The sequence below is a fragment of the Tenrec ecaudatus genome, chromosome 2, assembly GCF_050624435.1.
Source record: "Tenrec ecaudatus isolate mTenEca1 chromosome 2, mTenEca1.hap1, whole genome shotgun sequence".
Lineage (NCBI taxonomy): Eukaryota > Metazoa > Chordata > Mammalia > Afrosoricida > Tenrecidae > Tenrec > Tenrec ecaudatus.
This window is the reverse complement of record NC_134531.1, coordinates 194,649,744-194,718,065: the sequence shown is the minus strand read 5'-3', so window position 1 is coordinate 194,718,065 and position 68,322 is coordinate 194,649,744. Positions and strand designations below refer to the sequence as shown.

At 52.2% G+C, this 68,322-nt stretch overlaps 1 protein-coding gene across 1 annotated transcript; it reads right to left on the bottom strand.

Annotated features, from left to right (window-relative positions):
- Positions 1-8,683: 8,683 nt before the first annotated feature.
- Positions 8,684-41,943, bottom strand: FLT4 (fms related receptor tyrosine kinase 4). Its single transcript, XM_075542754.1, has 30 exons — positions 41,877-41,943; positions 36,071-36,167; positions 35,177-35,421; positions 34,872-34,984; positions 34,587-34,749; positions 34,270-34,409; positions 33,784-33,952; positions 33,378-33,495; positions 30,808-30,962; positions 30,551-30,713; positions 28,801-28,924; positions 27,599-27,707; positions 26,337-26,699; positions 25,894-26,040; positions 25,683-25,814; positions 25,437-25,543; positions 25,085-25,220; positions 24,553-24,657; positions 24,126-24,239; positions 23,809-23,897; positions 23,524-23,677; positions 22,931-23,025; positions 22,411-22,533; positions 21,402-21,513; positions 17,557-17,656; positions 16,923-17,028; positions 15,562-15,707; positions 15,023-15,143; positions 13,778-13,863; positions 8,684-8,882 (listed from the first exon to the last, which is right to left on the bottom strand). The coding sequence occupies exons 1-30, from the start codon at positions 41,941-41,943 to the stop codon at positions 8,684-8,686; spliced, it is 4,098 nt and encodes a 1,365-aa protein (XP_075398869.1).
- Positions 41,944-68,322: the final 26,379 nt, after the last annotated feature.

The window sequence follows — 68,322 nt, the reverse complement described above, 5'->3', positions numbered from 1 at the left end:
TCAGCACCTCTAAGAGGCCAGGACAGGCCACAGGATCGAAGGAAAGGGCATGTAGGAATGAGAGACAGTTTACCTGTCTTAGCCTGGTGGGGAGGGTGGAATCCTATCAAGTTCAAGGTGGAGCCCACAGAGGTTACCTGAATGGATGGTGGTCCTTGTCCTGGTCGGGCAGGGCTTCCCCCTCCTGCGGTCACTCTCAGGGCCCCTGGGGCACATGGGAGCCTGGAATCAGAACCAAGTATGTTTGCACTGATTGTCTCTCACTTACCTAGGACCAAAACTCGGCCAGGATTAGAAACGAAGGCTCAGAGGCCAACTGCCTGGCCCAGGATCTGCCAGTCTAAAGGCGCCACCTCTCAGTTGTCCCTGAGCCTTAATCACACTGCTCTCTGCTGTCAGTCCTGGTAACCTGCAGTGGCCCAAGACCAGGCTGGCCCAGGCTTTCTGTGCAGTGGCCGAGGGGACCCAGCCTCCCATCCATGGTGCTGCAGCCCCACCCTGAGTCTCCTTGTGAGGCTCTGGTGTGGTAGCCAGTGATGGGACATGGCCAGCATTTTGAACACTCTCTGGCAGTATATCTGAGCTGGCTCGGGGCCTCAAAGGTCTGCCTCTGCTGGCTGATGGGGAGTGTCTTGGGGGCAAGGCCTCAGGGAAAGTGGAGTGAGTATCCCCTTCCCATAGGCATCAAGGGCAGGAGCCAGGTGGTCTGAGGTCCTGAGGAGACCTCAGGTCCTTTCCTTCCATTCCTGGTCTCTCCGACTTTCTTAAGACATACCCCCCACCTCCACCCTTCAAATGCTGCTTGCTTCTACTATATTCTTTCCCTTTTCTTTTGGTTCTTTTTTCTCCCATCTGGACCTTGGAATCGTCATCCTTCCTAGGCTCGAGAAAGCCATGACTACCTCTGGGTGTGGGACATGCTCTTTCTGACCCCATCCCACCCTTATCTCTGGCCCTGCCTCTGAAGCTTTGGTTCAACTCTCTTTCTCAGCCAAGAAATGACCTTGCTCTGGGCCCCAGATGATGAAGGTGGAGCACGTCTTTGGATAGGTTTTGCAGAAGACTGTCTTCATTCAAAAAAAAACCTGGTGGTGCTGGCAGTAAGGATAAACTGCAAGGTCGGCTGATCAAACCCATCAGTGTCTCCACTGCAGAAAAATGAGGCTCTCTATTTCCATAAAGATTTAGAGCCCATTAGGGCCCAGGCTTTCAGACATTCCACAAAAGGTCACCGTGAGTCAAACTTGACTTGATAGCAGTGGTCTTCGTTTCCTGGGCTTGCCCAAACAAAATATCACAAACAGAACTTTATTGTCTTTCCACCTTGGAAGTGGGGAGTTAGGATTGAGGGCACCAACAATGCCATGCTCCCTCTATCGGCTTGTGATGAAACAAATTCCTTAATGTGGCCCTTGGCCTTGGTGCTTAGAAAAAACAGATTTTGTGTCCTTGGCCCGAGGAGTTACTTTTGCCCTAGTATGCTACCCCAAAGGGTTTCTTACTTTTGCCAGGTTGATTGACATTTTCTGGGTAAGTTGTTCCAGGACTCTTTGTCTGGTCCTGGGCCAAAGCCTGCCCTGTGATTGGTATACTTTGCAGGGATTGGTCAATAGATTATGCAAATGAGGGGAGTTTAGCCCAGCGAGACCCATTACACGAACAATGTGTGTAGCCTGATGAGAGGGAATTGATCCGTTTGTGGCCCTGGTGGAAGTGGCAAGGATTTAAGCAGCCACTAGCACTGAGGGAGAGGTAGAAAGAAATAGGAAACAAGAAGGCGAAAAATAATATCAGAGAGAAGAGAAGGGCAGGAAGGGGGAGGGAAGAGGGGTTCGAAGTAGGAGAGGGAGAGCAGAGGAGAAATCTTAAAAGAGCTGAAAGGCAGATCAAGCGCTAACAGGAGCCTGTCATCGGGGCCAAGGGGAGCGGAGAGAGCTGTCCTACACTCAAGAAGAGACCCTCTGCCTGTTAGCTTCTGCATCCGATGCCCGAGTTGTATGTAGCCTGTTGATCCGGATCCCAGCGTACCCTGCTCCTTGTTCCCCCTGGAGTCCCCGCCGCCTGCTCAGAATCTGCCCCGGCATCAGCCCCGGCCCTGCAGCGCCAAGTGGGAATACAGCACCTGAGGATGCCAGCGGGCGGGCGGGTCTGGGGGCGCAGGGGGAGGCCCCTGCCAGCCCCCCCGGGTGCTGGGGACCCGGCGGAGGTGGTCCAGGAATCCGCAAGGATGCCTTCGCTGTGTGCCCGCCACATTGCAGCACGAGTTTGGGTTTGAGGGCCCAAAGCGACAGTTGGAAGACGGAGCCTGGACCGCGATGGTCAGGTGACCATGGACTGGCAGGAATGGCGAGACCACTTCCTGCTGAGCTCACTGGAAAATGTGGAAGATGTGGTCTAATTCCACTGGCCTAGACATCACTGAGTGCCTGGCCGTGCCTGACGAGGTCTCGGAGCAGGAGAAACAGACCGGCATTTGGCAGGTGCAGCTGGTGGCCGACTCTTTTAAGTCTCCATGCAGCGGGGCCTGCGAGACTGCGCACTGCACAGGATGCACCGCCAGGGGACCCCGCCTTCTACAGAGGTGCCTTGTCTAACGTGCTGGGCATTGTGCCTTCTGCCGACATGGACTTGGCCATCTACGAGATTATGAACAACCTCTGGAATAGCACAGGGAGGGACATCCAAGACCCCAGCAACCTGAGAACATCTCCACCGTGAGGCTGTCCACAGTCTGTTGCCAGATGGCCAGCTACCCACTGACCTTGTTCGGAACTAGGATGCAAACTGAAGTTACTGCCCAGGGTGTGAACCACACCATGCAGGAGTTTTCAGGCAGATCCTGGCCCAGCTGGGCTCGCCTGGGCTGTACAGAGGCATGACCCCCACTCTCCTGAAGGTGCTACCTGCCGGGGGAATCAGCTACTTGGTTTATGAAAACATGAAGAACATCCTGGGAGGTTAGCAGAGAGCTGAACCACAGGCCCAGGGTGTGAAGGAGACAGAAGGGCCCAGTGTCCCCTGGCCCCAAAGAACCTTGCTGTTTCATTGGTGTGGAACAGCTTTGGGAAAGAGAGTGTGCTGGAGCTCTAGACCTGGAAGATTCCTGGTTCCCTTACTGGGGAGGAGGTCGGGACTGCTGCAGTCTGGATCCTGCCAGGAATAAAGCCATGCTGTCGACTCGAGGGCCAAATGGCAAACTGGGCAGCAATTGGGAAATAAAGGATGTGCTTGGCAAAAAAAGGAGGTATGTTTCACTTCCGTCTGGTAGGATTCAGCTTTGGAGTAATTTTGGTCATGATTTTTCCCGAAGCTAGACAAGTTTTGATAGTGAAGTTACTATTACTATCAATCACTCCTACTTCCATTTCACATGGCCCCAGGGCAGTGGTTCTCAACCTTCCTAATGCTGAGACCCCTTAATACAGTTCCTCATGTTGTGGTGACCCCCAACCATAACATTATTTTCGTTGCTCCTTCATCACTGTCATTTTGCTACTGTTATAAATCCGGCAACTCCTGTGAAAGGGTCTTTCGATCACCAAGGGGTCGCCACCACAGGTTGAGAACCGCTATCCTCGTCTTTTTCCGCTTCTGGCAGTCCTTTCTGGGCATCCCTTGCCTTGTCCACAGATCTTCACACGCTGCCCTCCCGTTATGTGTGACTTTGTGGGGCTGTCCTTCTTTATAAAAAAGGATTGGGACTCACCCCATGACCATGTTTGATTTAACTAAGAGAAAAAGGAAGATGCCAAACATGGACACATTTACAGATAAAGGATTTAGGACTTTGGTATATCTTTGGCGTGTGTGTGTACACAATTTAATCTGTAACAAAAGCCACTTAGGAAAAGGATTTTTTCTGGATATCTGCAAGATGTGGAATCACCTAGTAGAATGCCCTTTTTCTTGTTTCTTTCAAGCCATTTCGATACCTGAGGCTAATGAATGGGATGACCAAACCCAAGAAGGACCAGCCAGAGATGATGACAACTAGACCTCACGAGGCATGATGTAATCGATCATAGCCAATAGGTTGATAAGCGTCCTGAGCACTAAGGCTCAGGTGGAGCTTCCTGGTTGGTGATCATATCTGGAAGAGGCTAGCGTCCTTTTGGAAACATATAAACTCTCTGTTGGGAAACTTCTCAATCTTCATTTTATGTGTCACTTTGTATCCTTTTTGTTTGTTTTAAAAACCATTTTATTGTAAATTAGATGGGAATTTACATTTCAGATGATCAACTTTGTATTCTGCAGCTTAAACTAATTGACACCCCCCCACAGTGGACTCTTCACCTGCTTCTTAATTTCTCTTCTCCCTCTTATAAACTCCCCCCCCCAAAAGAAACCAAACCAAACAAACAAAAACCCCTCCAAACTCACTGCCATGAATACCGAGTCAATGCGGACTCACAGTGACCCCCTGTAGGTTTCCAAGACTCTGTTTACAGGAGTAGAAAGCCCAGAATTTCTCCCTTGGAGCTGCTGGTGGTTTCAAACTGCTGACCACGAGCATTGAAGCCTAATGCATGACCCCTCCACCACCAGGGCGCCTTCTTATGGACTACTACCTTCTATTTCACCCAAGTTCACACCTGCCAACTGTCCAGCCTATTGCTTTATCTTTCCTACCTTGACCTCCCCCACTTTGGCGATCCCCCAAATCTCTCCTCTTTGGTATGAAAGTCTTTAGGTCCCTGTCCCTCCGCACCCCCTTCCTTCCCCCAAAACACTGGTCTCGTGTAAAACTCGTCCTTTTGTGATCGACTGATTTCACGCAGCATACTGTTCTGTTTCCTTTTTGAAATAAAGTTGCAGACATATGTATGACTCCACAGGTCATTCCCGGGAATTAACAGAATCATAGGGCTTTGAGCCGACGCCCTTGCGGTTAGCAGCTCAGTGGGTAACTCAGGATCCCACCAGGGCCTCCTAGTCTAGCTCAGAGTCCACTGCCATCAAGTCCATGTTGACTCACTGTAATCCTACAGGCCAGGGCGAACTGCCCCTATGGATCTGAGACTTTAACTTTTTCTCCGCAGTCCTAATACATCCTTTTAATTTGAGCATACTCAGGTTGGTCCTGGGGTTGACAGTGAGGTTTTGGTTCCTCCCACATGGGGTGCACTAGCGGGTTACGATGAGTTGGAATGAACTCTATGGTAGTGAATTTGAGTTTAGACTTAGCTTAAAGGATTTGGTAGGCTAGTATGGGCCTAATCATATGGCGATTTCTCCATCACTGACACTGGAAGGGGCCCACATATATCCAGGGTCACTGGCTGAATTTCATCCATTAAGTGGTAAGGGTAAAATGTCCAAGCCCAATGCGCATCTTCACTGTTTTCCCATTTAGATTTATTACAGATGCAAAACAAATAACACATCCACTAGCAGCAGACAGCTTTGTAGGGACAACTCCTGCCCCCAACCTACTGCTATTGAGTTGATGCCAACTCCTGGAGGACCTTTATAGGGTTTCCAAGGCTGAAATTCTTTATAGCCTCATCTTTCGCTCACAGTGGGGCTGGTGGGTGTGAACCTCTGACTTTGCAGTTACTCAGCAACATCACCAGGGCTTCTTGTGGGGACAAAAAGTGGATTCTAACTCATGGCAATCCAGCATTTTACAGAATAGAAATGTCCCATAGGGTTTTCTTGGCTATGATCTTTGGCGAAGTAGATTCTCACCGGCATTGAGTCCATTCTCACTGGGGACAGCCTAGAAGTGCCCAGGGAGTAAGAAAGCTTCGTCTTTCTCTGGTGGAGCCAATCATGGTTTTGAACTGCTGTCCTTGTAGGTGGCAGCACAAAGAGTGACCCACTGCACCACTGGGCCTCCCTAAGTAGATTAATCAAGCTGAGTACCCTGGTGGGTTGGAAACCACAACCTCTTGAAGTTTGCACTTCTCTGAGACCTTCCCACCACAGGATTGAAAACCAGGTCTTAGTGTAGGCATCACAGCCAAGAGGAAACGGGGAGTTGGCATCAGCCAGGCATACTTCAGGACGTCAGGCAATGGGCCCACTCGGAAGCTGGGCAGCCTGGGAGCACTTCCCTCCCCCCACAGCCCACCGACTCTGGGCTTTAATCCCTTAGCTTGCCCATCAGGACAGTCATCCAGGGCTTCCCAAGTGGGGGTTTGTCCTACTTTCTGGGTGGGTGTCACACTGTCCGTTTGGCCACCCAGTGATTATGTTGTTTTCTCTCCCTGGCCTCAGAGGGCCATTTCTCGCCTCAGTCAGAGGCCACCATTTTCAATCCCTCATTTGTGCAGGAAGCACCACACCCATTGCTTCTGGAGCCAGGTGAGGGGTTCTTTCCAGAGCCGGACTGGTGCTGGGAGTTCTCTGCATGCGCCTCTGCTCGCTTACCAGGTAATGAACCTGCTCCATGACACGAGGCTAGTCTCGCTTACTAGGCAATGAACCTGCTCCATGACCTGAGCTAGTCTTGCTTACCAGGTACTGAACCTGCTCCATGATCTGAGGCTAGCCTTCTTGGGGCCCTCTGTGACCCAAAGGAGACTGGGAGGAGTTGGAGGCCTCGAGGTTCAAGGCTGAAGGCAGCATTTGGTTTTCATTGGTGGGACAGAGTCCCTTGTTACTTTATGGACAAAGCAGGTCTTTGCAGCATGTTCGAGGCTTTGTAAAAGAGCTGGTCAGTGCGCTGGGAGCAGAGCCCGTCTCCCACGCGTCCTCTGCTGGTGGCTGGGGGGCTCCACGCCCTCTGGAGGAGGCTGGGAACCCAGGCTTAACGGCTCGCTCCAGGGACCCCCGCGGCTTCTTGCTGGTGATCTCCTGGGGCGGACGATCTGGAGGAAGGGAGTTTTACAGAGAGCACGGGCTTGGCTTAGAAGTAACTCAGACTGGCATCAACTTTATTATTATCTTTTGTTAAATATTTTAGATCTCCTCGGAGAACGCGTTTACAAGGGCGGGGTAGGTTTTCCTCCCCAGTACATTTGTGTGTGTGTGCAGATACACGGCAGGAGGAGAGATGATACAGACGGGTAGGTGATACCACCTCTGGCAGGTACGTGGGGAGGGCCATCGGGGCCCCTGAGCCCCACCACACACGTGGCTATCCCGAAAGGAAATGGCTCTGGATTTCCATTCGGTACACTGGGGAACTAGGTCTCATGAGTCAGATGACAAGCAGAGGCAAGAGGAAGGGGGAAGGAGACCCATGGGTGAGGAGGAGGTGGGTCACGAGGATTACAGTCATAAATGCATTCCAGGTACATGAAGTAACACTACACTCCGGAGGGGGGGTGCCGAGCAAGCCCCTGCTCGGCACGCAGCCGCCTGACCTGCAAGCGCCTTGTTGGGTGGGGACAGCCTTCAGAGGGCTCCTGACCAGGAAGAGGGCCTTTCTCCTGGCCAAGGGAGGGATGGGGCCATGTGAGTCCAGAGAGGGCCTGTGCAGAATGGCGCTGGCCTCCAGGCCACCTCTCAACTGTTCCCCTGTGGGATCAGTGACTTCACCTGCCAGGGCACCTCTGTCAGGAATTGGGCACCTTGGCACAGACAAGGGGGTAACAAAAGACAGGGTTACCCCAGGCCACAAGAACTGCCACTGGTTGCTGGGTGGCACAGGGCAACACAAGGTAGGTCCCGCGTGCCACTCCCCAAACCCTACTGGGTGGAACTCTGGCTTGGAAGGACCCTCAGATGACAGATCCGGGACCAGCGAGAAGAACCAGGGACTTCCCCATCAAGCCAGCATGAGCGCATTCGCTGGTTCTTTAGCTGCGGGGCCAGTCCGTGGGTCTCGTGACCACTCAGGGGTGATGGTGGCTGCAGCATCTGCTAAGATGGCATTTGACCTACAGTCACAGTCAAGAATCTTCTAGATTCAGAAAGGTCTTCCTTGGGCTACATTCCAACTGAAGTTTTAAAAAGCAATTTCTTCACAGCAGCTAAAATCATCTCTGAAGATCGAGTGAAAATAATTGGTTCTGGTCGAATAGTTGTCAACACTCAAGGTCAATGGCATGCTGCTTTCCATTCTTTCTTCAGTTCAGCGCTGTCGAGATGGCTACCCTGAGCTGGTGAGCTGTTCTGGTCAGTTTCAAGAGAGGAGACCCCAAATTCTTCCTTCACTGCTTTGATGGGAAGAGTAACACTCACTCTTCAGCCTCTGAGAAGCAGCTGGGGGGGGGGGGGGCCGGGAGAGGGGGAGGGAGGAAGCCACTTCCCATGGGAAGGGAAAGTTCTGTGTGGAGAGGACAGCGTTTGGGACAGGACAGGAGGCCTGGCTCAAGTGTAGCTCTACCTTGATCGCCAAGTGACCCTCAGACCCAGCTATTCCTCATTAGAGAATGGGACCATGCCATCTACCCACGGGGGTGGCAGGAGGTAATCAAGGAGCCATTCTCCATGGGAGTGCCAGATTGGCACTTGTAGACACTGACCTATATGGAATCTGATTCAGAGAGAGGAGAGTCCCGCAGGGGGCTCTAGGCTTGGCAGTGGGGTTCAGGGGAGCCCTTGAGCTGGCAGCTTCACGCTTCCTGCTTAAGAAGGCTGTAGAGAGGGCAGAGGAAGCTCCTCTGCAGCCTGAGTCAAAGGAGATGAGTGCCCACGTGGGCCCCAGTCTTCTGCTTATCCTGCTAGGCACGGCCCCCCAACTGCGGGACTCCAGGATCAGCTAGAGGTGGGGGCCTTGCCCAGTGCTGCTTTAGTAGCTGGTGTCTGTGAAGAAGGGCTCACAGGCCGATGGGGCACAGTCCCCCTCCTCATGCGGCTCTGACAGCTTTCCGTACTCGCTGTTGTAAAACACCTGGCCTCCTGGTGCCCCCTGATTGGGCCGCCGCCGCATCCCTTCGGGGTCTGGGTGTACCCTGATCATCTCCACTTTCAGGTCAGGTCCTTTACAGCTGCCAAGACAAGGAAGAAGGCTTTAGAGAGGCAAGAGGAGAGGTCGGACTGCACCCGAGTGAGGGTCTGTTTGGAATAATTAAAGACACCTGGAACAAACTCAAAGACAGAAGGAAAAGCAAACGGACTTGACATGAAAAAGCCAATGAGTCTAATTAAGTCTAACAAATGCTCAGAAATACATTTTTGTCCCAAGTCTGGGCCCAGGGTTACAGGACTCTCTCACGTCTACTTTTTCCTAGTCTTACCCATCCCAGTTGCTTGAGCCTTTGCGGTACTCAAACTAAGCAAGTGGTTGTCCTCTTTCCCATTTCCTTACCCCACAGTGTCACCCGCCCAGAAGTCCTGTCCATTCTAACTCCAAAATGTATGCGTCCGTATCTCGATAGTGCTTTGCCCTGGTGTTAGAGCAATCTGCCATCATCACACGCTCTGTAACCTGATAGCAGGTCTCTCTTCTTCCACTCTTGCCTCCCTACAGTCTACTCTCCAGAGACATTCTTCCAGAGACAATCCTTCAGTGGCTTTCCATCACTCTGAGGAAGAAATACCAGCTGCGCCATGGCTGAGGAAGCCTCCCGAGTCAAATCCCTGCCTCCCTGTCTCCACCTATGATGATCCACCTTTGGCTCTCACCTTTTAAAAAGTTTTTGAAATTGTTATTTTATTATTATTCTTTGTATAGTGTTATTGAAAAACCTGATGTCAACTTCTCTCTCTCTCTCTCTCTCTCTCTCTCTCTGTGAGTTTAACTGTTTGGCTTGGATTTCCAGGGTTCTGTCTTTGAAGTTGAACAGTTCTACTAGGGCATACCTCAGAGTTTGCTGTTCTGAGCTTATTTTCCCAGGTTTGGAGGGGGATTTAACTTACATCAGATTCATATTTTTTAAATAAGAGAGTTATCTTAATACATATAAGATATTCATAACATTCCACTGTTTGGATACTTCCCCAGGGACTCCAGTTTTACATATGGTGGATTTTTTTTCACTTTTTAAAATGTTGATCATTTTCTTTATGATGCTCCTTAATCATTTATTTGTTTCATTTTCATAACCCTTTTCATGTCTGTTCTCTGTGTCCCTAATTGGAAGTCTGGTCATACCTATTTTTTCCTTGGGCATCCTGGTATTCATCCTTGAAAGGATTTATCTTTTCTATTTTTTTCCTGAATTTAATCAGGTCTCATTTTATGTCTTCATATTGTTTATTTCTATTCTGAATTTTTAAATTTCTGATTATAGTGCAGCTGGTTTTGGGTCTTCTTTTAAAAAATATATTTATTTTCTACTATATTTATTTTATATTTGTATAAAATATATTTATATATATTATATTGTATATTTATTATATAAATATATTATATTTATTATATATTTTCATATATATATATATATATATATATATATATATATATATAGTAGAAAAGCCAGCAGCCCCTATAGTGGGCCATATTCAGTGGCAGCATCTTGTGTCATAGGGTTAAGGAATACTTTGAGGAAATAGAAGTTTTTTGAAAGCTCCGGGTGTAGTTGCTTTGTATGTTGTGGTTGGTAGACGGGATGGAGTGAAGGGTGAGAGCAGGCCTTCCCACCCTCCATCTCGCCTTGGACTATGTCCTGGAACCCTGGGACTGAGAAAGCCACTCTCATTCCTGCTCCTCAGGATTGTTGACGGCCACGTAGGGAGAGAGAACGACAAGCAAGAAGAGTGACACGTCGGCATGTTGGCGAAGATGGCAAACTGCAAGTCATGATCCTCATGATCAGCCCGGCCTGGCTCCGACACTCTTAGCGCACAACTTCATGGTCAGCGACTTGGGCCGGAACGCTTTATGTTCTTCTTAGTGTTTACATTTACTAAAAATGATCTATTCCCAATGTTTATAATAACATGGATTTTATTTTTACAATAACTTTTTTTGCCTTTGATTATCCATGCGAGCAGTTTCTGGACCAGGAATAGCAGGTTGGTCTATGGAAAGGGAGAGGAATTTGGGTGGTGCCAAAGTTTCTTCGTCTCAGAGAGTTGTGTTAGACCCACAGCTTTCGGACACTTCAGATCGCCTGGATTGTGTCCTTTTCCCTAAATCTGCTTTCATAGTCCATACTGTACCATCCCCAGGGGTCAACTAACCAGTAGGGAGGGCTGGACTCCCTCGTCGCTACTGTCATGCCCCACAGCCTAGAGTGTATAGATCTTCCATTCACCGATGGCTTTAGAGAAAGCACTAGACTATGGGGGTTGTTTCTGGAATTCTGGCTGGCCATGGAAAGGGGCAAATAATGTAGCCCTGCAAGTGAGGGGCATTTACTTCCCGTGGGGAGGAAGACTCACGCGTGCCCACAGGATGACTGGTTAGCCTCACAGAGCTCTCCGCACCACACTCTGTCTTCAGACTTTGTTGGAGAACATTCCATAAGAACGCACCTGCCAAACAGCCTGTGGGGAAGAGTACCTTCTAGTGCTCGTAGAGTGACGTGCAGTTTCTTCCACAAATGGATTCATTTTGCTTCCCATGGAACAATTTCTTCTTTTCTTGCCTCTCCGAGCATCAGGGGTCTAGCATTCTCTTCCTGCGCATGGCCTTCACAGAAGCACGGTCTTCCCCAGGCCCCCCCGCTCCCCCCCATTGTACCCCCAGACTTTCGTCTTGGAGCGGGTATCTCCTCCATCATCTCCCCAGTTCCGGTGGCTTTGCTCCCAGGGCTTCGCTGCACTCTTCTCTTTCTACAGTCTCACCAGGTGCTTGCTCGGCCTCGGGCTCGGGCTTGGGCTCGGCTCGGCTGGGCTTGGCTCCGACCGGCTGGAGAGCTTAGTGCATACACTGGAGTGTCTCTGCTGACACTGGGGCATGGCTATGAGTATCTTTCTTTGATCTCTCTGACGAACTGAGTCCTTCTTAGGAAGTGATGTAAAGATTGAATTTAAGCAGCTGGTGGCCCTTTTTACTTACTTCCGTTCTTCTGAATGGTAAAATCTTTTCTGGTAAAAAAAAATCAAGCTGAATATATTCTGTCAATGCAGCTTATTTTCCCGAACTAGGTTACTAAGAGGCATCAGAAAGAACCCTTGGGGTATAGTGGTTGCGTGTAGGTCAGTAACCCCTATGGGGGAGAAAGACGAGGCTTCCTGCTTCTAGAATGATCGACAGCCTCAGAAACCCAAAGGGGTAGTTCTATTCTGCCTTAGGGTGACCATGAGTCAGAATCAACTCGATGGCAGAGAGTTTGGTAATAGAAGTCACCTGATGGAATCAATAAAAGAAAAAAAAAAGTGGGGAGAGGATAGAGACACGGGACAAATCCCTCCTGGGCATGATCTCACAGTTGCCAGTGTTAGTGGTGCTGCAAACACATCATTTGTAGGCTGTGTAAAATAACCAGTTGATTAAGCTGTATCAGTCATAAATACATTTAAAAATGTGAAAAATATCAGCTATCCTAATGTTACAAAAATAAATATGCCTGTGGTTTTGAGGACAATTTTTCTGTGACTACATCAAATATTGATTCAAAAGCGGCTTATGTAAAAGTGAAAAATGGGTCGGATAATTCAAAAGGTAGCTCTTGACAACGAGAGTTCAAAGTGCAATTGAATGATTGGGATGAAATTGTTTCTTAAAGTGGGAACGAGCCATTCATTTAAACAGGTGTGTGTAAGTAAATCAATAAAGTGAACGTCCTAGGTAGTTACTTAACTATTTGATCTGTACCCTTAAAAGTTTACATCCTAAAAAAAAGAAGTTTCAATTTTGGGATGGCTTCTCCTTGGGCAAAGGGAACTCATCTTGTATGCAGGATCTCTCTCCGTGTGGCCAGAGCCCTTTCTTATCCCAGGATGGGACCTGCCAGCGCCAGCCTACATTATCAGCCTGGCTCCAATGGCTACTGAGGGCTGGCTTCTTCCTGGCTGGGGGAAGGGTACACACAATGAGGATGGCAGGTCACGTGTGGTTTCACAGAGAGGTGGCATGAGAGCATCTTACGACTGAATACAGGTTTGAGAGTAGGAGCCTGAAAGGGAGCTTTTGGGGACCAGCTGCTGCTTGTGCTGCTTGGTCACTATGATTATGGAGGAGTGTGATGTGTTCAGGAGGTTGGGCTGCTAAAGACCTCGAATCTTTGGAGTGTTTTGCCTTGAATGCACCAAAAAGGTAATAGGGAGCTAGAAAGGTTTTGAGTAAGAGAATCATGGCCTCCCTCACTGGGTCTTAAGGACATCTGATGGCACAGTGGTTATGTATTGGGCTGAAATCCTCAAGGTCAGCAGTTCAAAACCACTCTGCGGGATAGAGAGAAGGCTTTTTACTCCAGGGAAGAGTTACAGACTTGGAAACCCACTGGAGAAGTTCTACTGTGTTCTATGAGTTGGCATCCACTTGCTGGTAGTGAGTTATGTCATGTCATGTCATGTCATGTCATGACTAGGCCCTGCTTTCAGTTCCCAGAGTTCCCAGCTCCGGCTCAGACCACTCTGGGTGGGCAGTCCCATTCTTGTAGGGGAAGAAGCAGCAAAGGCCTTATGGTGCAGATTGAATTGTGTCTCCCAAGTAAATATGTTCAAGTCCTAACACTGGGTACTTAAGCATAAGACCTTGTTAGGAAACAAGGTCTTTGAGATATAACCAGTTGCCATGAAGTTATACTGGATAAGCCGAGTCCTTTTCCCATCTGAGTTGCGTCTTTATGAAAGGAATGAAGAGACACGGACACAGGACCAAGACGGCCAGTGAAGACCTATCTGGAGTTACCAGAAGCTGGAAAGATGCGGAAGGATGTCCCCTAGAGTAGACAGAGCATGCCCTGCTGCCAGCGGGGTTCCTAGCCTGCCCAGCTGTGAGACCATACATGTCTGTTCTGACCAGCCACCCTAGGACACTAAAGTGCCTTACCCGAAACCGCCTTCTGGTTTATGTCTGTTTTCTATCCGCTCAAGCTCCTCAGAGGCCAGCACCATTCCACTGTCCGTCTGGTTGTCCTGTGCGGAGAGAGCAAGCCTAGGGCTGTGGCCCCACTCTAAGCCCTTCTTTGGGGCAGCTGTCCCCCAGCCAGGAGGGATGTATGAGCTGTCACTTGTGGCACGGCTGCGCTAACATCCCCTCTGCTGGAGTTAAGTGAGAACGTGGGCAGAGCCCGAGGGAGAAGGGTCAGGTGCCCCACGCCACAGAGAGAGCACCTTTGATTCCATGGGGAAGCTAAGCAAAGTTAAGGCACCCTAAGCGGGGGTGGGTGGGTAGGGGTGTCACATGGGCCCTGTACCTGCTAAAAGCAGGAGCACCAAGACAAAAGATTTGAAGGTTGGGATGGCTGGCTCATAGTTAACAAAATAATCACCATGGAAGAATGGCCCGACGTTAGTAGGGCGTTGCTACCCGGAAGCGGGGGTGGGGGTGTGTGTGTGTTTATTTGGAATTACGCAGGAGGGGCTGCAATCTTTTCAGAGGCTGGAACTCTCTACAACCTTCTCCTGGCCCTGGAGACAGGAATGCCAGTCAGATTCCCCACTGCTCCATTGCCCGAACCCAGCGTTTACTGACCAGGCCCCAGACCTGCCCCACATCCCGGAGGGAGGGTGCTCCGGGAGGCTGGGTTGGCATCCTGGCTACAGCTGCTGCGGGGATTTACATTTGGGAGCCTCAGAGTCCTTTTACAAATTGGAAACACCTGGCAGCACCTCCCTCCTTCGTTTGCATGCAGGAATACCAGTGTCACCACCTGAACAAACCTCCTGGTTTTCCAGGCCAGGTGCCCCAGCCCCCCACTCTTCAGGCCAAGTAGCTTGGTGCTGCTGACCTCCACCGAATGGGGGCCACGGGGGGGCCCCATGGGGGCTACTCCTCAGCCCACCACCGAGAAAGAGGAGCTGCCTTTCCACTCGGTGGGGGGTGGGGGGAGGGCTGGGCGGTGGGGGTGACAGCAGCAGCACAGCCGGCAGGCTGGAGGACAGAGGCATCTTGTGAACTCCCCTGCAACATTTTCCGGGGACGCCTGGCTCCCTTTTCTGCCCATCTGCCCAGCATGTCTGAGCTGCTTCCTGCACCTGCCCCAGTCAGCGTTCCTGACTGCCCCCTAGAGAGTGAGTTCAGGTCCCAAAGCCCACAACCCCTCCTCCCAGGTATCACCAGGGCCGAGCTCACTGCGGAGGCTTTGTAGGTCGTTGGGGTCATGGGAAATTCTTCAAACGTTTTCATCCGGGAGGACCCTTGGGTCTGACTTCCTCTGCCCAGGCACCCAGGAAAGGACACACAGTTGTAGTATCTGTGGTGGGCAAAAGGAGGGGACTGGAGAAACGCACCCCAACAGCCCCACCCTCCAAGCTCTCGCTCATGTTCCTTTCCTGCCCCCCCCCCCACCAGCCCCCTGCTCCCACGATGGACCCTGAGGCCATGAGGATCTGGGCCCCTCCCCAGGCCCCACCTCCAGAGGGTGAGCATGCCCCGCCCCAAGTGTGAGGCCAGGAAAGTGTGAGCAGGGAGAGGAGTACTCCCAGGCTCCCACAGATGTACAGAAACCAGAGTCTGGTCTTCCACAAGGACCCTGCTATGGGCCTGCAGAGGGCCCTCCCGTGTCTGCAGTCAGCTTTTCCATGGTGCCGGATGATCGATTAGACAAGTGTCCAAGTGGCTCCCCTGCCTGCCCCATCCCACCCCTCTCGGGGCCCTGGAGGGCGGCTGACCTGGCCGCCAGGCTGTGGCGCTGCAGGCTGGACGGGCTGCCTTCAGAGTCGGCACAGGCTACGTGCAGGGCCGTGGTGGAGGCCTGTAAGAAGCTGCCCTCCTCTGAGCTCTCAGACCCACGGGGGGGCACGAAATCCTCCTCCTCCTGGCAGGGGCAGGACAGGCATCGAGGTCAGACACCCTCTGCAGCCATCCCCGGGCAGCCCCACACTAGCCCTTGACTGTCCCTTTGTGGAGAACGGGCTCTCACAGCGGTGGGCCGGGTACACCTGCGGCCTAAGTGTGAGCGCCAGCAGACCCGGGGGCTAGCAGGCTTGCTGCCCACTGCCCGGGACACCAGTTGTTGCCTAGTGGATTCCTGCTGGCATGGGGCCCACGTGGCTCAGAGCAGACGCGTGCTCCACAGGATTCTTCGTGGCTGATTTTTGGGAAGATCACCAGGCCTTTCTTCTGAGGTACCTAGGGGTGGTGTGAACCTCTAACCATTTGGCTAGCAGGGGAGAACATTAACCGTTGGTGCCACGCAGGAATGTCTGCTGTGCGCCAAATTTCCTAAATTCTCACACGCTCCCTCCCTCCATTTCTCAGATGAGGAAGGCACCCTAAAGGGGAGTGGGGGGAGAAGGGGGGTGAGGGACAGTCCAGGACTCCGCCAGCATGTCCTCATGCCAGGGCCCTTGGCTGTTTTGGCAGCTTCACAAGTCAGTATGAATGAGTCTCAGACTTCCCCTCTCGGGGCAGAACCCCACCCTGAGTGCCTGTCTTCAGCTCCTGGGAAGCTGGGTGACACTCTGGCAACTGCTTTCTCCCTTGCTGTGTCCATCCCTGGCCCCACCCCTGAGGAGCACAGAGAGAGGGGTGTGTCAGGACACAGCTGACACAGGTCTGTGTGCTTGGTCGTTACAGAGATGACGTGGGCCTGAGGTGAGGTGGGAGATGAGGGAGTTGAGGTCCTTGGTGTTGGGCTCAGCCGGTGAGGAGCTGCTTTGCAGGCCTAGTGAGGAGCCATGGCAGAGGCTGGGTTTTAAACACCATGATGCTGTTTATAAAGGCCTGGGCTCCCTGGGGACAAGGGCCAGCTCTGACCCTCCCCACGATGGCTAGAGAGGCACTGGTGTGTGTGTGTGTGTGTTTGCGTGTGCACACGCATGCATGTGTGTGTGTTTTCAGCAGGAAGATGCCCGAGGCTCCACCTTGAGTGGCCACCATGGAGGTAGGAGGGCAGGTGGCTGACCCTGGAAGGCTGACCCTATGTAAATCCTTACCTGAAAGCTTCAGGGCTGAACACAGGGTCTAGGGGCAGCCAGGGCTGGCCCAGGGAGCCCCAGGGGAAAGGATCAGGACAAAAGGAGGGGCTCACCTGATGGCTCCTGCCCTGCAGCAAGTCTCCCAGGACCTCCACCAATTCCGGGAATGCAGGTCTGGCCTTGGGGTCTCCTGACCAGCAGCTTAGCATGATGCGACGTCTGGGGGAGGGGGGCAAGGAGGGTTAAAGCCAGATGCAGGACTATGGTCTGAGCACTCCCCACCACACCTCCCCCAGTAGATCACCTCCTCCCTTCTCTCTCTCTCTCTCTCTCTCTCTCTCTCACACACACACACACACACACACACACACACACACACATACACACACACACACACACACGCTATCTTAGCCTGCTCCAGGCCCCTCCCACCTCTCAGCTCAATATCCCTCTGTGGGCAGTTTTCTGATCACTGGTTATGCCTGGCCCCTTGGTGTCCCCCATCTCAGTCATGGTTACAAGGTGGTGTGTGTGCCTTGTGGAGCGGCCAGACCGGCGCTGGTCATGCTGGCCATTTGTAGTCAGTGCTGCCTCCCTGCCTACCGTTCAGGCAGGTGCTGAAGAGAGTTATTGGCTGGATGAGTGGGGAGGTATGGCATGGATGAGCGTGGAGAGATTGGAGTGATAGAATGCAGCACCCCTGCCCCAACCACCTCTTCTCCTGGTCCCTTGGAGAGGGACACTCACATGGCAGGAGTGGCCAGCTCTGGGGCCCTCATCCGGGTGCCATCTTTGAGCCGCTGGCAGAACTCCTCATTGATCTGCACCCCAGGGTACGGGGATGCTCCTGATAACAGAAATGACCAGGATGGCGTGAGTCAGGAGTAGGCACCCCACAGGCCAGCCTCACCACCCAACTGCTTCCCCTCGTCCATGGCAGGGTGCCCTTTCCACTGCTCCCAGCGGGGCCCACGCTAGCTTAACACGGTTACCGGGATCATCAGAGGACATGAGCAAGTTAGTTCAGCAAGAGCCAAGCCCCTCGCCTGTCTCAACACCACCTCTGAGGGGAGGCCATCTCTAGCCTCCCAATCTAGTCCCTCTTAAGCACTATCAGCTCCTCATCCCAAACCCACTTCTCTCATGGATCCTGACGCAGGGGTCACATCTCTGCCCAAACCCACTAGAGTCGCCCTGACTGGTCTTTCTGTTTCGTCTCGCCCTTTGGCTAGTCCTCCCTCAGCGGCCAGAAGGACTCCTTTAAAACCGATGGCATTTGTCCCTCACTCAGAGCCCTACAGTGGCTTCCCTGAGACGTAAGTCCCAAGTCCTCACCCGGCCACAGGGGCTGGCTGGTTGCCTCTCCCACCCCTCCCGCCTCGCTGCCTCTGAAGCACCTTCCCGAAGTCCCCGCCTGCTCTGCGGGGGCCCTGAGCGCCTTCAGCACACCATCAGGGCAGGGCCTGGCTGCTCTTGCCTGGGTTAGCTGCCTTGGAGGGCCCCTGCTTCACCCGCTCACCCTTCATTCCAAACCAGTGGCTGAGCAGTCCATTTGCACTCCAGGGTGACACAATGGAGCTGTTTTCTTTTTCTTTATTTACCTTTAATTTTTAATAATTATTTTTAATAATTTTATTTGGGGCTTGTACAATTCTTATCACAATCCATCCATCCATCCACTGTGTCAAGAACATATGTACATTTTTTACCATCATCATTCTCAAAACATTTGCTTTCTACTTGAACCTTTAATATTGGTTGCTCATTTCCCCCTCCCTCCCCACTGCCCCCTACCTCATGAAACCTTCATCATTCATAAATTATTATTTGGTCATATATTACACTGTCCAGTGTCTCTCCCCGCCCTCTTCTCTGCTGTCCATCCACCAAGGAGGAGGCTATACGTAGATTCTTGTAATCAGTCCCCCCTTTCTACCCCACATTCTCTCTACCCTCCAGGGATCGCCACTCTCACCATTGGTCCTGGAGGAGTCATCTGTCCTGGATTCCCTGTGTTTCCAGTTGCTATCTGTACCTATGTACATGCTCTGGTGTAGCCAGATTTGTAAGGTAGACTTGGGATCATGATACTGAGGGGGAGGAAGCATTTAAGAACTAGAGGAAAGTTATATGTTTCATCATTGCTACCTTACACCCTGACTGGTTCATCTCCTCCCCACAACCCTTCAGTAAAGTGGTGTCCAGTTGGCTACTAATGGACTTTGAGTCTCCACTCTGAACTCACCTACATTTACAATATGATTTGTTGTTCCTTGATACCTGATCCCTTCGACAGCTCATGGTCACACAGGCTGGTGTGTTTCTTCCATGTGGGCTTTGTTGCTTCTGAACTAGATGGCTACTTGTTTATCTTCGAGCCCTTAAGACCCCAGACGCTATATCTTTTGATAGCCGGGCGCCATCAGCTTTCTTCACCACATTTGCTTATGCACATGTTTGTCTTCATTGATTGTATCAGGGAGGTGGGCACCCATTGATGTGATTTTTAGTTCTTTGATGTCTGATAACTGGTCCCTTGTGCACCCTGTGGTCAGACATGCTGGTGTGTTTCTTCCATGTGGGCTTTGATGCTTCTGAGCTAGATGGCCGCTTGTTTATCTTCAAGCCTTTAACACCCCAGACGCTATATCTTTTGATAGCTGGGCACCGTCAGTTTTCTTCACCACATTTGCTTATGCACACATTTTTCTTCAGCAATCGTGTCAGGAAGGTGTGCATCCTGGAATGCCAATTTAATAGAACAACGTGTTCTTGCACTGAGTAAGTGCTTGAGTGGAGGCCCAATGTCCATCTGCTGCCTTAATACTAAACCTATAAATATAGGCACATAGATATCTTTCCCCACACTCTTATATAAATATATTTACACATGTACATTCTAATCTTTAGACCTCTATAAATACCCTTTGTCACCTAGTTCTTTCCTCTATTTCCTTTTACTTTCCTCTTGTCCCACTATCATGCTCAGCCTTCATTTGGGTTTGCGTAATTTCTCTTGATTACATTGCCCGTGCTGAATCCCTACCAGGCCTCTCACACCCTGCTTGCTACTGATTTTGGATCACTTATTGCTCCCCTGTCCCTGGGTTGGTCAGCACCACCTCCTTACGCCCTCCTTCCCCTCTCCCGTGTCCCCCCGGAACCATTGGTCCCGTTGTTTTTTCCTCCAGACTATTCATCCAGTCTATCTTATCTAGATAGATCTGTAGAGATAATAATATGCACCAAAAACCAAGTCACAGAAAGAGATGTGATGAGTGAGAACACAGCAATGACAACAAAAAAGGAAACCAATTACCCAAAGAATAAAAAATTAATTAAAATAAAAATATTTTAAAAAGAAAGAAAAACCTGTAAATAAATGAAGGTCTGATTTTTTATCTCTAGGCATGTCCTTCAGTCAGGTCCAACAGGGTACCATGCTTTGGCCCCAGAGTCTGTCCTTTGTACTCCATCGGGGGCTCCCTGCTCTGCTCCCACAGTTGCTCTGCTGCACGCTTTTAGTGGTTTGCCTCAGTGTCACAGGGTCAGTCTGGGCTAGTCCCGACCCCGAGTCTCCAGTGTTGTCCCCCTTAGGGCTCTGAGCCATCAAGGGACGGAGTGTCAATGGAGCTGTTTTCAGTAGCTATTTTTTTAAAAAATAGATCGCCTGGCCTTTCAGAGGTGCCCTTTGGTGGCCTGCAATCTCCATCTTTTGGCCAGCCCCGAGCTCAGTGCCAACAAGCTTTGGTACCTCCAGGAGCCCTTCTTGGATCCCTGCGACTTATACATGCCCCCTGTTTCCTGCACTCTTTTTAATAAATACTTTTATTGGGGCTCTCGCATCTCTTATCACAATCCATACATTCCTCCAGTGTGTCAAGCACATTAAAGCATACTCTTTAAAAGGAAAATTAAAGACCATTGCCGTGAAGTAGATTCCACTCAAGGTCCACCCTGTCGGACCGAGGTGAACTGCTGTTGGACCGAGGTCTCCAGGTTGTGAATCTTTACAGAGCGATTGCCTCCTCTTTCTCCCACAAGGTTGGGACCACACTGACCTTTGGGTTCCCAGGCGAGGGCTTCATCACTGCCCCGCCCAGGCTCCCCTCGTACCCTGTTTTCAGTAATGACACCGAACCCTGGTGCCTATGGTGGTATTTTCACTGTCTCCCTTGTTCACTGCCTGCCCTCCACTAGTTGGGGTTTGAGCGGGCTTGTCCCGTGTGGACTTGCAGAAATTGAGGTGCTCAGTCTCTTCTCGGCCTCTACCCAACTCTAGGTGGCAGGTGGGGAGATCAAAGGGACCAAGAAGGGGCTGAGTTCATGGGAGGCAGACTTGAAGGGGGAGACCTGGGCACGGTTGGAGGCCAAGTCCTCTGGGAGGCTGGGCCTGACCAAGGAAGGGAGAGTTGTTGGTGTCTCAGAACAGCCTGCGCACTTGCCCCAAGTGTGCATCCTGGTTTGCACATCAGAGCTGCTGTGTAGGCCCCAAAGCAGGTAGCCCCAGCCCCTGGGAGCTGAGAGCACACCCCCCCCCACGACCCCAGCTCTCACAGTGGTGGGGTGGTGGGTCCAGCCGCTGTACTCACCCAGGGAGAAGATCTCCCACAGCAGCACCCCGAAGGACCACACATCACTCTGCGTGGTATACACCTTGTCAAAGATGCTCTCGGGGGCCATCCACTTCAGGGGCAGCCGGGCCTGCAGAGGGAAGTGTGGACCCCGTTTCTCCAGCCCTCTGACCCCCTGGAATTCTTAGGGCCCTTCCCTGCCTTGTGCCTCGCCTTCCCTGCTTCCCTCTGAAGGTCTCCCTGGAAGGTTTCTTCTCCACTGCAGTTCTCCTGGGTCGGCCTGACCTGGCTCTGCCTCTGAGGGGGATGGGGGCTGGTTCCACCACCTCCTCTTGCTCCTGACCACCTCCCATGAGACCCGGTCCCACATGCCCTCACCATCTGCCCCAAATGCACTTTTCCTCTGGCAGCTCCGCCTTGCAAACACACTCTGTCCTGCCCCTTCACTAGAAGCCTGGGGTCACTCATGACCTCCTCCCTCCAGTGGCCTCTCCCTCCTGATGCTGCTCCCCGACCTCTTTCTCCCAATGGCCTCCACCTCCAGCTCCTCTCTTCACCCTGATGCCCTTCTCCTCGAAGCTCGGGGTTGGGGGTGGAGGAGCGACTCCTGTAACTTCCCACTGGACACTGGGCCCTCACAGCCACACGCTCCATATGCGATGAGTCAGGGGTCAGGACAAGAGCTGAGGCAGTGACCTATGATGGCCTACGATGGGCTCACGCTGTTCCTCTCACCACTCCCAGCCTCCTTCCCTCTCCTGGTAGTAAGCACCTGATCTACCTCGGACACTCATTCCGGCACCTCCCATGCTCAGAGCTGCCAGAGAGGCACACACTGTCCCCCAAACATCAGGCCTGCCCTGAGGAAAACGGCCATCTGGTGGGGTTTACATTTGCATGTCCATGAGTGGATACTGGGAACCCGGCAGACCCGAGTCCCGTATCAGCCCTGTCCTGGGCACCAACTCCACATGCCCTCTGTACCTACCCCATGACCCCCACTCCCCCCTCAGGGGCCTGCACTCACGCTGCCTTTGCGGACATAGTCAGGGTCTTTGTAGATGTCCCGGGCAAGGCCAAAGTCGCAGATCTTCACTACATCGCTCTCTGACAGCAGAATGTTCCGGGCAGCCAGATCCCTGTGGATGCACTAGAGGCATGGAAGGTGTGGGGTAGGCATCATCCAAGCATAAACCCAGTGACACCCATGCCTGGAGTGCCCAGGTACCCTGCTCTTCTGAGTTATTCTTGGTTGTCAGTTTACACATAAACTCTGACTCTGTGTGTTCCCAGGACTGGCCACAGAGAGGGCTCATAGGATTGTCGGCATGGCGGAGCAACTGGGAAGTCATGCAGATTCTGATCCACATCCATATGCTACTGACTAGCTGGGAAACCTTGGAAAAGCCACTTCCATACTCTAGGTCTGTGGACCCCGCTGGACCACAGGGTCCTTCTGAGGGTGAAATTAGGGCTGAGCCTGCCTTTCCCCACTGGTGCCTATGTTCCTGTCTCCCCTCTGAAGGGCTTGCTAGGAGGCAGCTCACCTTGCGGGAGGCCAGGAACTCCATCCCCCGGGCCACCTGGAAGCTGTAGCAGACGAGGTCTTCCATGGTCAGTGAGAGCAGCCATAGGTCCTCTGCTGCAGGCAGGCAGGAAGGTGTAAGGTGGGCTCAGGAGGGGCCTCCTCTAGGACTCTCAGCTTCCATCTCCAAAGGGTGGCATCTCTGACTCCAGCCCTGGTGACCTAGCCTCTGAGCCCCCTGGAACCAGCTAACAAGCCTGTCAGCCATTCTCCTGCTAGTCAGCCCCCACTCTCTCTGGAACACCTACTAACTCTGCCCAGGGTCTATGAAGTTCTACTATGCCACTGGGCCTTTGAACTGAACTGCTCCCATCTGCGAAGCAAAAATCTATTCATCTTGTGATGCTCAGGGCCAGCATCTCTGGGAATGTCCCTGCTGTGACCTCCTTTCCTAAGGCACCTGTGTACCTTCTCCTCCACCTGCAGCCAGCTGTGGCCCTGCTGGTGTGGAAGGCCTCCAGGGAGGGGACCAGGCGGTTTATCCCAGGATTCCCTGCTCTTGTGGTATCATTGTGCCAGTCTGCCACCTTGGGCATGGGAAACAACGCCTCTTACCCTCTGGGACCGAAGGTGCCCGTCCTGCCACGCCCTTGCCCCTCAGTAGGCGCAAGAGAAGGGCTCTGTCGGTGCTTCCAGACTGGTTCCTTCGGTCAGCCTTGGCGCCCTCCACCATGGCGTGGAAGCGCCTTCGCTGCTCTGGGGACTTCTCCTGAGGTGACACATCACGGGTCCTAGGCTGGCCAACCTCTTCCGCCCCTCCCCCTTCCGCAGGAGAAGCCCTGGCATCATGACCTTTCAGCAGCTCCCTAGCGAGCTGCTGCAGTGCAGGCTGGCACCTACCGCGTAAGGGTTGAAGGAGTCCCGTTTGGCGCGTAAAAAGTTGGAGAGGTTGCCATACTTGCAGAACTCCACGATCACCATGAGGGGGCCTGGGGGAGGGTAGGAGAAAAGGGCGACGCTGAGTGATGGAGAGCCAGCCCCTCCATAGCGCCCCATCCTGACACTAGCCACCCGGCTCCACCTCCCTCCGCCCCGCCCTGTGCCCAGGCCCCGCCCATTCCAAGTAAACAGGCCCCTGCCACCTTGAGCGCCATCGTCCCAGACTAAACGTGGCCCTCCATCTCCCCCTCGCCAGGGACCCGGACGGAGCTCCTCACCGTTGGGCTTGGTGCATGCCCCCAGGAGGTTGACCACGTTGAGGTGGTTACCGATGTGGATGAGGATCTTGAGCTCCGACATCAGCGCGCGGTGCTCGCTGGCTGTGGCACCCTCTGGAGGGGACACGGGAGCCTGGAGATGCGCCTGGCTCACCCGGGGCAACGGTCCTGGTGCCTGCAGCCGCTCCTCCCCAACTACTGGCTAAGGCATGGTGGCGCAGGGTCCCTAGCACGTCCTGCTGCCCCCTCTGGAGCCGGGGTCAGGAGGGATTGGGACGCCGTACCCCGAGGCTCCCTGTAGAACCTTGTGTGAGCCTCTCTAAGTAGGAGCCTCAGTTTCCCTTCTTACAGCACAGCCCACCAGCCCACTACGGAGCGGCTGCTCTTCGATGGTTTGACGGCCCCTTTCCACTCCCTAACCCCATACCTTTCAGCATCTTCACGGCCACGGTGTCACAGCTGCTGCCCTTGTGGATGCCAAAAGCGGAGGCTTCCACCACCTTCCCGAAGGCCCCGTGGCCGAGAACTCTCCCTGTGGGGGTGAGGAGTGGGTCCCAGGTGAGCCGGATGGGGTGAGGGTGGAAATGAGTGGGCAGCAGGTGCGGGGGCCTCGGAGCGTCTGCGCCAAACAGGAAGAGCGAGGGGAGCAGCAGCAGGCAGGGGAGAGGAGAGCAGGCAGGAAGACCTCGCATCCTCTCCAGCAGGTGTGACAGACCCACCCTGGCCAGAGCAGCAGGAAGTGACCCCGGGGGCCTGGGAACTGGGAGCCCGGAACAGTTCTGGGGACGCAGGCCCAGATGGGCAGGTCAGGCTTGGGGGGCTAGGCGGGCCCTCCTGGCACAAGTTCTGAGAGTGGAGGACTGTGAAGCGCACCAGACTGTGCAGGCCGGACTGCAGCTTCAGCGCCCTTGGGGGGGGGCTAGGGTGGGGGAGATGGGGGGTGGGGGGGCTGGCCTCACCCAGGTGCAGCCGCTCACGAGGGAACTCCCACTGGCTGGCATCGTAGGACAGGTATTCACATTGCTCCTCCAGGGGCACCTCACCCGGGTCCATGATGATGGACAAGTAACTGGTCTTGAGGTCGGCGTGGGCCGGCTGGGGAGGGGAGGGGGACACGCCGTCATTGCTTTGGCCATACAGAGGGTGCGGCCAGACAGAGGGGCTGCGGCTCTCCATGAAGGGGCAGGCAGGAAAGTCTCTGCTTTACTGGGAGCCTAGCAAGGCTCGAGCTGGGGTTGGAGCTCCAGGGTGGGGAAAGCAGGAGTGACCCCAAGGGGAGCTGGGAAGGGCGCCGCAGGGAGCCATGCTCACCCTCCTCATGTTACAGAAGATGAGGAGGAGGAGGACCCAGAAGAAGACGGCGATGACCCCCGTGCCCACGAGGATCACGATCTCCGTGCTGCCTTTCTCCTCCGACCCTGAGGGGCAGAAAGGGCCGCGTGTTGGGGGTGGTCCCCACCCGCACCAGGCTGCGCCCTGCGGACAGCTCCCCTTCCGGTGGGATGGGGTGGCTTTCAGGAGATGTGGAAGTGGAGAGGGAGGCGGGGGCTCAGAGACCTTCCACAGCCACGCTGGCGGAAGAGTTGACGCAGCCTTTGGCGTTGCACACGCTGCACAGGTAGCGGCCCGCATCTTCCTCTCGCACGCGCTGGATGCTCAGCTTCTGGTTGGAATCTGCCAGGTCAATGCCTGCAGATGGATGGGGTTCACGTTCAGGCGGGTTTTGGGACGCGGACCCCGCCCTTCTCCCAGATCCACCAGCCCCTACCGGACTCCTCCTCCAGCGGCCTCTCGTCTTTGTACCACACGATGCTGGGCACGTGGGCCCCGGCCACAGGGCACCGCATTTCCAGAGAGTCGCTCACGTTCACCAGGAGGTCGGTCAGATTCTGTGTGAGCCGGGGCGCTTCCAGGGCTGTTGGAGGGGTGGGGTGTGGGAAGCTAGGAGAAGCTGCCAGGGCCCTCAGGAAGGACCCCTTTAGGGCTGGCCAGAGGGTTGGGGGGGGGGCGATGTGCCACCCATAGGGATAAGGCTGCATGACCGCTGAAAGAAGGGTCTGGGATTTGAGCGTGGAAAGGAGGGCCTGCCTTCCTGGGGTTTGGGGCCTGGAACGCCTCGTGCCTCCCAGGCAGGGTGGGTAACGCGCTTGCAGCGCCTGGCAGGCTCCTGCAGGGCTGGGGCCCACCGCGCCGCGGGTTGCCCCATCTCACCCTGCACGGACAGGTATTTCTTGTGGCAGTGTTTGTCGTGGCTGCGCCGGTCCTGCACCTCGCACACGTAGTCGCCCTCGTGCTCGGGCGCCACGCGGGGGATGCTGAGGCTGAGCGTGGCGTGTCGCTCCCCCGGCGCCATCTCGGCCAGGCTGGCGGCCAGGGGCGTGGCGAACAGGTGCACGTTCCTGCAGTCGAGCAGCAGCGGGCTGCCGTGAGCGTCGTGCAGGGTGGACAGGTTGAGGCGGTACAGACGCAGGTGCTCGTAGGTGTAGTTGTCTGCCTGGCAGCTCAGGCGCACGGCCTGGCCCTCCAAAGGCTCGTCTGTGGGGTCTATTTCGATGCTGAAGCCGTCGGGGATGGCTAGGGGAAGGAAAAAGGACTGCAGTGACACTGCCGGGACATCTCCCTGACCTACCTGGCACTCCCTCCTCATGCCCACCTTTCCCATCCGACCTTGAACTCACTCTGCTTCCATCACAATCTGAGCATTGGCCCATCTCCGGGTCAGGGCATCTCCCAGCCAGGGCATCTCCCAGAGTCTTCCTCACATCTGCACTATGGCTCCTTTGAGTAGGTGCCCAGCCCCTGAGGTCTCCTCCTACCCCCCCCTCCCTCTCTGTGAGCTATCTCTCTTCGTTATTTCTTTCGTTGAAACCCAATGGGGCCACCCCCCTGCCTCTCTCAGAGCTCAGATCCTTGATGAGCTCCTTGTCTCCAGACTCCCCAGACACCGGAGGCCGCACCCTTTCTTACTCCTGGCCATGACCATGATCACCTTACTTAGAAACACTTTCTCCACTGACTTTTTGTGGGCACTACTGGTCAGGATCCCTGGGCTGCTCCCTTGTCACTCCACCCACAGGGGGCATCACGAGCTCTGCCTGTGCTCTTGAACCCAGTGACTGTTCATTCCCACTGGGGCTTCTGAACTTTCCTGAAGTCACTCATCCATTTGAAAACTCTGAGGAAGCCTCCGCAGGATGAAAGAAAGGCACATGTCGCCATGAAGTGGAGTGGGAAGCCACCCGTGCCGAAGGACAACCTTCTCCACCCCAGTGGACTGAAGCCCCAGCCCCCATGCTCATGGCCTCCCGCCTGCCCCAATTTAGGGGCCCAGTGGGCCCTGCCTGTTGCTCCCTAACATGGTCACCAAGAACTTGGTGTATCCCAACTTGGGCCCCTCATCTCCTCCACAGTCTGCTCTCCTCCCTCCTGTACCCTGGGGGCTGGCCAGCCATGGGGGTGGTCTGATCACTCACTGGTCACATAGAAGTAGATGAGCCGCTCATCCTGGCCCACCTTGTTGAAGACCACACACTTGTACATGGCAGAGACGTTGGCATCCTGGATCACCAGCTTGCTCACCGTCTGGGCAGAGCACAGGCATATGGATCTGTTCCCTGCTGGCGTCCCTTTCCCTGCTCCACCAGAACCTCCCTTCCTGCAAAGAAGACTGCTATCCTCACTAGAATAATGGGGGAGACTGACGCTCTGGACTGGAGTTGGTCAAAGCTCCAAGATAGGAAGATAGGACCAGGGACGGGGCAAGAGAGGAAGTAGATGCCCCCAAACGAGGGGCAGTGCAGTGGATGACTGAGATGGGCTGTGACACAGGCCACAATTCCAGCTGTGACCGAGTCAGTCAGTGGGCATGTTGAAGAGATTACAGGAGCCAGCCTGGCACTGAGCTCAGTTCAATTCAGGCTGTGCCACTTCAATTCTTATTCAAGGGCCAGCCACTCCTGGCCTGGGGTTAAGCAATGTTCCAAGGTCAGCAGCTAGTCACCACGTGAGATCCCTGTGATGCGCTCACAATAGCCACTGGACTGCCCGTAGTATCTTTCCCAGTGCCCAGGGCAGTGGCATGGAGAGGAGCTGGGTCTCAGCTTTCCAGAAGGACTCTGGCCTCTTGGGAGTAGGAAGCTTGGGAGGCAGGGGAGGGACAGGGCTATAGGCCCTGCCTACCATCCAAAGAGCGCCCCCCTCCAGCCAGGCACTTCCTGGACAGGCTTGGAACAGGAAGAGGCATTGGAGGTGTGCAGGAAAACAGGAAGTGACTGTAGGAAGTGGGTGCCTTTGTTCAACCCCCTTCCCCCACCCTGGCCTCTTCTCAGCATTGCCCCCAAGGCTAGACCAGCAGCTCCGAAGTCTTCTGTGGGGATATCGCCCTGGGCCCTGTGAGTGGCTGGGGCCCATGCTTGGTTAAGCGGCCTGGGATCTCAGCATCCTCCTCTGAGAAGCTGTTGGAGGTGTGGCCTGCCATCCACTTGTAGACAGGGGAGCTGAGATCCAATGACACTGTAGAAAGCTCATCTGACTCTCAGCTGTTACCACCCAAACTCTGCAGGCAAGTTGGAGACGAGGAAACCCACGAGTGGCGAGTTCTCCTCCCTACTGCCCGTCACTGCCTCCCTGGCCAGACCTGCTCCATGTGGTCCCTTGGTGGCACAGCTGGCCGTACCTTGTTCTTCCCCTCCACAAACTCAGTCCAGGTGTCCAGGCTCTCGATAGGATTCACGGCGTCCTGTGTGGTCAGCTCCCTCCAGTCCTGGCACTGTGGCATGCCATCCCGTTGCTGCCGCCGGCTGTGGGGGACCAGGTGACAAGGGCCACTCAGTGATGTGGGGCAGGGAGGGCCCAGCCTGGGGGTATGGGTCAGGCTTCTGTCACACTCAAGTCACTTGCTCACTCTGTGACAGACAAGGCCGAGAGGTCTGGAGGGGTCCATCTGGAACTCTGGGACCCCCATCCCTCCCCTAGCCGCTGCCCTAGGTACTGGGAGCGATACAGTGAACAGCTCTGGGAGCGCATCACCAGGATGCCACCCTGCGACAGGCTCACCATGGGGCCCAGGGTGAGTGTGCAGGACAGGAGACTTTGCTGCTGGACCACTGACTCCTACCTCCTAATCTGCAGGGTCCCACACACCAAGTTGCACAAGGTGCCAGTCATATCCTCCTCACTGAGGTCCCCAGGCAGCAGCCCCTGAGGGCTCTGATGTCACGTTCACTACACCCCCACATGCACCCTGTGCGTCACCCCGCTGCTGGGGCTACTGTATCTGCTGTACCCCTTCCTGCAGCGCCCACCTGAATCTGCCTAATTCATCACTCCTGTTTCAGGAAGCCCCTTCGCCACCTCTTTCTTCCTCCTTCCAGGAGCTGTGGCTGCCTCCAAGGTCAGATGGGCACCCCCAGCACCTTGGGGTCATGCTGGGGCTGGGCCACGTTATAGCCTCAAGAGACGCCCTCGCCTGTAGCTAGTGGGGCAGAACTGGATGCTCCACCCCCTGCCCCTGCCCTGGGTTTGCTCAGTGACACAGAGCCTAATGGTAGAGCATCAGAAGGTAATGGGTTCTAGAAACGTCCACAGTGACCTGAAGGCCACGTGGACCAGCAGAAACAGTTGTGAGCCTTGGACATGGCGAGGCTGGCTTGGATCCCGAGGCCACTCCTGCTGAGTTACCCCACTGACCATGTCAGGCCACCATCCCTCTGCTTCCGGGGCTGTTCCCGCCTTCTTCCCCAGGTTCCCTGGTGCCTGGTGTCAGCCCCTCTGCAGTGTGTGATCCTCCAGTCTGTCCATCACTACTCTATTCAAAGCCCTCCCATGGTTCCCTAATGCATAAGGGCCCGAGTTCGGGCTTCATGAGCCGCTGGCCCGCTAGGAACTCAGCACTGCCTTTCCTGTTGTCCACGCTGTCTGCTTCTGCCCCACATGTCCTCCATGGCAGGAGCCTCTCTGTCCTCTGATGCCCGCTCCTTGTAGGGGTTGTGTGGCTCAGTAATTGGGCTGCTTGCAGCCATGTGAACTAGGGACAGTCAGCGCCCTTTCCTGATGTGATTCCTTTTCTGTTAGCTGGGATCGCTGCCCCCCGGGGCTCACAAGCTCACAAGTTACCCCTGAACCACCTGTGCAGAGGGAGGAGCCCCCTTGGAGCCAAGACGCAACATGCTCTGGGGTCCTCCCTGATAACACAGCAGGGTAGCTGGAGGCTTTGCTCCTGAGGGGGGAAGGGGTGCTGGGTGGGACTGACACAAGAAGCTGGGGAGGTGGCATCTGAGATGGCTCCAGTGGAATTTGTGACCAGTGGAGCAGGGCTAGGCCTAGAGAAGGTGTTGGGGAGGAGGTGTGGACAAGGGCTGGGAAACGGAATCACAGTGGAGGCCTGGGATGGGGGGCGGGGGCGCAGGGACTGAAGCCACACTCACAGACTTCGCTGGGTGAAGGTCTTGCAGGGTGTCCAGGGCCTCCAGTGCCACTGGACGCTGAGGGGTGAGGGCACCCCATAGGCCGTGCAGGTGAGAGCCGGGCGGCTGTGGCGGGAGTAGATGCTTGGGGAGGAGGCCTCCTTCTCGTGGATGTGGGGGGGCACTGGGGAGCAGGAAGACAGTCAGTCAGCCTGCCACCCCTCCCCACCCCATCGGGCCCAGCCCTTCCTCCCACCCAGTCCCGACGACGCCTGTACCATTCACCACCAGCTCCAGGCTGATGTTGGTCCGCAGGCCGGCAGCTGGGTTCCACAGGGTGAGGGTATAGGTGCCGGCACTGGCCTCCGTCACCTCCTTGATCACCAGGGCATGAGGACTGTGGCGCCCGGACACTGCCTTTCCGTCCTTGGACCTGCCAGGAAGAGAATTCAGGACCAGTGTGGATATGCCCCTCTCACCCTGGCACTCCACCCTGTCTCTCCAACCAGAGCAGGAAGATGAGGCCAGGTGCCTGCTCCTGATGAGCCAGGTCAGAGCCAGGGAGCCCTCTGAGACCTGGTCAGATGGCTGCTAAGGAGGATGGGAAGAGGGCACAGACCCAGGTGGAAGCTGGTAGAGAGGGTCTCCCAGGCTAGGCCTGACCGTCTCTTCATGGAAGCTGCTCTCCCAGTAGTTGCCTCTGGGGCATCCTAGAGCTCTCTAGCACCCCTCTCTTTCCTTTCAAAGCCTCTGAGCTTCTCTCCGAGTAGCCAAGATACCACAGTCCTGCTCAGGGCAGCCCAGAGGCTCCTGCCGCCCTAGCTGAGTGTCAACCTCAGCGCCAAACTGCAGGGCCCTCCAGGAGTTATGTCCTCTCTGCCCCAGGCATCCAGAATCCTCACCACAGCCCCAGAGCTCCCTGCTGGGGCCTGCCTCCCCCTGTGGTCACTGGCCACAGGCTTCCTTACGGTCCCCGCAGGGCCTTTGCATGCACTGCACCCTCGCTGTGTAGGTCTGTGGATGCCAGGCTCGCTCTTGCTGGAGGTGGACGCGGACTTCCTCCGGCAGCCTCCCTGTGCCCTGAGTTTTGGACGCTGTCTGGGGACAGTCCTCCCAAGTCTATATTTCCCCCATGGAGCTGGGGTGCTTAGTCATAGAGAAGGGCTGTGGTGTGGCTGAGGGGAGGGCTCCGTGGCCAGACAGGCACTTGGGATGCTCTTGAGCACAAGCCAACAGGAGTAAGACTGCAGGGCCACTTCTTGGTCCTTATACAGCTGGATCCAGAGAGGGATAGGGCCTGCCTGAGCTCCCAGATGGGCCAGGGCAGGACCGGGACCAGAATGAGGCTTGCATTCCTTGGCCAAACCTTGGACAGCTGAGCTGTCCAGCAGCCTCAGCAACTTCATCTATAAAGGGGGTGGGGGTGGGGGGATGGAGTTCTGCCTGCAGAGGCTGTGAGGGTAAGCTGTAATGTGGAATTCAGGGTACAGGGTGGTGCCAAGCCCACACAAGGCGCCCCCAGAGCTGAGTAGCATCCTGCTTGTGTGTCTGAGAGGCCTTTCATTGATTTCTTTATTCACACAGCACCATGGGATGGACGCCCAAAAATGGGGCCCCGGGGGAGCTGTGCTGACCACAGGGCAGCTCTGGTGGGTGTCTGAGGTGGACAGCAGGGCTCGCTGACCCTTTCTTGGAAGATGCACTGGCACGTGGGAAGGGGCTGTGTGAAGGGTCAGGTGGGAAAGCTGTTGGAAGGTCAGGCCTGTGCCAGGCCTTTGATGCAGTGGAACCGGCCACGCTGCCCCAGCAGCACCAATCTTGCCAGCTTTTCAGGGCAAAGGATAGGCCTCAGCATCCCGGGAGGTGCATCTGTGCAGCACGGTCCCTAGCTAAAAAGGAGGCTGGGAATGCAGCTGCTGCCTTTTGCCTAGTTTCAGGGCTCTTTGGGGCCCCTCTCCAAGGCTAGTTCGGTGGTAGGTTTTCCTCCTCCCCCCACCTGCCATGGATCCTGGCTGAGGACACCTGGGTCCTCCCTTGTCCAGCTTAAAATTCTCAGAAAGGGTTTCCCTGCCCGGAAGGTGATGTCCCCAGCTTGGAAAGGACCAGGCTTTTCCAGCTAAAGTCAAAAGGGCAGAGCAGAGGCTTCTCCCAGGAGGCTCAGGGCTGGAGTGGGAATGACCTTCCCCTTCCTCAGTCTGTTTCCTTGTCTGTACAATGCAGGCTCAGGCTGGAGTCTGGTCTGCCGTGGGTGGGCCACGCTGGCACTGAGCACAGCCTGCAGGGGGCACACTCCCCTCCATTGCCACAGGCCCAGAGCCTGAGCTCTCACGGCCCCTCCGGCTAGATGCTGCAACAGCTCAGGCCACCATAGCAACGTGGCTCCCAGAATTCCTGGAGAGAGGGCTCCTGGGGGTGGCAACCCAGCAGGAGGGACACTTAGGAGACCCATAGCATGGTTGCCAGGCCGACTCGGTATTTAGCTGGGAGGATCCCACAGAGAGGCTAAGAGGGAGCAGCCCAGCCGAGCCCCGCACACTGCCCACCACATCCACACCTAACCGAAAGCCAGGATTGGCATCTTTGAGTGGCTTGGCAGCACCCAGGGAAGCCTTCAGTCCACCTGCCCTCTTCACTGCTTGTGAGGGAGGGAAGGGTCCCGCTGGGTGGACCATGGCAAGAGCCTGAGGACCGTGGGTCCTGAGCCAGGTCTCAGCGCACAGGTCCTGATAGGGAGGGAGGCTGCCCTCTTCAGCCCTGGCCTGTTTCTGCACAGGGATGGTGGGTAGTGAGGACAGGGGATGGCGGGGTGAGGGCGGGCAGGAGGTGTCCAGGGAACCCAGGCTGTTACCATTGGAACTCGGGCGGGGGGTACGCCGCCAGCTTCACGGGCAGCTTCACCAGCTCATCTCCTGCTGTCGCCTCCAGGACGGGGCCCTTGAGCCACTCCACGCTGATGAAGGGCTTTTCTGCCAGATGGGGGGTGAGGGGGTGGGATCCAGTGTAAAGCAGGGGCTGGGCTCTCTGTCTCCCCACCATCTAGGACCTGCAGCGACACCCTGGCACCCCAGCTGCTGACCCTGCAGACGGGGCTCACCCGGTGCTGGGGTATGGGAGCTGGGCAGATCTGCACACAGGGTCCTCCCCTCTGGGCACATTCCAGGTATACCTCCCCTCTGCCCGGCTGCACCACGCCCTCTGATTCAGGCCACACTGCACACCAGGCTTGGTGACGCCTGACCCAGGCCCGCCCGTACCATGCACAATGACCTCGGTACTCTCCCAGAACCGCTGGTCCCCATTGTTGGCCTCACACACGTAGGGGCCCAGGTCACTCTGGCTGACGTTGTGGATGGTCAGGATACTGGAGAGCTCCGTGTGGGTCTGCTGCGAGCGCCGCTCCGGCACCCACTTACCCCGCTCCGCCTGCCCGAGCCAGGGGAGCCAGGATCAGAGGGGAGACGGGCTAGGGACACATGCCCAGCCCTGCACCCAGACCCAGAACTCTCTTTGGGGCGGGAAAATCCCCCATCAAAGAACTAGGGCTTCTGGGGTAGGCCTGGGCCCATGACCCTCCTAGACAGACTGTGTGTACTGGGCACAGGGTGGGCAATACCAGCTCCTGGAGACCCCTCAGGACATGCTGGGCGCAGGGTGCATGCTGTCTATGGGACTCTTGGGACATTGGAGTATGGGGTGAGTATGGCCAGGAGGAAAGAGCCCTGGCAGGCTTGGGACCTCACTTGCTTCCCGGGATAGTCCCAGTCGAAGGTGACACCTGCATTGAACTCGGCCCACACGGTACAGTTCAGGACTAGCTTCTCCCCAACCAGCAGTTCCAGGGACTTCTTGGGGAACAGCTGGATGTCATACAGCTCATTGCCTGGTGACACACACACACACACACAGTGACTTGCACACCCACGGGGATTCACACAGCGCACCCACTCCCACGGAGACCTTGCCTACGGCACAAGCTTAGCCCCACCCAGGAAGCAGATTGAGGGGAGTCATGTCTGGGTCCCTCTGCAGCCCACCTCTCAAGGCTGACCCGGCCTACCTGTGATGTGCACGAGGAAGGGATTAGAGCGGAAGTCCTGGCCACCCAGGGTGGTCTCACACTGCAGGTATAAGGTCTCCCGCAGCAGCGGCACGGGCACCCGCATCCCTCTGCGGTCATCCCACACCACCTCCTGCTCGTCTGGCCTCAGCACGGAGTTTTGCTGGAGGGAGACGGCAGCCGTCAGGGCCCAGCTGCCCCCTGTCTCCCTAGTCAGACCAGAAGCCTCCTTTCCCAGTGACTGGACAGGCAGGCTGGCTCCCAGGGTGGGGATGGAGGCTGTACCAAGCACAGTGTGACGTTGAGGCCCGGGATGGACACCAGGCAGGGCACCCACATGAAGTCCTTCCTTTTGACCAAGAGTGTGTGCGGCTTGTTGATGAAAGGCTGCTCGAAGTCTGCAGAGAGGGGGGAGGAGGCTCAGTGACTCTCGGCGGGGGGGCGGGGGGAGGACAGAGAGGCAGCCTCACAGGACTGGTCAGCCTGTGACTACCTGCAAGTCATGGTTGGCAGGCTGTGGGTAGACCTGCAGGACCCCCGCTGTCCCTGCCTGGGCTTGGCAACCCCCTGGGAGGGAAGACTGGCCTCACCTCTCACGAAGACGTAGACGCTGGCCGCGGTGGTGCCTTCGATGCGGGCCTTGATGTACTTGTAGGAGCAGCGGTAGCTGCCTGTGTGGTTGGCTCGGGCCTCATGCAGCACCAGCTCCTTGCAGTAGGGCCTGGTGTCGGTGCCCTCACAGTCCTGTACAACCCCGGTGTCCACACTGTCCTTCTCCCCCGTGGCTGGTGTCTCTTGAGCCCCTGGCCAGGTCCACTCGAGAGGGTGCTGCCCCCTGGCAGAGGATGAGGGAGGTGAAGAGGGGCGGTCCCCCAGGAGTGCCCTCAAAAACCAAGACTCATGCATAGCTTGCTCATCCCCAGGATAGGTGAGTTCACAGGACAGCTCAGGCCCACAGCATGGAGCCAGCCCCGAACCCTGCCTGGGCCCAGGGCCTGAGTGTGGCGGGCTGGTCTCAGATGACAGTGTGGCGGGCTGGTGCTCATTCAGTGTAACATCTCTGGGACCTGTGGCCTGTGTAGGCAGCTGGGTGGGTGTAGGGGACCCAAGAGTCCATTCAGTGTGGCTGGGGGGGTGTGTGTGTGACCCAGAGTAATTGCGGGTCATCCGCACCGCCTGGGACTAGTGAGAGATCACATGGGGTCAGTAGGGGTGTGTCTGATGGATGGGGTGGATGTGGAGTGGGTGTAGGTGTTTGTAGCTGGGGGCATGGGCTATCTGTCCCTTCAGCACAGTGCATGTACCCACACTCCCTGGGATCCCCATCCCCAGCCCCACCCCCAAACCCGAGGCATCTCTGCGCTGGAGACAGGCTGCCTTCTGGGTCCTCAGCCACCATCGCCTGCCTCAGCCTCCTTCAGCCTCATTGACCTGCCAATTAGGAGAGACCCAGGCCCGGCTGCCCTAGGCTGGGGGCCAAGTACCTGCAGGAGATGGACAGGCTGTCACTGGCGTTGATCACGTGGGTTTCCTCCGTGATGTTCAGACTTGGTGGGGTCATGGAGTAGCCACTCACTAGACCTGGGGAGGAAGACAGTGTGACTGGTGCTGGGTCACGAGGTTGGAGGGCAGACACTGATCAGGTGGCAATGGAGCCCTCTCTCTCGGTGGGAGCAGACCCGGCAGCCTGGCATGTCCACCTCGTGTCATGACCTGTAAGGCCCCAAGGTAACCCATCACCTTCACACAGCTGGATTTCCAGCCCTGTCCTCAGATGGAGGCCCGCTCAAGTGTGTCTGAACAAAACCTGGGTTCAACTCTGACCTCGCCCCACATGGGTGCCCCTGACCTCACTGAGCTGCTGATATGGTGGAGATGACAGGAGACCTCCGCCCTCGTGCCTCTACTTCTCTTGGGGGGAAGGTCTGGAGCTCATTATGCTGACTTTGTGCTGGAAGCATCTTCTCCAGCCACGCCCACTGCTGCTGGGAGCGCCAGCTATCCCAGACCTTTTCTAGGTGCAGCTGCCTCGCCCAGGTCCCCTGGTCTCTGCCTCACATCTCCTCTGACGCCACAAAGTCTCTCTCCCCAGCGAAAGCCCCACTGGCTGCCCCAGCTTCCCCATTCAGCTTGTTCTCAAACACACACAAACCCGCCTCTCCTCTTTAACAACCTCCCCCGGGTTCTCCCCGCCTGCAGAGCAGAGTGGGGCCAGGCACCTCTGCCCGCCAGGACCCAGGTCCTGCTGCCCAAACCAGCTCCTGCTCTCACAGAAAGGTATACGTGTCTGTCTGGGTGTGTGTGTGTCCGTGGTGCTGTCTGTGAATCTGTGCAACTGTGTGCATTGGTGTGGGGGACCAGCTGTGGGTGTCTGCCAGGCTGCTGGTTTCGGAGCGGGATGCAGCCGTGTGTGTGCACATGTAAGGCTTCATGTGTGTGGCAGGGGATCCCGGGTAGGGTGGGGTGGGAGCAGGCCTTGGGGGGAGGTCTGGCCTGGAATCTGGCAGATGCATCCTGCCAGGACCATCCTGAGACAACAGGAAGGGAGGACTGTGTGGCCGGACGCCCAGGGCTGTGTCCTGTCCCTCCCTGCAAGTCCCTGTCCTCCTGGGGAGTGCAGCTTACTATCCCACCCCCAGTCCCACCAGTTCCACAGACTAGCAGTGGCCTGGGCAGCAGAGGTCAGGCTCCTTGGTCCTACCCAGCACAGCTTCCCCAAGGCCTGGCTCCCATCAGGCAGCCCATCAGGGTGGGTGAAGACTGGCGGGGGTGTGGAGTGCGGGGAGGGTGTCCACCACATTTGATTCCACACCACCCTGATCCAAACCACCCTAGAAGGAGGTACCAGGGTGGGGTGTGCCACATGCCAGCATCTTATTTCACCAGGCTGGCACCACAGCCAGAGCCCAGGTCACTCTTTCTGTCCCTCCTTCCTGGCCTACCCTTTTGGCCACCTTGCCGCCATGGCATACAGCACTGACAGGGGAACTGAGGCCCTCTCAGGAGGCAGCCCCTTGCCAAGTCAGCTGCTGTGACTCCCGTCTGCAAGACCTTCCCAGAGGCACAGTGGGTATCATGCTCAGCTGCTAACCGAAAGGTGGTTGGTTCGACTCCGAGGAAGAAAGATGTGCTGGCATGAGACCGACAGCCTTGGAAACCCGATGGGACGCTTCAATTCCGCCCTGTGTGGCCACTTGGAGTTGGAAATGACTCAATTGCACAGGGGTTGGGTTTTTTGTTTTGTTTTGGTCGGAGCCCAGTGACCCCCTTTCCTTGCATAAGGGCCAGTATCTTGCCCTGTAGGCCCACCTGCCTTGGTGCCACAGAGGGAGAAGGGGGTCCTAGACTACTTCTGGGCAACCTGTCTGATCTAGCCTCCTCCTCCCTCTCCCACCCCTATCTCTGTGGGTCTCCAGGTTTCTACACACACACACCCATTGGCCTGAGGATTCCTGGGGAGGGAGAGAGATGCTAGAGAACAGGGAGCCCAGAACAGAGCAGGCTCTTCTGCAGGAATGATGAGAGGGTAGGGAAGGACCATGCAGGGCACATTGGCATTGGGCTTTGAGGGTAATGTAGAAGTTTTTCAGGCAGTGAAAAGTGAATGACAGACAGCAGACAAATGTGTGGGCACCAGTGGACGGTGGATTAGAAACAATGATAGGCTTGGCTCAGAGCCGATAGAGGAAGAAATGATGGTGTCCTTTCAGTGCAGATGTTGGCAGCTAGCTAGAGGTCTGCAAAGAGGTCAGACCTGACCCAGACACATGGCCTGGCTTGCAGTCCTGAGGGTGCAGAAGAGGAGACAGGCAGGGACAGCCCCTGACCCCCCACCATTCCAGGTCACTGGATGTGGCGATCAGTGGAGGCATACCACCACGAGAAGGAAGAGCCTCAAGCAGGGGTCTGAGGGTGCCCAAGAAGGCTGTGGTACCCCTTCTCTAGCTGCACACTTTCTCAAAGCACACGCCTGGCAATGGCCAACTCAATCTTCTTTAATGGCTTCCTCTGGTTGCCAAAATAAAGTTCAAGTTTGTTAACAGAACATGCCAGGCCTCCCCTTTCTTTCAGCCCCATCTGCTGGCACGCCTCCAAAGGCCTGGGACTTCTCACCATCACTCCAAGTTTGTTAATCTCTTCAAGTCTTTGTCTTTGCTCCTCTTAGACCCACTCCTCTCCAGGGGCTAGCTTGTGCATGCAGCCATCAGTTCTCAGGCAGTACCCGCCTCCTCCTCCTCTGGGCTTCGACTACTGGCAGACGTGTCAGACTGAGCTGTCCATTTCTGCTCACACCTATATAGTACTCACCATCCTAACCCTTACACAGAGGACATGTGCACCCAGGAGTTAGGGGACAGATATAACATGGGTTCTATGGAGGAGGGATCGTTGAATGACGGCTAGCACAGCCTAACCAAAAAAAAAATTTTTCCTCGGTGCCTTGGTTTTCAGGCTTGTTTCTGAGGTCTTTGAGGCATAGATTCAGAAAACTGCATTGCATCAGGTCTCATTTCTTAGATAGGGTGCTTCACTATATTTTCAGCCAAGTTATAATAATTTATTAATTTATCATTCTCATTTTAAATATGAGAAAATTCAGACCCACAAATGATACGATATGACCAACAAAGGTACGAAATACTTGCAAAAGAATTAGATATTAGAGGACTTCCAAGGGAAGCTGTATATGGAAACCATGGTGGCTAGTTTGTTACACATTGAGCTGTCAATCATAAGGTCAGTGGTTCAAACCCACCAGTCACTCTGCAGCCTTTAAAAGACGTAAAGGTTTGGAAACACATAAGGGCAATTCTTCTCTGTCCTATAGGATCACTATGCGTTAGAAGCGAATCAATATGAGATGACAGCAGGTTTTTCTTTTTGGTATGTACAATATGTTGTATACATACATATAACATATGTATACATACAACATATGCAATTGGCTGTGCAATATATACAGAGACTGCAAGGTGGATACTGCCAAGCCAGCACACAGCTTGAGAGGAGTGGAAAATTAAAAAGAAAATTGAAAAGGCACATCTTCAGAAGGTGTGAGGGAAATTCAGAATGTCAAAAATGTAAGACTTTGTAGCAATTTTCATCAATATTTTCAAGATCTAAATTCTTCTTCAAATTATGCAGTAAACATTTTCAGAACATATTTTAATACATACAAAGCCAATGGATAATTTATGTGAAATGCTTCAGAGAAGAGGTTGATTCCATGCTTCTTTATAAGAAAAATTCCAATTTTAAAAAAGAGTTTCTGTGCACAGGTGGAAAAGTTGTGCCATCTTCTAACAAGACTGGTTATTTTAATAAAGTTATTTTTAATAAAGGAGGATGAATTCTGACAGATGCATTTTGGGTTTCAGAACATTTGCATCTCTGCTGCACCGAACTCATTACCAGTCAGTCGATTATGATTCCTAGCGACCCTGAACACAATGGAATGTCTCTTGTGGATTTTTGAGGCTGTAAATCTTTATGGGAACAGAAGTCTCATCTTTCTCTTAGAGCTGCTGGTGGGCTTGAATAGCTGACCTTGTGGTTAACAGTCAAACACATAACCCACTATGCTACCAGGGCTCCTTATTTATTATACAGTAATTCTTATTTCTGGTCACCTTTTAAGATAACGAATTGGAACTGCCTGCTGTCCAGTTCCTAATCAAGGTGAAGTGATACTTGGTGAAAATTCTAAGTTCATGTAATTTGCACTGTTCAAAAAGATTTTTGGAGCAAAGGACATCATGTGAAGTATAATGACCTAAATATTCAGTACAACACACACTACTTCCGTGTGTACTTCCCCTGTCTCGGGTTGCCTAACACTACATTAAAATAGCCTGGTGTTTTATGGGCGAGCAGAATGAAGAGCAGTATATGACACATGATCTGTGTCTCAAAACTAGAGCTGATGGGGGGTGGGGTGGACTGGCGCCATTGTTGGGATCAGCAGGTCAAATACCAGGAACAAGGCTAACATTTGAGGCACCAAATGGGTTGGCCAGTATAAACAGATGAATAAGTGAGCACATGGAATGAAAGAAGGAAAGAAGGGTGGATGGATGGATGAATGGATGGATGGATGACAGCATAGGAGGATGGGTAGACAGGTGGATGGATGGATGGATGGATGGATGGATGACAGCATAGGAGGATGGGTAGACAGGTGGATGGATGGATGGATGACAGCATAAGAGGATGGGTAGACAGGTGGATGGATGGATGGATGGATGGATGGATGGATGGATGGATGACAGCATAGGAGGATGGGTAGACAGGTAGATGGATGGATGGATGGATGGATGGAAAGAAGAGTGGATGGACAGAAGGAAGGACAAAAGGAAAGGAGGGTGCGTGGATGGTCAGTGGACAGATGCACAGGGGAAATGGACACTGAGGGAGCCTCCCCCTTCAAGGCCAGCAAGTCCCCAAAGGAAGCATTCAGATCGCTGTGCTATAACAGAAGCACTGTGCATTCTGCTTCCCCCTTTGCAGCCATCTCCTTTGTCTCCACATGCCCGACTTAACCTTCACCGACCTTTCACTGCCATCGAGTCGATTCCAACTCCTATCAACCCTAGTGGACAGCGGTGGGGTTCAGAGACGGTGACTCTATGGGAGTGAAAAGGGTCATCTTTCTCCTGCTGTTGATTTCGAACTGCTGACCTTGCAGTTCGTAGCCCAGGTAAGCCACCATGTCTCCCACTGGGACCTCAGAGAGTAGTACAGCTCACTGTCTTCTCTGAATGTGCCCTCTGCTTCCCATCTGACTCCCCAAGGACACCCTGCCCCAGGCGGTGGCTGCTCTTAAGCGGCACAGGCTGGAGGCCGCTTCCCCAGCTTAAGCAAACCTCTTTGGGGTTCCTGCTCTGACTGTCCCACCCTGCTCCCTAAAGCTGTCAGTGCTCTCTGCTCACTTCCCTTCATTCTCTGCTGACCGGAGCTCCTGGCTCTCCACCACCGCTCCACCCCAGCTCATGCCATTCTCCATGATCTCAACATCCACGTGGTGAGTCACCAGCACCCCGGCCTGCAAGATGCTCAACTGCAGCATCCCCATGGATTTCCTTCCTCTGCCTCTCACCACTCACTCCCACGGGCGCACCCTGGGCCAGCCATCCCTGGATTCCTGACTCCACACATTTTTCTCCTCTTGTTCACCTTCTCCTCTTCTTGCTCAGGTGTTCCGGTTCTGCCACGGCCAGTTTCTTCACCCTCACTCGAAATTCCAGTCCAGTTCAAATGACACTACTGCCTCTCACCATCCGGCCAGCTCACCCTGGCCACCGATTTCCCGGTCCAGCGTGGTCTCCTTGGCGTCTTTCTTGGCGTCCTCTCCCTCCATTCTTACCCAGAATACACCGTGGCTCCCGAGTAGCTGAGCACCACAGGACACAATCCTAGCCACAGGCCGGCTGCTTCCCTTGATTTTTCATGTTTGCAGTGAGTTCTTAGTCCTGCCTGGCAGTTCTAGATGGTTCCTCCCACTGCACTCTCCAAGGAACGCCATCAGATGAAGATGGAGACACTCTCATCTTCCCCTGTCCACAACCACCAGGCCAGGTCTCTGGACACCCTGCACCTCTGACATGCCTGCTCTCCAAAGCAGGCCCCTATGGTGTGTGGGAGTCCATCTGCCTGGACCTAAGTCCCACAAGCAGTCCCATTCTCTTTGGAGCTCCCCTCGGTCTCCCTATGGCATTAGCACCCATCTTCAAAAACAAAACAAAGCCACCCCTTGATCGCATATACCCCCTGCCCTGATTCCCTAGTCTCCTTCCGAGCAAGCGTTCCCAGAACAGCGGTCTCTGTCCACCATTTCTCATGCTCACTTATTCACCCACCGGGGGTAGGGGCAGTGTTCCCACCCTTCACAGGGCTGTCAGTCAAGACCTCCATTAACTCCACGTTGCTGAACCAGGGCCACTCTTTGGCCTCCTCCCCTACAACCTCTCTGCAGCAGAAGCAGGACCCCTATGGCTGGCTTCTGTGAACCCATTCTCTCTTGATCCTCCTCCTCCGCTCTGTCCAAGACCAGGTGCTCTCTCTCGAGTGTCAGACATCTCCAAGATGGCTTTCTCTGCCTCTGACCACTTCGCTCAGCTCCAGCTTTAAGGATCCAACTGCTGGTTTGACTTGGACACCCCGTAGACAGTTGGATGCATAAATTTCCACTCCTAAATTCCAGACTCTCAACTAGTCCACTTGACTATTTCTTGTTTCCTCCAGGGAGCGTCTCCAATTCCTGTAGACATCATCTTGCCCCACTCATCCAGGCCACCACGATAGCCAGTCAGGCCGGAATGGTTCTCAGAGCCAAATCCTTCTCTCCTACCAACCACACTTGCTCAAGAGCAGTCTTGTGCGTCCACTCTTGCCCTCCTCCAATTCTTCTCTGCAAAATTGCCAGAGTAATGGTTCAAAAATACATATCACTTTCATGCTTAAATTCCCATTGCTTTCCCAAGGATACCAAACCAAACTCCTGGCTGTGACCTGGCTTCCCCCGCCCCCTCGTACTCCACACCCTCGCTGTCTCCAGCCACTATGCAAGTATGTCATGTTTCTTCCTACCCCAGGACCTTTGCACATGCATTTCTTTCTGCTAGGCTTCCCGCTGTACCCAGCACATGGCTGGCATTTTCACACCATCATGCTTCAGTTTTGATATGACCTCATTGCCTACCTAAAACCAGATCCCCCTTTAGAATCCACTTCATCCTCCTTGTTGCTTCCTTCCACTTATCACAATTTATAATTATCTTATTTACTTATTTGTTCAACTCATGCTTTTCCGTTTCCTCCGCTAGGCAGAAAGTTTCAGTGGGACAAAGATCACAACAGTTCTCTCTTTTTATTTTTTTTACTACTTTTTCATGCCTAGCACAGCAAGAAATGTTCAATAAATACCCACTGAACAAATAAGTAGATGGATGGATGGATGGTCAGAAGGATGGGTGGATGGACAGAAGGATGGATCAAATGATAAACAGATGGCTGGACAGACCAGTGGATGGAAGGATAGATGGGTGGATAGGCAGATGGAAGGATGTACATGTGTAATGACAAACGGATGGATGAGTGGATGGGTGGGTTAAACAGACCTCTGAGGTCTTCCTTGGGGTTGGAAATTTGTCAGAACTTTGGGAAAGGCATTTCCAGTCTTGCAGGACAGACTCCCTGGGGAACGTGTGCCCTGTCCGGCATGTCCAGAGACTCCACGGCAGCCCCAGCCCCCACCTGCAGCTCTGAAGAAGGCACATCCTTTCCTGCCTTGCTGTTGTCTGTCTCCGCCTGTCCTTCCCTTCCCGCAGCAGGAAGCTGTCATCCTGGCCTCTGCTACACTCCCCCTGCCTTCCTGTTCCTGACCCGGGAACTGGCTTCTTCCTCCCCGCCACCCCCGCCACCCCCGGCTCAGCCCTGGCCCCTGGGCCTGCAGCACAGGCATGGGACAGGCGCCGGGCTGGCCGAGGTCAGCCAGGCCAGAGTGCACACCTCCTCTCTTCGGTGCTGTCAGCAGACCCGGACACCCTCTGGCCGTGAACCGCAGGGGCCCCAGTGTGTGTCACAGGCACTGAGTGTGGCAGTACACAGGGACCTGCCGCTTCCCCGGGGCAGTGCTGGTACCCCTTGGGGAGGGTGGGCCAGAGAGGGTTTCTCAGGACCCAGGCACTCTGAGGAGCTTTTCACAGCAGCCTGGCCAGGAAGGAGTGGGAGCTCAGCCAATAGATGAGGAAAGGGAGGCTCCAGGCTTCACAGTGACCAGTTGCAGGTCGCTGTGCTGGAGCTCACGTCTGAGACCAGAGCTGTCCCCTGCCTGGGGCCCCTCAAAATCTTAGAACCACCCCTCCTCAGGAAGGGCTATGCAGGCCACCTTAGGCCCCAGTGGATCACAGCACACCCCACTTTTGGTCCTCAGCCCTCCAGTTCTAGGCTCACCTCCTGCCGTCGAGTTGATTCTAGCTGGTAGCATTGCTACAGGACACCAAAGAACTGCCCTTGAGTGTGTCTGAGACTGTAAACCTTCGCGAAAATAGAAAGTCTCATCTTTCTCCCGAGGAGTGGCTGGTGATTTCGAACTGCTGACCTTTCAGTTTGCAGCCACACATGTAACCCACGACCCCACCAGGGCTCCTTCAGTTCCTTGCTGGTGGTGAGCAAATTGGCTATCTGTTACCACAGGCAGAATTGTGCCCAATCGCTTTCAAGGGCTGGCATTTTGGAAGTAGATCGCCAGGCCTTCTTTCCGAGGTGCCTCTAGGTGGAGTTGAACCACCCATCTGTAAGTTAGCAGCTGAGCAGGCTAACCATGTGCTCCACCCAAGGATTCCTGGCTGTGGACAAAGCCCTTTAAATCAAAAGGATCATTGTCGAAAAACCCAACCAAACACACAAAGGAGAGAGAGAGAGAGAGAGAGAGAGAGAGAGAGAGAGAGAGAGAGAGAGAGAGAGAGAGGGAGAATACTCTATGGCTGTCCTGGTGTGGCCCACAGCACTTTATAAAGAAACTCTCTTCCATCAGCCCCCAACCTGCTCACCCTGCATTTTGCACTTTGTGCTCACCTGGACAGAATGTAAGGACACAGATTCAAGTGTGAGAGGGTCCTGTCCCACCACCCTGAGCACTGGCCTGGACCTGTAGTGCAGAGGGATTGAGGCTGGCCCTGGGGGTATTTCTGGGAGGCTGCCTCCAGACCGACCATTGAGTCAGCAGGGCATGGCTAAGTACGGTGGGCAAGCAGAAGGGGCAGGGGATTGGCATGAGTCACAGGTAAGGACCGAGGCAGAACCAAGCCAGACACTAGTGCATCCTGATGCTCCCTCACCGGTCTCCCCACATCTCTCGGATCCTTTCTCTCTCACCACCACTCTAGGTGCAAATCCCCCCTCCCTCTGCTCCCAGCAGCCTCCATTCTGGCTTTCAGTAGGCTCTCTGCTCTTCAGCCATAGCCTGATGGCACCTTCCTTAGCTCCACATGGCCATCTAGAGCTAGGCACACCCTGGGCCAGCTTTCTGCCAACGCTCCAAGCACACCACCAGCACACCGGCCACACCCACCAGCCACTTGCCCAGTGCAGCAGGCTCTCCATCACCACCTCCACTCTGGTTGTCTCCCTGCCCGCCTTCACTCTCCAAGCTGGACAGCTGTGGCTTGTGCTCCGAAGCCCGGGAAGGCTGCCTGGACCCCCGAGACAGATATGCTCACCTATCCTCAGCTTTGACCTGCAGCCCAGACATGGTTGATGCCAGTAGGCAGCTATCGGGGCTGCATGGAACCGAGGGCAGAATGGTCTGTGCATATTGCAGAGGGCATGGCCCTGTCAAGCTACCAGTCTTCCCTTTGTAGCTGTGCCCAGGAAATGGACAGAACAAGCCAAGGACCAGACTTTGGTCTCTCGACTGGATCTCAGCTGTGGGGGAAACTTGTACATCAGCTGGCCAGGCCTGCAGGTGGGTTGGGCTGCATCTCCTGTTGACTGGTCCTGGTGCTGAGTAGAGTCTGGGAGACTCACACCGAGCCCTGTCCCTTCCCTCCTGGGGTCAGGCCCATCCATAGAGCTGGAGAAGAGGCAGGTTTGGTTCGGGGATGTTCCCACCAGCGACATCCAACGGAGCGGTTTCTGTGTCTCCAGAGCTCAGAGGAAGAGGTGGGCAAAGTGGCTGCTTCCAGAGCTCAAGGGTGGGGGCCAAGAGCCTGGCCAGTCCCTCCACCTCCCATCCTGCCAACTATTCTAGAATATGCTTAGAGCCTTGGAACCCCACTCTGCCAGGGCACACCACTTCCTCTCTCCATGCCCATTTCCCCCCTTTTGAAATGAGGACTATTGGGAACCACAGCCCACAAACAGCCTAAGACTGCAGTGAGAACCGCAGCTGGCTCACACCTCAGAGCCTTCATCTGTGGGACCTGCATGCTTGAGTGCTTCACACGCCCCACCTATTGGCCTCACTGGAACCCTGAGCTGTGGTCACAGCACGGAGGCAGAAATCAGGGACAACCTCAGTGGTGGCCAAGGCAGTTGGAGACATACATGTGAGTGAAAATGGACTGAGCAGGCGCTTGCTGGGCCCAGAAGCGGGGCACGCAGGTAGGAGGACTTCTGTAAAGGCCAGTGAGATGGCCTTGGGCCACAAGATAAAAAAGATATGAAAGGTACATGGTGTGGGGCGACTGGGCCAAAGGAAAGGGCCCAGAGCCCTCACGCTCTTGGTGAGCCTATTTCATCTGCTGTTCATCCTGCTCACTAGATACACTCTCTCCTCTGGGTGGTGGTACCCCACAGGCCTCCAACCGCTGTACCATCAGCTTTTCCACTTCTTCCGGCCTGGTCTCCCAGAGGTTTCCTGCCTGGCACCCCCAGCTCAAACCCACCATGTCCCAGACAGCACCCACCAATGGGCAGCTCAACTAGGAACCCCAAGGTACCCACGGTCTTGAGTCCGAAGTGAAACGGAGAAAGAATACCCAGTGTTGGTAAGGATATGGCGAAACAGGCGCTTTATACAACGATTTTATAAAAATGTGCCACATGTTGACTCCCAAATTCTGCTTATACCGATCCATCCTGTTAGGTGCATACCAGCAAACACCTGTTTCGCACTTCCATGTGCCAGCGTCAGTCTAGCCACTGGTGCATATACCGGCCTCTTCATTACTCCCTGATGTAGGTACTACTCTGAACACATTATATCATTTTACAGAGACAGAGTTCTCCTCATTAGTAAGAGGCCATCTTTGGGGAACAGGATTATGGGACCCTTGGGACACAGATGGTTCCAGGGTAGACTTCCTGCCATCCAAGCAGGAGACTCTTTGCCACTGTGCCTCCTGTGCAGGCACCCACCCCCCCCCCATCAGTAGTGGCTTGCATGCTGCTCTGATGTGGAAGAGGTCTCAGAGGAGCGTCCAGACTAAGGCAGACTAAAGAGAAAGGCCTGGAGATCCACTTCCAAAAATCAGCCAAAGCCAACCCAGTGGATCCCAGTGTCTAATCTGTAACCAATTATGTCCCTGTGCACGGGGTTGCCAGGAGCTGAAAGAGGCTCAATGACATCTAACAACTTTATGCTGTGCTGCCTGGTTAGCATTTTCTCTATTCATGGAGTGGAAAGGCTTCCCGTGATTCTAATCTTTTGCCCAAAGAAGAAAGTGGTTGTATAGTGGTTCAGCACTGGCATGCTAACGACGAGACCAGCAATTTGGGAAACAAAACTCAACTCAACTCAACCACCTCGGAGAAAGACAGGCTGTCTACTCCCATAAAGAGTTACAGTCTCAGAAACTCACAGGGACAGCTCTACCTTGTTCTAGAGGCTTGCTATGAGTAGGAATTGACTTGATGGCAGTGAGGGTTTGGTTTTTGTTTTTGAGAATCTTCCTTCAACCACCCCTGGAATAACGGCTCCTCCTACCCCTGGATTCACTGTCCTTGGGGGTAGCCACCCCCAAAAGCACTCCTGACTCCACCCATTCCCTTTACAGCCAGCTGGTCAGCAAGGCACACCTAGTCTCAGACGTGGCGCCAAAAATATGGTGCCAGGGAATGCCAAGGTCCCTGTTCCCTGCCCCCTCCCGCTGTCCGGTGTTTTCCCAGTCTTGAGAAAACACTTTACTCACACAGCTTTCTGACAGTCTGAACTGGACATCTCTGGCCAGAGAGCCACTCCTAGAAATTCTGGGGCTGCCTAGCCCTCCAATCTCCCCACTCACTGACCAGCCAGCTCAAGCACCCCTTCCCTAGCTCACCAGGTTAGTCACTCACCACCTCCTGGCTCTGCTCACAGATCCCCCGCTGTGGCCAGGTGATCTCCCTAGAGCACAGTTCCTATTCTACCTAAAGCCACCCCCCAACTCCCTGATGCTTGTGAGTGGAACCCGACCTCCCCTGAGCCCCCAGCCCCCTCAGCCCACTGCCCCAGCCTCGCATGCACACCCCCATTGGAGCCTTTACCCAGGATGCACTATATATCAGGAACATTCTTCTCCACTTCCTTCCCCATTTCATCTTTCAGCTCCAGCACCACGGAGCTGAGCTGAGGCTCCCGTGTTTAGAGGAGATCGGGGAACCCCTGGGGGCTTTACACTTCTGCAGTCAAAGACAAAAGGCCTTGCTGGTCCTCATCCTGGCACCTCAGCAGGGGACTTGGCCAGTGACTGGGTTTGAGGGTCCTGGGGTACAAAAAGGATAGCATAGCGTATGTGTGGTTGTGTGGAGGTGAGGGAGGGGAAAAAGAATGGGGTGTGATAGGGAAAAGGGAGACCTCAAGATGCTGAGCAGGGGCATGAGATGAGATGGGGAAGCGGGGGATGATGATCTATCGATTTGAGCACGTGACTCTTGAAAAGTCTCTGGGACACCAAGGGAAATATATGCAAGAGGCTTTGAGAAATTTGGGACCCCAAATCCTCACCGCCCCAGAGCATTCGCTGGGGAATCAGGACAACCTCCTGTGCCGCCCCCTTGGTCTGCATGCCCTCTAGGACACCAGACACTGAGCACCTCCCTGAAAGGGCTCATTTGATGCCAGAGCAGCCCAGGGCCATTGTACCCTCTGGCCTTAATTTCTTTAATCTCCAAAATGGGGGCAAAACGACCAATATCACATGGTTAAAACATTCATTTCATTCAACATTTCACACTAGACTCTCCAAGTGTGTGTGTGTGTGTGTGTGCGCGCGCGTGTGCTGCACGCACACGTGCACACGGGACTTCACACAACCAAATCTCCATTTGAAAATCATACTTTGGGGTTAGGTGAAGAAGATAAGAGTTTTCTACCCAGTGTCAGTGTGAATGAACTCCCAATCCTGGATTCTGTGGGCCCACAAAAACTAAACTGCCATCGAAGCGATGCCGACTCAAGCGCCCACAGGCAGTCACCAAGTGGGAAAGAAGCCCCCTCCCACTGGTAGACCCCTTCCACCAGAAGCTGCACCTTGTGGGAGGTGGAGAAAGGGCTGAGGTTGAGATTTGGGGTGGGCTGGGTCTGGGTGGATAAAGGGCAGGGCACCACCCTGGAATCCCAGTAGGATGGGGGGCATGGCCAGTACCAGAGGCCCGTGCTTATCTTTGCGGAGGGAGGGGGCTGGGGGGGGGCGGTGGCCGCGTCACTGAAAGCTCAGATCGGTGCTTTAAGGCAGTTTCTCTGGGGCAGCGGGGAGGCCAATCTCAGTGGGATTATCAGGGAGCGCGGGGAGGCAGAGAGGCGGCTGGCCCCGTTGGGATCCCAGGGCTGGAGTTGCGGCAGAGGCGGGCGGGCCCTGCTGGCAGATGGCCGGCTCCGGGCGCGGCTCGGGCGCGTTGGGGCCGCTGGCGCAGCGTGTGGAGCGGAGCGGTGCCAGGCGCTCGCGCGGCCTCCGGGGGTCATGGCTCCCCCGCGCTGGCCTGCAGGACAGGAGGTGTTATCAGACAGCCCAGCTGGCTGGGACGTGGCCCCCCAGCGCTGCTAAATCGGGGCCACTGACTCCTGCCTCAGGAAGAGGGAAACGCGGGCAGGATGTCCTCTTCTCCTGCCGACAAGTCCTTTCCCATGAACCCCTGCTGACCTCGACGGCCACGTGGCGGGGCTCCCCCATTCGCCACCCAGACCTGCAGCTGCTCCTCCGGCCACCCACAACTTCAGCAAGAAGCGAGAGGGCCAGGGCCTGGGGGACGGACCTGCCTTCCGCTGGACCTGTCAGCCTGGGCAGGCGCCGAGCCTTCTCCAGCGATGAATGCCCGCACCTTCCTGCTCCCAGACTTTTCCCCTCGGCAAAACCAACCGGAAAACAAAACTGAGGTCCCAGAGGAAGCCAGTGTCTGAAAAGGATCGAAACTCAGGAATCCCTGGCTCCAGCTGGGGACCTCATGGCTGCAGCTAGTTCACAGATGGCCTCAGGGAATGTGAGAGGCTTTCTGGACCTCAGAGGGGCAGGCATCTCAAAGGGCAGTGGGGGAAACAGTCCAAGGCCTGGGGGTGGCAGGGGGTGGGTGGGCAGAAATCTGCCATGAACACCCAGCAACAGCAGGAGGGGTGTCAGCTAGTCATGAGAATTTCCACTTAAGTTGCAACCTTATTAATTTCCTTAAGGTCCCCGGATTTACGGGGAATTGGGATACTTTAGGCTCTGGCTTCTGATCTCATCCAATTGCTCCCAATGTCCCTCCTTGCTTATCTGGTTGAGTTTCATGAACTAGGGTCTCCAGAGAAATCTTGATGGAGTCCGTCCCCTGCCAAGGAAGCTCCCCACATTTTCTCCCCCACCAGGGGTCCCTGTCTGGGTAAATGGTACTGGCCATTCTGTTGTTTAAATCAGCGACACCCTCCCTAGCTCCAAGTCTAATCCACCAGTTATCTCCTGCTTCCAGCCCTGATGTACCCTTGGGTCCATCCACATGCAATACCTTCCCTGGTTCAGCTTTGCCTGTCTCATCTGGCCTTACTTCTCTAGAAGTACCTGCAAGGAATCTGATCAGGTGGCTGTCTGCTAAGAACCCACCTTTCCTAATCTGCTGCAGGCTCCGGTCACTCCGCTCCCACCCCAGGCTCCAGCCTCATACCTCTGGGTTTTTGTGGGATTCTGTGCCCTGCTTGGAATGCCCTTCCTTTGAGTTCTGCAGACCAGCACATAGTATCCCTCCAGGAAGACCTTGGTTGGAAGTGACATTTCCTTCCCGGGGAGGCCACAGTCACCAGCTGGGCCCCACTTTCAAACCTAGGCTACAGATGTCTGATTAAATGCCTGTGTTTCTGCCAGTCTGCTACTCAGGAAACCTCATAGGACAGGGCCAGGTCCAAGTCTTCCTCTGGTCGACCCTGGACAGACACCATAGCTCAGGGCTTTCACAGAAGTGCTGTCCCACCCAGGGTCTGGGTGCTACTGGCTGGGGTCATGGTGGGGTGGTATACTGAGGGGTTCATCAGCCAGACACACTGGGTGGTCACACTGACCCTGGAGCACTGAGCTGGGGCGGGGGAGGAAAGATCGCAGCATTATGTATGGTAGGCTGAGACCTTGTGTCAAATTCCACTCATCTCCACAACTCTGTACACACCTGGGTCTGGCCCAGGGCTGGGTAACCGGAGCAGCAGAGATCTGGGATGACCATGACTGGGCTCAGTGCAAGGCAGGGCAAGTGCTCCATGGGCCAGAGCAGCCCAGTCCTCTCCTGCATGGCTGCCCACTGGCCGGAGGCCCATACAGTGATTCTCAACCTTCCTAATGCGTAGACCCTTTAATACAGCTCACGTTGTGTTGACCCCCCCAACCATAAAATTATTTTTGTTGCTACTTCATTTCTGTCATTATGAATCAAGCAACCCCTGTGAAAGGGTCATTTGACCCCCACAGGGGTCACAACCCACAGGTTGAGAACCACTGCTCTAGACTAAGTCTCTTGAGGATGACAACTGCTATTGTACTTCCCCACAGGAATACTACTGGACAAGTGTTTATGGAATTGGACTGGGGACATAGCCAGAAAGTTCCACAGCCTTGGCAACTGTGCATGGGGACACTGAGGTGCACAGTATATAAGGAAGGGTCCCAGACTACAACAGGGGCATTCAGGGGCAAAACTGGTTCTAGAACCAACAGCCTTGCTTTTCCCGTGCCTGGTCCTGACTTCCCACTCAGCTGCATATATGCTTGACTGCACTTACTGGTTTATGCTTCTGCTCTTGAACCCAGATCTAGCAGGGAGCTCTGATCCTCTGGTGCTGTCCATTGTGCCACCTTCTTGATTCAACTCCAGTATACACTTGCTAAGGCGCACAGCAAATTATGTGTTGGGCTACTAATCACAAGGTCAGTAGTTTGAACCTGCCAGTCTCTCAGTGGGAGAAAGATGAGGCTTTCTGCTCTTGTAAACTTAAAGGGGCAGTTCCACTTTGTCCTCACGGATTGCTATGAGTCTGAATTGACTGATGACAGAGTTTGTGTGTGTGTGTGTGTGTTTGAGACACTTGCACGCTTTCTCTGACTCCCCCAGACACCTGCCACTGCTGTACTGCTAGCTCTGCTGCGACCTTGCTTTGTGGCGGTAACATGAAGACTGGCTTCTCCTCAGGGCGAATGTTTCATCCGTCTCTTTTCAAGCCCTCCTATCCAAGATGGGACCCTTTACTCTGCTTCCTGTCTGATTCCTCAGCTCAGCCTCTTTCCCGAGACTCTGAAATTTACTACTGTGCCTCGGTTCTTAGTTATCTATTCAAGGTGGGTTTCCCACCCTGACCCCTGAAGTCCAATCCTGCCCCTCTTCATTCGGGCACTGAATAAACATACTCCCCTGGGCGGAGAGCAGTGGAAAGGGCAGCCTCATGCTCAGACCCACTTGGAATCTCCTTCCTTATGTTTCTCTCCACCCCACCCCTCTCCTCTACTCCACAGCCAGGACCTTCCTTACTACTGGCCTCCGGGGGACCTTGGAGAAATTTCTTAATACTCTTGGTCTGAGCTTCTCCATCTGTTGAATGAGCCTTGCACTCCTTGTAAGGAACTAAGGGAGGAGGGTGCAATAAGAAAACTCCGTGCTAAGGCGTGGAACCCCACCCACACTCAGACCTAGGACCATCTTGTCGATTCCAACGCTGAATGCCTTTAATGTTCACTACCTTGAAGCTCCCCTGTCTCCTAAGCACACTTTCCCACAACCTTCAGGCCCTTTTTCCTCCATTCCTTGATTGGACCACCAGGTCTCGCCCGACCTCCAGCTCTTTACCCAGGACATCTCTAACCATATTCCTTCTCCCTTCCTCATTCCTCACTCCCCTCCTCCCCAAATCCCACAGCCTCCTCTGAAACGGGCTCTTAATCTTACCAGAGCCTTGCAACCAACCACAACCCCACCCATGCTTCTCCTGCATATAAGCCCCTGCTGAGGCAGCCAGTGCCGCAGCTGCCAGGCGCCCTACTTGGTCTTCATAGCGCTTCCCTTCTCAAATCCAGGGAGCTCTGAATATTTGTCTCTTATGCGACGCAGACACAACTTGAAATCCCAACTTTTCATTTGCGCCCTGTCTCCCGCGACGGCGCCCGCCCCGAGGCGCTCGGACGCTGCCAGCCCCGCCAGCGCCAGCGGTCAAGCTGGGGGAGATGGCGCCCGCCCAGAGCGCCCTCTTGGGGGGGCCTACCGGTACGATCCCGAGCCAGAGGGGAGGTGTCGGGAAGTGCGCACCCAGGACCGGGGCCAGGCGGGATTGGCGCTCCGCGCCCAGGGCACGATATGGGTGCCCGTGGGTTTGCAGGGCCGAGTGGAGTGGAGCGGGGGTTCCTCGGGGAAACGGAGTGAGGGAATGTGGGATCCAGGATGACGATGCAGAGTGATAGGGCGAAGCTCCAGGGGAGCCACCGACAGGGACCCGGGGCAGGTCCGGGGAAAGGGGGTGGGGGGTGGGGAAGAGGGGGGGGGGGGATCGCTGCGCTGCGACGCTGCAGGGTTGCCGGTCCCTGACCCGGCTGCAGTCCCTGCCCGCCCTTTCCTCATCCTGGCAGTGCTGGCGCTCAGACCCCGGCACTCGGTCCGCTGCCTGTACCCCGGGCGGCCAGTCGTGCCTCCTCTGGCACCCCAGGTTGCCAGAGACCCAGTCGCCCTCCCGTTCCGTCGCCCCCCGCCCCGGGCTCCTCGGGGCTCCCTCGCGAGCGGTCCAGTCTCCCTCCCTCGGCGCCCGTCGGGGCGTCCCCCCCGCTCGCCCCGGCGGGCTCGAGCTCACCTTGGAGGAGTCCCAGGCAGAGCCACGGGCGCAGGCACTGCGCGGCGCTCAGAGGCATCTCCGGCCGCTGCGCGCGGGTCGACCGCCGGCCGCGGCTCTGGGCTCCAAGTGTGGGCACCCGCGGGGCCCGGGGGCCGGGGCGGGGTGGCGGGCGGGCGGGCGGGGGCGGGGGGCGCCGGGGCGGAGCCGGCGGCACGGAGGCTCGGGGGCGGGGCCGAGCGGGGCGGGGGCGGGGCGCGCAGACCGTCCCCCGCACCTCTCCGTGCGGCCCAGCGGCCGGAGCGTGCTTTCGAAAGACGACCTGCTGCTCGGCCACTACTTGTTGCGGTGGGTCGGGCGCAGAGCAGCCCGCGTTTCCCAGGCTGTGTCCGCCTTCCAGCTCCTCTCGGTCAGGCGAAGGGAATTGGGTCTGGCAAGCAAAGAGGGGCAAAATGTGGCAGTGCGTAGGCAAAAGTGTACCGGTAATTACACAGTCCGAAATGCCAATCAAGACTACGTTTAGAGTAAGCAAACCTAATAATAATAATAAAGCAATCGATATGACTAAAACGCACCCATGTCAGATCTTTGAGACCATTCAGCGCATTTACCTGTATTCATCTTCAGTGCCCAGGGAGGCAGCGCCCGTAGGCGGCACCCAGTGTCACTAGCCCCCAACCTGCAGGCCCGGCTTCCTTTAGGTCTCTGCCACTTATTTCTTTCCCTCTGCACTCATCCATCCGGCGACACTGGACTCTGATTTGGAAGCTCTCATACAGGCGTCCGATCTCCTTTCAGCTCTAGTTCTACACTTCTCCTAGTTCAAAACCAATCTCATGCATGTAACTATCGCAACTTCCCCCCCCGGACTTGTTATTCCACCCCAGCTACAGGCTACGCTTTTCCCATCCACGTCACGTCCACGTGTTCCTACCGAAAACCAGGATGGGATAGTTAGCGTAGCCGTTTCCACCTCCCTCAAGGACATGGGAGAAAAGTGAATATATTCGACGCTGCTCTTGAAAACCAGATAGCATACTTCTGGCGGACTTGACCGATCAGAGAAGTAGTCACAAGTGGGTGACTTCTTTCTTACTCCAAATTGCCCTCCGGATTCTTTCCTTGTCTTTGATATTGGAAAGCTTGGCCGTGACACGTTATATTTTTCTTTTGGTGTCTCTTCTGTTTGGGGCTCTTTAACTCCTTGTATGATTCTTTCCCCCTCTTTCGTGATGCTAATGAAGTTTTCTTCCAGCAGCACGTAGACTGTTTTCTCTATGGTTTTTATTGTTTCTTCCTGTTCTGGGATACCTATCAGGCATATGGTATTCCTCTTGCTAGTGTCTCATATAATTCTTTGACTTTCTTTGGCTTTGTTTATTCTTTCTATGTATTTTTAAAAACAAACTGAATTAAAGTTTACTAGATGTAAATTTGAAATAAAAATAGGTTAAATTTTACTAAACGTGTACTATTTAAATTTCTTTTTAAAACAAATTGTACTGCATGTTAATTTAAAATAAAATGATCATATATATTATATCTTAATAGTTTTATTGATTTTTTCAGATATTTAATAATTTTTCTTTAAAAAATTTAAAATCATTTTATTGGGGGCTCATACAGATCTTATCAGAATCCATATATCCATCCAATGTGTCAAGCACATTTATACATTTGTTATATATGGTTTTCTTATAGATTTTTTAAAGTGAATTTCCTTCAAGCTCACCAACTGTCTTCCATTGCATCAGAATCATACTGAGTTTTCCCCCAAAGTGTTATCTGTTTCTTATATCATAGTATTAATCTTCTGGACTTATAGTTGCTGTTTTTGTATGATTTCTAGTTTTTAGTTATTTTGCTACATGACTCTTGTAGTGTTTTTCTAAGCTCTTCCAACTAAAAAATTAAAAAATATATATATAGCTCTAACTTTTTCTTTCTCCATTGAAATGATGTAAGAATCAGTCTTCAGAATTCTTTTTCTTCCAGTTCCAATGGCTTTTCTTATCCAGGGAAGTCTTTTAGCTCTGTATATTGGTCACTGTTCACACCGTTCTATCTTGCTTTTTGGAGTGGACTGAGATTGTCTCTGAAACATCGTGCTGTTTAGTATTTGTTTCCATTTGTTGTTCAGTTGGGAATGCAGGAGGTGGTGGCCTTTTCCCAGCAGTTATTGCTGTTGGAGGTGGGAAAGTGGGTCATATGGGAACAGTTGACTCTGTCGGATAGAGTGAGAAAGGGATAGTAAAACCAATACAAAAAAAAAACCAACAAAAACGTGCCAACAACCAAATCAATGGAAACAATACCCACACATACACACGATCACATGCAAAATAAACCAAAGACAAAAAACGAGCAAACGAAGTGTATGTGTGCGCACAGGCACACATGTAAGCTAGTGCCCTGATGGTATAGTGGTTATGTATTGGGTTGTGATCTGCATGGTTGGCAGTTCAAAACCACCAGCAGCTCCTCAGGAGAAAGACTGGGCTTTCTACTGTAAACAGTTACAGTCTCTGAAACCCACAGGGTGTTGCTATGAGACATCACTGAGAGTGCGTGCTTATATTGGTACCACTCACGGTGTGCACAATAGGGATGCAGCTACAGGTGCCTGAGGGTGGAGAATTTCCTGATTACCAGGGGATGGTGGGGGTTAGGGATGAGTCCACCCACTTGCACCCTCTATCTCCTACTGTTGGTGTAGCAACCAAACTGCTGGTTTGAAGAGAAACAACAAAAGACAAGGAAACAAAACAAGACCCAAAGCCAGAGCTAGCCTGGGCTTTTTACCAAGACCCTCATCATCAGGTGACTGACTTCTGGGGTTGTCAGGGGTGGGGGGAGGGTATGAGAAGTGGTTCTGCCCCTCTTGTGGTGGTGCTGGCATTTTGCCAAAACAAAAGAAGGCAGAGGAACAACGGAGCACCCTCCCCCTCAGCTGTGCAGCTGTTTCAGCCTCAGGGCACTCCAAGGGATCAGAGCCTCTGCCAGAGCCAAGTGGGGGGTTACAACTTTCACCACTGCTGAGCACACAGATGTGTGGGCCAGGCCTGTTCCCAGCACCAGGAACCCCGGCATGATTCAGTCCCCTCCTCGTTGTTAGCTTCTTGTGCATCGTGGCAGTCTCAGCACCTGGCCCGTCTCTCTCTCACACTGCACTGGCAGCCCCAAGGATGTGGAGGGAGGGGTGCAACCAGGTGCATGAGGTTTTGTGGGTGCATGGAGCAAGGTGCTGGGAACCCTGGTGGCTTAGCGGTTACTCCTTGGGCTGCGATTTGCAAGTTAAGCAGTTTAAAACCCTGTGCCTTGGGAGAAAGACAGGGCTTTCTATTCCCGTACACAGTTAGACTTGGAAGCCCACAGGGGCAGTTCTACCCTGTCCTGCAGGGTTGTTACACTTTACATCGACTCGATGGCAGTAAGTTTTGCGTTTGATGCAGCAAGAGGGGCCCACCTTCTCACGGTTGCATGCCAGCGACTGCCTTTTGTTGTGGACAGCTGCTCGCCTTTTGGTGGGAGTAAAGTCTCTCCGGTATTGGGTTTTGCTTTTCAGCTACTCTTTTTTGGAGGGGAGGTTTTATAGCAATTCTATATCATATATTTTTGCCAATTCAATTTTTTACAGGTTCACACATTATTGACAGCAATAACCTTAATTGACTGGAATGCTACCCTTAATTATTTTGTCACCATAATCCAGACTTTAGCATTACTCTTCTCTAACAGCATTACTGTTTCCGTAACGTCTGTTCTTATCTTGCTATCTTAGTGAGGACCTACACTATTTGACCTTTTGTGACTGAGTTATTTCAAGGCAATCTTTTCATAACCTCTAAATAAAAAGCTTGATTAATAGTCTGACCTGGTGAAATGAACTCCAAATGTACTACTCCCCTCACATCAAAAAATCAAATGAGCATTGGTTTTGGGGGGGTTACCCCCTCAAATGTATAAGAAAGAGCTATATATCAAACAGTAATTATATATTAACAAAACATCCCAGCCCAGTCCAACTCAAGTCCATGAGTCTGATACTCCTCCATCAGTCCCTCTTCAGACTCATACAGTCACACGCAATGATGCAGAATGCAGGAAGATCACAGGCGGTGGGTACAGAATCGTGTGGATCCAAGGTCAGTGGAAATGTGGCAGGGCACCAGCAACTCTCAGGGTGGCCACCAGAGTCCCAGCAATCAGGAAGGCAGGATCATCCCGGTAGAAAGGAGGAGGTACCAGGGTCCACCTGATGAGAAGGCCACACCCCTTAGGAAGCGCCATCAGACTGTGACCTGACGGATAGGTTAGACTCTATCCAACTACACTTTCATATGTCTTTAAGTTGGCATAAAATCACCTAACTACCACAGTTATTTATTTGAAAAAATCGTATGCATTCTAGCAACAGTGAAGTGGTATCTCGTGGTTTTGATTTTCTGTCTGATGGCTAATGACATTAAGCGTGGTTTCATAGGTTTGGTGGCCAATTAAATATACTCTTTGGTGAAATGTCTAGCCCTTTACCCATTTTCCATGTTGTGAGTGCTTGTGGTTTTTTTTGTTACATTGTTGAAGTTATATATAAAATGTAATGATTAGATTCCTGTTAGAAATATGGTTTTCAAAATTGAGAGCTTGTCATTTCACTTTTTCGGCAAAGTCTTCTGATGAACAAAATTTTATTTTTTTATGAGTTTCCTTTTCTTTTTGATTTTCTGCCCTTATTTATATATTAAATAATATGTGCTCAAGCTAGGCCTTTATATTGTTTCTAAGAATTTTATGGTATCATTTCAAACATTTAGATCCTTAAATAATTTTGAATTTTTTGTATGATGTGAACCTTAGGTTCTGCATCATTTTCCTCATGTGAAAATCCAATTTTCTCAACACCATCTATTTATTTATTATTAAAGACAATTTTATTGGGGGCTCTTCCAGCTCTTATAACAATCCCTACACCAAGTGTATCAAGCATATTTGTCCATATGTTGCCATCACTATTTTATAAACATTAACTTTCTATTTGAGCCCTTGGTATCAGCTGCTCTTTATTCCCTCCTTCCCCCTTCCCACCCTTGTGACCCCTTGATAAATTATACATTATTATTATTTTCAAATATTACACCAACCGCTGTCTCATTTCCCCCACAGTTTCTGCTGTTCGTTGCCCTGGGTGGTGGTGGTGTATGTGTTGTTCATTGTGATCAGTTCACCCTTCCTCCCCTCCTCCCCTCACCTTCCTCACCCACTTCCTGGTATCACTACTCCCAATTCTGTCCCCGAGGGATTTATCTGACCTGAATTCTGTGTGTTGTGAGCTGTTATCTGTACCAGTGCACATGCTCTGGTCTAGTCAGAACTGAAAGGCAGGACTGGGGTCATGATTGTGGGGGTGAGGAAGCCTCAAAGAAACAGAGGAAGATAGTGTGTTTCATCACTGTTATACAAAGCCCTGGTTGACTCATCCCTTCCTGTGACCCTCCTGTGAGGGGATGTCCTATTGTTCCCAGATGGGTTTGCTTCTCTGCTCCGACCCCCCTCATTCTCAGCAATATGTTTTTTAATTGTTTGTTTTGGGTCTTCTGATGACTGTCACTTGATCATGTTGACACCTCATGATCACACAGGCTGGTGTGCTTCTTCCATGTGGGCTTGTTGCTTCTCAGCTAGATGGCCGCTTATTAAAGTCCCTAAGACCCCAGACACTATCGCTTTTGATAGCTGGGCATGATCAGCTTTCTTCACCACATTAGCTTATGCATCCATTTTGTCTTCAGCAATCATCAACACCATCTATTTATCTCCCTATTTATTTATTTAACACCATTTATTGAGGCGACTCTTCTTTCCCTCGTTGAGTAGACTTAACTCTCCTAAAAGATTAGTTGACCATAACCGTGTGGGTTCATTTTTGGAACCCGAAGGCACTAGACTTTTTGATTACTGTAGTTACATAGTATGTTTTAATACCAGGAGTTTTTATCTATCTATTTATTTCCTCAGTTACCGGTATTTTGAGGTTCTGTCTCTCTCTCTGATGATTTGTTATTTCATTTATCTCCTTTATTTAGTCAACCAGTTAGCTATATCTCTGTTTTCTAAACTTAGATGTTGCATTGGGTTAAAATATACATTTTTAAACGCATTATAGTCTACCTCCAAATGATGATATACTACTTTATGAATAGTGTAAAAACATTTCAGCACTTTACATATATTTATTTCCTCCTCGCTTCTATGCATTGCTTTACTCTTAGTGTCCTCGCAAAACAAAAGATTTTATTGAAGAAATGATTATATTGTATGAAATGTTGTTACATAGAACTTCCTTCAATGGAAGCACGGGTGACTTTCCTCAAAGGAGAAGAGGTCAATTCTCATTTGGTAACTCAAACAAAGGTAAATGGTTATGCAGCAAACAGAAGGAAAGGGAAAGAGAGGAAAATCTATAAGCTATTATAAAATGTTTAATATTAATTCCTAGCCTAACATTAATTCCTGATACAACTTACCTAAGACAACATTTCTTTCTTTCTTTCTTTTTGTTTTTTTTAGGGAACAACATTTCTAAAGTAACAGTTTTGATGTGAGGGTCTTGTGAATTTATGGCAGAGCAGCTCCATTTTATTTAAAATCCTTAAGATGTCAAAAGGGATTTATTGGGTGAACAAAGGAAGATGGGCTCGATTGTGATCTGAAGCCTCTAATCTAAGCATTGCTGATATGGCCAGGGAAAGGAGTGAGGATGGGTTAGGCATTTTACCCAGTGATTCATCAGGCAGTTAGGATAGTAAGTTTATTTTTGCAGTTTAAAGCCCGAATCTTGGCATGCTTTATGATATAAACAGTTAAACTTTCATAACTGAGATCGACCCTTCTATTTCATTACAAAATTTCAAAGAAAACTAGCAGATATACTAGGAAAAATTCTCAAAATTTTAATTTTGGAATGAAGATTGTACAAAAGCAGCAGCAACAAAAGGTTGATACGTAGATTTATCTGACCATAAAGTTATCTGTAGTTTCCAGCTTCATTATACTATCAGTTCTATTTTCTAATTAAAGTGTCTTTTTCTGTTTTGAAGGCAGCTGCATAACTATTCCTAAAAAAACACTAAGGAAACTGTATCTAGGTTAAAATTTTTGATTCTTGCCTTCTTCAAATAATAGTGCTTTGATCGGGAATAAAGGTTGAATTATTTTCTTTGAAAATATATAAATGAAAATCTTAACTTACTTCAAGATAGAGTTTTGATATGTCTGAAATTATCCTATTAAGATATACCAGGACCATATTTTTTGTAGGACAGATCCCCAAATCTCTTCCCCTTGATCAAGCCATTGTTTGGGTATTGGGGTGCAGCAATCGATTATTCACAAAAGAATTACCAATATTATACAACAAATCGGGGTTTCTGGGGCAGCTGCTCTGCACAAGTCTTGAAGCTGCTGTCTTCTGGATGGCTGCTCTGTGCAGGGTTTACTATGATTTTCACGGGACTCCAGATGCAGGAGCTCTGCTGTGGCTGGACCGCTCTTCAAAGTTCACGGATGCAGGACATCATTTGGCCGCATAATGTTAGACTGGATCGTGCCCAACATTACCTTGTGATAACTCTGGGGGTTAATTCTTGTTGTTAGGGGCCATGAAGTCGGTACCAACTCATAGTGAACCTGTGAACAATAGAACGAAACAACCTCATCTGGCTCCATTCTCACCATTGTTCCTCTGTTTGAGCCCATAGCAGCCACTGCGTCAATCTATGTGGTTACGGGGCCACCACTTTCTCCCTGCTCCTCCACTTTACCAAGCCCCAGGTCCTTCTCTAGGGACTAGTCTCTCCTGATAGCATCTACAGAACATTCTGGCCGTGTATCTTCCAAGACAAAATTGTTTGCTCTTTTGGTACTGTACTTCAGTGTTCTTAGAGAGCACCCTAATTCAAGTGCATCGATTCTTCTTTGGTCTTCCTTATTCAATGTCAACTTTCCCATGCACATGAGGCAATGGAACATACCACGACTTCCGTGCGGCAGAGTTGCACAAAGCAATGCGTCGTTTGATACCTTGGCTGCTGCTCCCACGAACATTGATTGTGGATCCAAGCAAGATTAAATTTTTGACAGCTTCAACCTTTTCTCCATTTAGCATGATGTTACCTATCGATCCAGAAGTGAGGATTTAAAAACAACAACAACAACAACACATTGAGTTGTAATCCATACTAAAGACTTCAATGCTCCATCTTCATCAGCATGTGCTTCAGGCCCTCCTCAGTTTCAGCGAGCAAGGTTGTGCCATCTGCGTGTCGCAGGCTGTTGATAAGCCTCCCTCCAATCGTGATGCAGCATTCTTTTTCAAATAATCCAGTTTCTCCGGGTATTTGCTCAGCATACAGACTGAAGAAGCATGGTCAGAGGACAGAACCCTGACACACACCTTCTCTGATTTTAAACCTGAAATATTCCCTTGTTGTGTTCCTACAACTGCCTCTTGATCCATGTATAGGTTCTATATGAACAAAAGGAAACATTTTGCAATTCCTATTCTTATTAAGGCTAGCCACAGTTTGTTCCTATCCACAGAGTGGAATGCTTGAGGATAGTCAATAAAACCCAAACAAATATCGTTCTGGTACTTTCTTCTTGCAGTCAAGAGCTAATGTCAGCAGCGATATTCCTTGTTCCTTATCCTCTTCCGAATCCAGTCAGTATTGCTTACACCTGCCTGCTGCAACTTTTTTTGAATGATCTTCAGCAAAATTTCACTTGCATTGATATCAAGTATATTGTTCTATAATTCGTGCTTTGGGCATTTTTTGAATGATGCAGGAAGAATCAAAAGATTGTGGAAAGAGTACACAGAGCCACTGCACCAAAAAGAACTAGTCGGCATTCCACCATTTCAAGATGTAACGTAGGACAAGTACCAATGGTACTGAAGGAAGTAGTCCGAGCTGTACTGAAAGATTAGTCAATAAACAAGGCTGCAAGTATTGATGAAAAACCAACTGAAATGCTCCAACAAGCTGATGAATCCCTGGAAGCACTCCCTCAAGTGTACCAGGAAATCTGTGAGAAACTTGGCCAACTGACTGGAAGAGATCCATATTTGTACCCATTGCAAAACAAAGGTGACTCAACAGAATGCTCCAACTACAGAACACGATCACTGATATCACACACCAGTACATCCAACAACAGTTATAGCAATACATTAACAACTTCCAGAGACCTGGGCTGAATTCATAAGGGGACAAGAAACAAGAAACATCCCTTGTGGTTGTCAGATGGATCTTGGCTGAAAGTAAAGAATGCCAGAAAGATGTTCACTTATATTTTATTGACTCTGCTAAGGTATTTGATTGTGTGGATCATAACAAACTATGGATAGCCTTGAGAATGTGTATTAGTCTGGGTACTTTGGAGAAACAAATCCACAGAGACTCCTGTATAAGAGAGAGTTTTATATACAGGTTAAGTGCACATCAAGAAAACATCCCAACCCAGTGCTGCCCAAGCCCACAAGTCCAACATTAACATATTAACCCACATGTCCAACACCAATCCACAAAGTCCTCCTCCATCTCACAAAGCAGACGCAATGATGCTGACTGCAGGAAGAAAGCTGAGTCAGTGAACGTGTAAATCATCTCAGCGCTGGCAGGGGTCTCTACACAGCTGCTCCAGCACCCAGGGCTACATCGGGTAGGTCCATGTGGCTTCTCCTTGGGGATGTCTTGCAGGAAGTGAGCCTTGCAAGCTGATGCAGGGAACTGCTAAGGCACATGCACCCTGGTCCAACCATCTAGACGTGAGAACTAGAAAGGCAAGGCTCACTGAGCCATTTATCCCTCCGCCTTTCAATTAATCCCACATGTGTTTATCGGCCAGGTTGGCACAATAAATTAACTCAAAATGGGAATTCCAGAACTCTATATTGTGCTCATGCAGAGCCTGTACATGAAACAAGAGGCAGTTGTGGGAACAGAATGAAGGAATAGTACGGAATCCAACCCCACAGTCCAATGGATCCTTAAGAGCAGCGTGTGCGATTAAGGAAGAAAACGAGGGTAGAAAGAAGAGCAACGGGCTAATTTGGAGCCAGAATCAAGAGAACTAATGTCTTTTTAACAGGGTGATATCATCATGAGGCTTGCAGGCCTCCAGGAGGTACATTTGTAGTAGCATGAGCAAGTAACAGAGAGGGTCAGTTCCTTAACCTTGGCTGTCCCCAGGGGAAAATCTAAGGTCAGTATCAGAAGGAGGCATCAGAAAGGAGTCAGCAGTACTTTGGGTGGGATGAACCAGAAAAATCTGATTGCTCTTAAACATAGGCAGTCTCCCAGTGCATAGTGAGCAGCCAGATGCAAGTAGGAGACATCTTTTTAAAACTGTTAATTATTTTATTGGAGTCTCTTACATTTCTTATAACAATCCATACATCAATTGTATCAAACATGTTTGTACATATGTTTCCATCATCATTTTCAAAACATGTTATTCCTACTTGAGTCCTTGGTATCAGCTCATCTTTTTTCCTCCTCCCAGTCTCACCCTCCCACCCTTGTGACCTCTTGATAAAGTATAAATTATTATTATTTTCATATCTTACACCATCTGCTGCCTCCTTTCTATTATTCATCCCCCTGCAGGGTGGGGTTTATATGTCGATCATTGCAGTTGGTTCTCCCTTTGTCCCCCTTCTCCCCATACCTTCCTCTACCCTCATGGTATCACTACTCTCATTATTGTTCCTGAGGAGTCTATCTGTCCTGGATGCCGTGTGTCGAGAGCTCTTAGCTACCAGTGTACATGCTCTGGTCTAGCCGGATTTGTAAGGTAGAACTGGGGTCATGATAGTGGGGGTAGTAGGGGAGTATTAAAGACATCTTTTATAGCAGCACCTTCATGAAGGGCTATTGTAGGCCGTTTTCAGCCTGGAGAAAGTGTATTTGACATCATCTCTAACTCAGAACGGTGCAGCTCTTTCTCTAACTGAAGCTGGACTTGAAGCCCTGTGGTTACTGGTGCACAGATTAGGCCGCATACATTCTCTATCAGGTCCACAGTTCTCTACAGCATACTGCATGGTACAAAATCAGAAAAGATGTGAGTCAGGGTTGTATCCTCTTGCCATACTTATTCAATCTGTATGCTGAGCAAATCATCAGAGAAACTAGATTATATGAAGAAAAATGCAGCATCAGGATTGGAGAAAGTCTTAGTAACATCTTATAATATGCAAATGACAAAATCTTGCTTGCTGAAACCCAGGAGGACTTGAAGAACTTGTTGATGAAGTTCAAGGATTTCAGCCTTCAGTACGGATTACAAATCAATGTAAAGAAAACAAAAAGGATCACAATTGGATCACTAGGTAACATCATTAAAAACGGAGACAAGATTGAGTTGTCAACTTATTTGGATCCCAATCAATGTTCATGGGAGCAGCAGTCAAGGTATCACATGATGCTTGCATTGTATAAATCTGCTGCACAACACTTCTTTCAAGTGTGGAAGGGCAAGGATGTTCCTTTGAGAAACTTAGGTGCACTTGACCCAAGTCATGGGATTTTCCATTGCTGCATATGCACGTGAACGTTGGACATTGAATAAAGAAGCTCAAAGAATCGATGCATTTGAATTATGGTGCTGTCTAAGAATATTGAAGGTTCCATGGACTTCCAAAAGAGTGAACAAATTTGTCTTGGAAGACGTACAGCCAGAATGTTCCATCGCGGCAATGATGTCCCGATTCTGTCCCAGGGACTTGGGACATGTTGGCTGGAGACACTGGTCCCCGGAGAAGGACACAGTGCTTGGTAAATTAGAGGGGCAGCGAGCAAGAGGAAGACCTTCATCAAGACATGTTAACACAGTGGCTTCGATCGTGGGCTCAAATATTGAAGCAATTAATTGTGAGGATGGCACAGGACCGGCAATGTTTTGTTGTACATACTGTTGCGAGAAGGTACCTCATAACAATTTAATTCATGCGTTCTCTTGCGCCCCCTTTCTGTAGCATGGGTAAGAAGATAATTCTTCTCCAGTCAGTTGGTAAGATAGCTCTCTTCCAATTTTTTTTGTGGCATAAATGAGAGAATGCCTCCAGCTTATTGAAACATTTCAATTGGTATTCTGTGATTTCTGGAATCTTGTTTTTGACTACTGCCAAGCTTGGACTTCTCCCATCAGTATTATTGGTCCTCGATCCTGATAGCTCTTGAAATGCTTGAACATGGACTAGATTTTTCAATACAAAGATTCTCTGTTCCTTCAATCATTCATTATTTAGTCCATAGAATGTTTCAATATTGCAATTGAGGCTTGGAGTTTTTCTCCAGTTACTTCAGTTTAAGATATGCACAGCGTGTTCTTCCTTTTGGCTTTCTGGTGCTGGGTCTTTGCACATTTCATTATAAAATTTTACTTTGCCTTCTTGAGCTGCATTTTGTAATTTTCTGCCCAGCTCTTTGACTTCATCATTTTTTTCCTGTTTGTGTTAGCTGCTCTCTGATTAAGAACAAGTTGCAGTCTCTTGTGACATCCACTTTGATCTTGACTTTCTTTCCTGTTTTCTAATGACCCCTTTAAAAAAGATTATTAATTAATTAATGTTTAATCATTTTATTGGGAGTTCTTACAGATAGCATAACATTCCACTGTTCATTCACATTGAGCAGGATGAAACAATTGCTACCACAAGCAGTTTCAAAACTTTGTCTTTCTATGTGAACTTCCTGATGGCAGCTCCCCTTTGCCCGCACCCCCCCCACATACCTGCCAGGAACCCTTATTTTTTTTCCCTTTTCTGTAATGATATTCTTGATGTCCTCCAACAGCTCATCAGACCTTCTCTCAGAGTGTTCAGTGCAGAAAATCTGTTTTTGAGATGTCTTAGAAATCAGGTGGGATTGACTTAGGGTAGGATTTTGGCTCTCATGGATTTGTTTTAATTTTTGTCAGCTTCAACCTGAACTTTGGACCCATATTTTACTGGAATATAATTCACATATTGTACATTTACATAGTTTAATCAAATAATAAAAGCTGTGAATAACCACCACAATCAATTTCAGAATATTTTCTTCTTTCATATAGTTATTTCTCCTAGCTCTCCATTCCCCCCATCCAACTTCCATGCCATGTAACCTAGGCCAAGAGTCAGCAAACTTGAGACAGAAGAGCCAATCCTGTCTCTCACAACAATTTAAAAATTATCCAAGAGCCATAAACATATTTTTCCAAACAAATAAAGTCATCATTAGCTGAATAATATGTTTCATAATAATGAAAGTATGATAGTTCAATTTTCATGATCATTTTTGCTTCAGAGCAACACGTATGTACCGAAAGAGCTCCATATGTCTCTTGAGCCAGAGTAATTATTCATAGTTACTGTATCTAATGATTTAACCGTCATGAATTTCATATACAGACAAACATACAAAACCAAGAAATAATACAAACCCAATAACAATAACAAAATAAAACAAAGACCTCAGTAAAAAAGAAAGCAGAAAATACTAAAAACTGGAATAAATTAAAAATGGGTCAATATGGAGATCAAAAGCATTTTGACCAAACTGCAACTGCCATAATCTACTTTACAATGCTCTCGGTCTGATATTAAAGTTATTCACATTCCTGAACAATGTTCAAGGGGGTTCACTGGAGCTTAATCCACATCAGGACCCTGCAAGTGAATTTTGGATTTCCACTGTCAGTCTTCTGTAATCTGGATGTTCATAGTTTAAACTCTAAGACCATTTCCTCCTCTGCATTTGGATTTTATAATTCTTGGATCACACAGGTGTGCTTCTTAAATGTGGAATTAGTTGATGGCTCTTTTAGATGCTGCTTGTTTGAAGACAAGTCTTGAGGAGCCCAGATGGTATTCTGTTTGGTAGCCTCTAATTTCTTCACCACATTTGCGATAGCACCTATATCTTCAGTGATCTCTCCATGAGGATGAGTATTGAATAGGATTCTGTCATATGAGCTAATTGTGCTTAGATTAAGGCTGTAATTAAGTCT

Bases quoted from the DNA above. Each gene is read 5' to 3' on its own strand.
- FLT4 (XM_075542754.1), bottom strand. From the start codon at position 41,943: ATGGAGGGAGAGGACGCCAAGAAAGACGCCAAGGAGACCACGCTGGAC. The intron at 33,496-33,783 runs GTACGGGCGGGC...CCCATCTGGCAG, and splicing joins TACCGAGGTCATTGTGCATG to AAAAGCCCTTCATCAGCGTG. The intron at 8,883-13,777 runs GTAAGGCACTTT...TTGTCTTGGCAG, and splicing joins AAACCAGAAGGCGGTTTCGG to CTGTAAAGGACCTGACCTGA.